At 44.7% G+C, this 64,113-nt stretch overlaps 3 protein-coding genes across 5 annotated transcripts in view; 1 reads left to right on the top strand and 2 right to left on the bottom strand.

Annotated features, from left to right (window-relative positions):
* Positions 1-786, top strand: part of CIBAR2 (CBY1 interacting BAR domain containing 2) — a 37,546-nt gene extending 36,760 nt beyond the window's left edge. For both annotated transcript variants that reach the window (XM_040329396.1, XM_040329394.1), the window contains one exon: positions 1-786. This exon is cut by the window's left edge and continues 379 nt beyond it. The gene's annotated coding sequence lies outside the window, so the exon portion shown is untranslated.
* A 6,454-nt stretch (positions 787-7,240) lies between these two features.
* LOC120917835 (meckelin-like) lies at positions 7,241-46,142 on the bottom strand. The gene is made up of 28 exons (XM_040329397.1): positions 45,911-46,142; positions 43,041-43,120; positions 40,866-40,947; positions 40,137-40,212; positions 39,864-39,921; positions 39,746-39,775; positions 37,943-38,008; positions 36,154-36,254; positions 35,040-35,133; positions 31,029-31,106; positions 30,308-30,373; positions 25,414-25,555; positions 23,099-23,216; positions 22,928-23,018; positions 20,777-20,833; positions 19,375-19,473; positions 18,784-18,882; positions 17,463-17,558; positions 17,288-17,387; positions 15,766-15,884; positions 14,394-14,534; positions 13,612-13,692; positions 12,584-12,700; positions 12,377-12,493; positions 10,018-10,122; positions 9,020-9,122; positions 8,354-8,496; positions 7,241-7,648 (listed from the first exon to the last, which is right to left on the bottom strand). The coding sequence occupies exons 1-28, from the start codon at positions 46,086-46,088 to the stop codon at positions 7,568-7,570; spliced, it is 2,718 nt and encodes a 905-aa protein (XP_040185331.1). The 5' UTR covers positions 46,089-46,142; the 3' UTR covers positions 7,241-7,567.
* Positions 46,143-58,607: 12,465 nt separating this feature from the next.
* KIAA0513 (KIAA0513 ortholog) overlaps positions 58,608-64,113 on the bottom strand; it is a 74,487-nt gene continuing 68,981 nt past the window's right edge. For both annotated transcript variants that reach the window (XM_040329393.1, XM_040329392.1), the window contains 2 exons: positions 63,269-63,363; positions 58,608-59,557 (listed from right to left, as the gene is read on the bottom strand). In XM_040329393.1, the coding sequence (XP_040185327.1) occupies positions 59,508-59,557; positions 63,269-63,363 (145 nt within the window). In that variant the 3' untranslated portion in view covers positions 58,608-59,507. The remainder of the gene's footprint in view (positions 59,558-63,268; positions 63,364-64,113) is intronic.

Genomic DNA, 64,113 nt, shown 5'->3' with positions numbered 1-64,113 from the left:
GATCCCCAACACCATACCAGACCATGGAGATCCCGGTCCTCATCCGTCTGTTCCTCAGACCATACCAGACCACAATGATCCTGCTCCTCTTGTCCCCAACACCATTCCTGACCACAGAGATCCTGGTCCTGATCCTCCTGTCTCTAGCACCATACCTGACCAGTGATCCCAGTCCTAATTCTCCTGTCCCCAACACCATACCAGATCACAGTGATCCCGGTCCTGATCCCCCTGTCTCTAGCACCATATTTGATCACCATGAACTTGTTCCTCCTGTCCATAGCACTATACCTGACCACAGTGATCTCCAACACCATACCAGACTATGGAGATCCCAGTCCTGATCCTTCTGTCCCCTAGGCCATACCAAACCACAGTGATCCCTGTCCCGATCCTCCTGTTATCAACACCATACCTGACCACAGCGATCCTGATCCACCTGTCACCAACACCGTACCTGACCACAGTGATCCCGATCCACCTACCGCCAACACCATACTGAAGGGGAGCCAATCAGTGGGCTCGGCACTCCCGATGTCCGCCGGCACCCGGCGATCATTTGTTACACAGGCAGAATGGCAGTCTGACTATGTAAACAAGGCAGATTGCAGTTGTGTCACTATGGAAGGCATGGATCCTGTGTTTCTGCAAAGCAGGGACACAGATCTTTGCCTTCCACTAGTACAAGAACCTCCCCCACAGCAGTAAAGCACTGGCTAGGCACACAGTTAACCCTTTTGATCGGCTCTGATGTTAACCCCCTTCCCAGCCAGTGTCATTAGTACAGTGACAGTGCATATTTTTAGCACTGATCACTGTATTGGTGTCACTGGTTCCTAAAAAAATTTCAGTTAGGTGTCCGATTTGTCCGCCGCAATATCACAGTCCCGCTATAAGTCGCTAATCGTCGTCATTACTAATAAAAAATAAATAAAAATTCCATAAATATATCCCATAGTTTGTAAACCAATCAATATACGCTTATTGGGATTTTTTTTTTTTACCAAAAATATGTAGCAGATATGTTTTATAGCAGAAAGTAATATATCTATATATTACACAAAAAAAAATAAAAAATGCAGAGGTGATCAAATACCACTAAAAGAAATCTCTATTTGTGGGGGGAAAAAACTACGGGCCGGATTCAGATACCTAAGCGTATCTGTCCGGCCGGCGTAACGTATCTCCGATACGTTACGCCGCTCTAACTTTGGGCGCGAGTTCTTTATTCAGAAAGAACTTGTGCCCTTAGTTACGGCGGCGTAACGTATGTGTTGCGGCGTAAGGCCGCGTAATTCAAATGGGGATGTAGGGGGCGTGTTTTATATCAATTTGGGTTGACCGCGCGTATTTGACGTTTTGTGCCGTCCGTAAAATATCCCAGTGTGCATTGCTCTAAATGACGTCGCAAGGTCGTCATTGGTTTCGACGTGAACGTAAATTACTTCCAGCCATATTCGCGAACGACTTATGCAAACGACGTAAAATTTCAAAACTCGGCGCGGGAACGACGGCCATATAGCAGGGGTAACTATACGCTGAAAAAAGGCTAACGCAATCGACGTAAAAAAAAAAAAAGCGCCGGGCGGTTGTTTGTTTCTGAATCGGTGTAAATCCTAATTTGCATATTCCTCGCGTAAAACATACGGAAGCGCCAGCTAGCGGCCAACCTGAAATTGCAGCCTAAGATCCGACGGTGCAAGACACTTACACCTGTCGGATCTTAGTCATATCTATGCGTAACTGATTCTCTGAATCAGGCGCATAGATACGACCGGCGGAACTCAGAGATACGATGGCGTATCAGGAGATACGCCGTCGTATCTCTTTCTGAATCCGGCCCGTCATAAATTTTATTTTGGTACAATGTCGCACGACCGCACAATTGTTAGTTGAAATAACGCAGTGCCGTATCGCAGAAAATGGTCTGGTCAGGAGGGGGGGGGGGGGGGGGTAAATATTCCAGAGGTCAAGTGTATAAGTTATTTTTATCACATCTATTTCTGTATTGTGAAAACATGACAGTTGTTGGAAAACGTGACTTGATGTCGTGCGACCTCACCCCTCCCCCCGGACCATCACCGGGCGCTGCATTGTTCACACGCAGGTTGGAGAAATCCGTTTTCAGCGATCCATTCACATAAAACAATCTCTGCGTCCTTCAATACCCGCCACAAATTTACATTCGCCAGCTGGCGCTCTGACCCGCTAATTCATCCCCTCACCTCGCTGAATTAAAAAAATTGCCGTCTTTGCGCCGATCCTCCCCGGTGACGGCCCCCGTGTTTGGATGGGGATTTAATGGCGGCATTCTTATTTCTCTGAACTCCTGCCAAGAGGCGAGCGGCTTTGAAGGGATCGCAGCGGAAAGAAGTGTTTGTTTTAAGTGATTTGTGTAAAAGTTAAACAGGAAAGCGAATTTTGTGTATTTTTCCAGCCGCGAAGCGTCTTCGGAGGTTACAAATTACAGCCGCGCGCGGCGTTTACATAACTGGGACTTGCGTTGTGATGGAAAAGCTCATTTTACAGGCTATAGATTTCCGCGTCACATATTTATTTGTAAAATGATTATATTTGTATTATCCATAAGACCGCGTTTACACTGGGGCCGCCCGTGCGCTAGCGGTAAAGCGGCGCTCATTTATTGCAATGGAAGGGGGCGTTTTGGGAGCTACCAAATCCCCCCAAAGATGCTGCTTGCAGGACTTTTTTTAAATATACATATCAAAAGTATATAGAAAGATTAACAAATGTTATTAAATAGTCAATAAGTGCATACATCAACATAATCGACTAATTTAAGAACAAAGATCAATACAGTATAAGGATATGTAGTTCTCCTTTAACCACTTAAGACCCGGACCTTTAGGCAGGTAAAGGACCTGGCCAGTTTTTGCGATTTGGCACTGCGTCGCTTTAACTGACAATTGCGCGGTCGTGCGACGTGGCTCCCAAACAAAATTGGCGTCCTTTTTTCCCCCACAAATAGAGTTTTCTTTTGGTGGTATTTGATCACCTCTGCGGTTTTTATTGTTTGCGCTATAAACAAAAATAGAGCGACAATTTTGAAAAAAATGCAATATTTTTTTACTTTTTGCTGTAATAAATATCCCCCAAAAATATATAAAAACATTTTTTTCCCTCAGTTTAGGCCGATACGTATTCTTCTACATATTTTTGGTAAGAAAAAAAATCACAATAAGCGTTTATCAATTGGTTAGCGCAAAATTTATAGCGTTTACAAACATAGGGGATAGTTTTATTGCATTTTTTTTTTACTACTAATGGCGGCGATCTGCGATTTTTTCCGTGACTGCGACATTATGGCGGACACTTCGGACAATTTTGATACATTTTTAGGACCATTGTCATTTTCATAGCAAACAATGCATTGTTTACTGTGAAAATGACAATTGCAGTTTGGGAGTTAACCACTAGGGGGCGCTGACGGGGTTAAGTGTGACCTCATATGTGTTTCTAAATGTAGAGGGGCGGGGCTGGACGTGTGACGTCATTGATCGTGTTTCCTTATATCAGGGAACACACGATTAATGACAGCGCCACCGTGAAGAACGGGGAAGCTGTGTTTACACACGGCTCTCCCCATTCTTCAGCTCTGGGGACCAATCGTGGGACTTCAGCGGCGATCGGGTCCGCGGGTCCCGCAGCCGCGGAGCTTCGGACCGGGTCGCATGTGCGCCCCCGCGACCCACGGCTGGGCACTTAAAGAGGACGTACAGGTACCTGCTTGTGCCCAGCCGTGCCATTCTGCCAGCGTATATCTGCAGGAGGCGGTCTTTATGTGGTTAAAGAGGTTTTACCCGACGCGTTTCAGGATCTTAGTCCTTTCATCAGGGGCACTTATTAAAACACATGACCCGCAAGCACGCCGTCCCACTACAAATGCCTGAAAACTGCCTCAGTGTGAAAGGGGTCTAAATATTATGCATACCAAGAAAGAAGAGTATATTTTCTCAGTTATTAAAGCACAACTCCACCCAAAGTTTTCTGTTGTCTGTGGTTGCTGGAAATGTTATTCTAATTCTGGTTATAGAGTGCCATCAGAGTTCTCAGCAGTGCCCCCCCAGTGCTAAGACCATTGCAAAGCCATCTGGGAGACACTGACACCTTCATTGGGGCCTTGTGGGAGGGGCAGAGACACAAACTACTGCAGGGAAATCCCATAATTGTGGGAGGGGCAGAGACACAAACTACTGCAAAGAAATCTCACTATTGTGGGAGGGGCAAAGACACACCTACCACAGGGAAATATCATTGTGTGAGGGGCAAAAACAAACTACTGCAGGAAATCTCACTATTGTGGGAGGGGCAGAGACACAAAAGAAGGGAAATCGTTTCATTGTGGGAGGGGCAGAGACACTAAAGAAGGGAAATCTCATCATTGTGGGAGGGGCAGAGACACAAACTACTGCAGGGAAATCTCACCATTGTGGGAGGGGCAGAGACACAAACTACTGCAGAGAAATTCATCATTATGGGAGGGGCAGAGACACTAAAGAAGGGAAATATCATCATTGTGGGAGGAGCAGAGACAAGAACACCTGTGAGGAAACCTAACAGTAAATGCTGGTACCGAGTACTTGATGGTAATGAGAAAACAAATAAGACTTTAGGTGATTTAACCAATTCAGACTCCTGAATATTTATTTTAGTTAGAATATCCCTTTAAAAATGCAGATTCTGTGTAATGATGAAACAATCGCATATTTTTCGGTGTAATAGCACTGTTATATATTTCGAACTTTGTGTGCCTCTGTATGTAAATAAAAGTATTTTTTAAAGGAACATTTCTCAGTGGTTTATTGCGATAGTCCATTTATCTCATCTGACACGTCATCCATCACACAGGCAGATCTTTTAGATAAGCAATCTGTTCCATAGTGAACCAGTCAAATACTCAGATCCTTTTTTTTTTTTTTTATTTGAACCCCATAGAGGTGTATTTATTAAAAATTGCAAAGCAGTTCACTCACTGATAGTGCATGTGCAGTCCTTCTATATTATTTCCTGTGCTGGACCAACCTTTTTAAATTGCTACAAAATATCACATTTGGCCAATAGATGGCGATAACCATTATAGGATTTTCCTGTGATACTTAGTGACATCTAGTGGCCAAATATAATATTTTTCATTTTAAAGTCAACAAAAAAAACAACAAACATTTGACAAGTACAGGAAAATGTCTAACAGCATTCACTTTTTTTTTTTACTCCTTAGCTGCATATGTATAAAGCAATACATGACATTCACCAAACATTCACTGTAGGTGAGACTTCCCGGTCCATGTGTTTTAAATGAGAGTGATTGATTCACCATTGGTTACATAGAATCACTATGTTATATCTCGTGTTACAAAGACCTATGTATTTCCTATGCGACTCAACTCCATCTAGTGGCCATATTGAAGTATTTTCTTTTGCTCCTCATCTCCATCTAGTGGCCATTATGCTGTATTTAATTATATTGCTCCTCATCTCCATCTAGTGGCCATATTGAAGTATTTTATTCCATTGCTCCTCATCACCATCTAGTGGCCATTATACAGCATTTTATTCCTATTCTTCTGAGCTACATCTAGTGGCCATAATGCAATATTTTATTCCATTACTTCTCATCTCCATCTAGTGGCCATTATGCTGTATTTATTTATATTGCTCCTCATCGCCATCTAGTGGCCATAATGCAGTATTTTATTACTATGCTCATCACCTCCATCTAGTTGCCATACTTCAGAATTTTATTCTTAGGCTCCATATCCTCATCTAGTGGTCATTATACGGTATTTTATACCTATGCCTCTTGGCTACATCTAGTGGCCATAATGCAGTATTTTATTCCTTTGCTCCTCAACTCCATCTAGTGGCCATAACGCAATATATTGTATTCCCAAGCTCCTCATCTCAATCTACTGGCCATAATACAATATTGTATTCCTATGCTCCTCATCTCCATCTACTGGCCATAATACAATATTGTATTCCTATGCTCCTCATCTCCATCTAGTGGCCATATTGAAGTATTTTATTCCATTGCTCCTCGTCACCATCTAGTGGCCATAACACAGTATTTCTTGACTGTGCTCATCTCCATCTAGTGGCCATATTGTAGAATTTTATTCTTAGGCTCCACATCCTCATCTAGTAGCCATTATACAGTATTTTATTCCTATGCCTTTTGGCTACATCTAGGGAGGCCATAGTGCAGTATTTTATTCCTTTGTTCCTCATCACCATCTAGTGGCCATAACACAGTATTTTATTACTGTGCTCATCTCCATCTAATGGCCATATTGTAGAATTTTATTCTTAGGCTCCACATCCTCATCTAGTGGCCATTATATGGTATTTTATTCCTATGCCTTTTGGCTACATCTAGGAGGCCATAATGCAGTATTCCTTTGTTCCTCATCTCCATCTAGTGGCCATAATGCAATATTGTATTCCTAAGCTCCTCATTTGCATCTAGCAGCCATAATGTGGTATTTTATTCATATTCTTCTTGGCTACATCTAGTGACCATAATTAAATAGTGTATTCCTATGCTCCTCATCTCCATCTAGTGGCCATAATAAAATAGTGTATTTCCTATGCTCCTCATCTCCATCTAGTGGCCATAATAAAATAGTGTATTCTTATGCTCCTCATCTCCATCTAGTGGCCATAATGCAGTATTTTATTTAAATGCTTCTCGGCTACATCTAGTGGCCAAAATGCAGTATTTTATTCCTATGCACATAATCTAAAAATGTAGATTGAGCTTATAAAAAAAAACTCGCCCAATAAAAGGCATCATCCCAAAATATAATATTCAAAAAAAATGTCACATCCATCCCCGGACAGGGGAGATCCTCAGACAGAAAACAGAACTTTAAAGGGTGCCAAAATAAGGGGAAAATACAAGTAACATCAATAATTAAAATCAAACCATCCGGGGGATGGATGTAGGAGCCCCAAAATGTTTTTGAATATTTTATTCCTATGTTCCCCATTTACATCTAGTAGTCATAATGTTGTATTTTTACTGCTGCCCATAATAAAAGAATATTCCTTTAGAAGAGAGAGTAGCCTACGGAACATTGATTTTTGCACAGAATAAATGTACATGCAGATTTGCTGCACTATATTTAATCATAAAAAATAATAAGTTGCTTATCACACCAGATGTAATGTTAAATGAAACAAATGTAATGCAATTCCTGAAAAAATGATTGATCAACAATTTGGCAAATTTACAGATTTCTGATTTATTTAGATTACTTACAAAAATATAAAACGTACAAAATTACAAATATGCAAAGAAATGTGTACATTCAATATTTACATGGTTTAAATACATAGATACAATAGATTTGTAAGGCCACGAGTGTGCAATCCCTGTTCACTGCTTGTCCTGTCCTTTTAGGCCGGTGCAGGCTCTTGAATTAGCCGTTCTACCCAGTGAGGGATCGTTAGGCCTTGTATGTGTATGGGAAGGGTGGGGAAGAAATGGGGGGGGGGGGGTAAGTTACACTTTAACTGTTGCAGAACTATTATGAGAATCTTATCCTCAGATGAGGAAACTTTCTTCCACCAGAGTCTGAGCCGACAGATTTTTCTTTCCGATCAGGGAGCGAAGAGTTTGCACAAACTGCAAAAACAGAGAAATAAATAATCTATTATACAATGTGAGAGCAAATACCAAAAACACAAACTGCAACATTGTATTCAATAACAGCCCCAAATCTCTACCCATCACAACTATATAAACATATTCATATTTCCAACACCAGATAAAAGAAACATTGATTTGCAGTAATGCTTGTTAAAAAGCCGACACGTTTTGTGTGTTCCAAGGTCCTTTATCAGGGCTTAAAGCTGAAGGTTAATCTGCTTAATTTTTTACCTTCCTTGGTTCCTCCTCCCCCTCATCAACTAATGACATTTAAAAAAAAAAAAAAAACATGGATAGTGGGAACCCCTTATGATGGACACTGCAGGTCTACAGACCCAGGAACTCAGCACAGGGATGATGGGAACCCCTCATAACGGGCACAGCAGGTGTACAGACCTGGGAACTCAGCACAGGGATGGTGGTAACCCCTCCTAATGGGCACAGCGGGTGTACAGACCCAGGAACTCAGGGCAGGGATCTCACCACCAATGAAGTTCCCAAAAGAAGATACAGTTTAGAGGGTTACCCTTTCCTGCCTCCAACAGACCCTGCAATCTCAGTTCTGGGTGGACTGACCCTTCAATGCACCTTAGATTTTGCACAGATGTGGAAACATGTAGCATTGGTCCAGTATCTTGCCAGAGGACTTAGAAGACATTTAAAGTAACTAGTTCTTCTCACCATCTGAATGACAAAGGTGAGGATTGTGGCCAGGATAAAATTCTGTGTCCCCAGGTCTATGATGCAGAACAGAAGAGTATCGAAGAGAAGCAGCACCAGCTCGTTGCCGTAGAAGAGAGCGCGGTTAAAATGATGGCGTTCATCTGAAATAGAGGCAGAGATGGATCAGTAATATAATGCAATTCATCCTTGTATTCAAGGAGCCAGTTTAAAAATGTAATCGCTAATATTAACTAGTTAGGAGGGAAGCAACCTACAGAGCCATCAGGGGGGTACAGGCATCCACCTTTTTTTTATCATTAATTTTTTTTTCTTCGTCAGCACCCAAAGCCCCCCGACCTCTAAGGGGCCCGGATGGCATCCCCCTTTTTTTTCGTCAGCACCCAAAGCCTCCCCGACCTCTAAGGGGCCTGGTGGTCCCCAGGTGGCATCCCTTTTTTTTGTTCACCAGCACCTTAATTCACGGCGGCAGCACCCCCCCCCCCCCCAGCTTCTCAATTCGTGGCATCCCCCTCCACCGCTTCTCAAATGGCGGCAAAAGACCCCCCGCCCCCCCCCCCCCTGGGTTCTCTGCTCCAGGGGGCCCATGCCTGAAGCTGTGTAAGTGCCCCCAAAATTCATGATGGCGGCCCTGCCGACCTGGTACACTGTAAGGGGGATGCTCACCATTATAAAATATTGACTTGTCCATGGGTTGTTGGAACTCAAGGTCAAGAATGTTCTCCAAGAGCAGCTTGTTCTTCACCACATAATCCAAATCCTTATAGACCTGCCGGAGAAAGAGATCAATCAGAGGAGTGACAACCACTGAACAAAGCCAAACATCTGAGGTCACTCTGCACCCCAACATGCTACATAATTATTTTCCATGTATGCACTCAGGGGGATTTAAAAAGAAGCAATAACAGGTTTGGTGTGAATAGTATACTTTTTTACATTTATAAGTCACTGACAGCTCAGCGTGGAATCGGGTCGGAACGGCTTCAAAAAAGGTATGTACACCGATTTCTTCTTTACAGGGTTAGATAGGTTACTGTTAGATCTAGTGGCGACTAGTGCTAAACTTTTGGTGGGGGGCTGGCAAACAACCCCCCCCCCCCCCAGGTCCGCACTCACCGTTCCACAGCACAGTCCCCGCAATCACTGATCCACTGTGCGGTCCCTCCGCAGCTTCCTCGGCTTCTCCTCCTGGACAAACCGATCCGCCTCATGTCCTGATTGACGACGCGGGAACGAAGGCCATACTTTATACAGCAATACGATTGCTGTGTAAAGTTAAGGCACCAAAAACGACGACTAACTTTGCGATGGGAAACTAGACTAGCGGCGACGTAGCGAACGCGAAAATCCGTCGTGGTTTGCCGTAACTCCTAATTTACATACCCGACGCTGGTTTACGACGCGAACTCCCCCCAGCGGCGGCCGCGGTACTGCATCCTAAGATCCGACAGTGTAAAACTATTACACCTGTCGGATCTTAGGGATATCTATGCGTAACTGATTCTATGATTCAGTCGCATAGATACTCTGAGAGATACTCCGTTGTATCTCCTTTGTGAATCTGGCCCAATATTCCATCCACAATACATAGTTGCTGATAAATCAAAGACAATTGTCCGGTCAGGTCGTAATGTGTGTGGTCAGCATTATGTGGTAGAACATACGTGATCCAATAAGGCAGAAAGGAAGCGGTTAACGGTGTAGTAGGTTCTGATCCGTTGCTGTAACATTGGGTTCTTCTCATTCCCGGCTTTCTGGCCTCTGGGAGCCTGGAGAAGAGAGACGTGTAATAGAAGAGAGGCGTGTAATAGAAGAGAGGCGTGTAATAGAAGAGAGACGTGTAATAGAAGAGAGAGAGTAGTATAAGAGAGAGTGGGGTATAAGCAGGATGGGAAAGGGAGAGGAGAATAGGAAGAGAGGAGAGCAGAGTGGGGGGACAGAAAAGTAAGAGAGGGAGCCAAGAGTGAGGTAGGAAAATAAAGGAGAGGAATATAAGAACAGAGAGGAGAGTAAGAAAGGCAGAGGATAATTGTAAGAGAGGGAGAGGAGCGCAAGAGAGGGAGAAGAGAATAACAGAGGGAGGGGAGAATAACAGAGGGAGGGGAGAATAACAGAGGGAGAGGAGAATAACAGAGGGAGAGGAGAATAACAGAGGGAGAGGAGAATAACAGAGGGAGAGGAGAATAACGGAGGGAGAGGAGAATAACAGAGGGAGAGGAGAATAACAGAGGGAGAGGAGAATAACAGAGGGAGGGGGGAATAACAGAGGGAGAGGAGAATAACAGAGGGAGAGGAGAATAACAGAGGGAGGGGGGAATAACAGAGGGAGAGGAGAATAACGGAGCGAGAGGAGAATAACGGAGCGAGAGGAGAATAACGGAGCGAGAGGAGAATAACAGAGGGAGGGGAGAATAACAGAGGGAGAGGAGAATAACGGAGGGAGAGGAGAATAACGGAGGGAGAGGAGAATAACGGAGGGAGAGGAGAATAACGGAGGGAGAGGAGAATAACGGAGGGAGAGGAGAATAACAGAGGGAGAGGAGAATAACAGAGGGAGAGGAGAATAACAGAGGGAGGGGAGAATAACAGAGGGAGAGGAGAATAACAGAGGGAGGGGGGAATAACAGAGGGAGAGGAGAATAACAGAGGGAGAGGAGAATAACAGAGGGAGAGGAGAATAACAGAGGGAGAGGAGAATAACAGAGGGAGAGGAGAATAACAGAGGGAGAGGAGAATAACAGAGGGAGAGGAGAATAACAGAGGGAGAGGAGAATAACAGAGGGAGGGGGGAATAACAGAGGGAGAGGAGAATAACAGAGGGAGAGGAGAATAACAGAGGGAGAGGAGAATAACAGAAGGAGAGGAGAATAACAGAGGGAAAGGAGAATAACAGAGGGAGAGGAGAATAACAGAGGGAGAGGAGAATAACAGAGGGAGAGGAGAATAACAGAGGGAGGGGGGAATAACAGAGGGAGAGGAGAATAACAGAGGGAGAGGAGAATAACAGAGGGAGGGGGGAATAACAGAGGGAGAGGAGAATAACAGAGGGAGAGGAGAATAACAGAAGGAGAGGAGAATAACAGAGGGAGAGGAGAATAACAGAAGGAGAGGAGAATAACAGAGGGAAAGGAGAATAACAGAGGGAGAGGAGAATACCAGAGGGAGGGGAGAATAACAGAAGGAGAGGAGAATAACAGAGGGAGAGGAGAATAACAGAAGGAGAGGAGAATAACAGAGGGAAAGGAGAATAACAGAGGGAGAGGAGAATACCAGAGGGAGGGGAGAATACCAGAGGGAGAGGAGATTAACAGAGGAAAAGTAGAGTGGGGCAGAAAAGATAAGGAGAGCAAGAAAGAGAAAAGAGAGCAGGAAACGGGGGAGGAGAGAAAAAAAAAAAAAAAAAAGAGAGGGAGAGGAGAATAAGAGAGGAAGAGTAGAGTGGGGTAGGAAAGGCAGAGGAGAGGAACAGTCACATACAAAAATATCTATAATATGGTATAAAATAATGTCCATACCAATGAGAGGACCAGTAAGCCTAATATGTTTATTAATAAGCTCTACATTTCTCCCATTCTCACTGGGGGGGTCACTATAGTGTCACTGTAGGTTATTTTCTAACTTTATTGAAGTGTCACCAAATGACATTTCATTCAGCTCTATGTCTGTGTTGCGAGGTGCTGCGGTGACATGCAGTTCTGTGTGTTGTGTTGTATAAAATTGCACACAATTATTTTCGAGGCGTCCTGCATTGACCTCTGCAGACCAACGCAGCCTATCGGATATGGAATAAATGAACCCCTAATGGATTCCTGGACAGGAAGTCAGTGGTGCACGGGAGAATGTCTTCCCCAGGACCAGAATTGAAGGCGTTACATTTATTCCAGATAAACTATTACTTTCCAGTATTTTCTGCAATTACAACGTTTTCTTTCCTACAAACCAGACAGTGTTTTTGGCTTAGTGCCGCTCGGTGATCAATTCTTAACCCGCTAAATCCAAACAACGTGGGCGAGGACGACATACCTCCCTAAGCGGCTGCATTATCTTGTCATATTGTTCCCGTGTACGATCGCTCAGCACCACCTCGAAGGTCTGGATGTCGGACCCCGGCTCCAGGCCCCTCAGTGGACACAAGTTTTCCTGCGCAAAAAGCATTTACATTTATTTTTTTTGTCCTATCAGAGATCAAGAAAACAAAAATATCTAAATGTGATCCAAAGCATCACTCACTTCCTCCTTCCTCAGATTGTCCATCATCATCTCCATGCTGACATCTGCTTGCCCGTGTACTGATCGGCCGTGTATATAATATCCATAACACTTGTGGGTCAGAACCAGAACCGAGACCTGCAAGAACATTCCTCTTCATCACAGCCATATATGAGAAGATCCGACACCCAACACAAGGAGCGAGCAAAGGACGGGAATGACTTCATAGTAAAGCCCAACTTTGGACAAAGATATATTTTTCAGTTTGGACAGAATGGAGAGGACTTAAAATCTTTGTCAGGTTTTACCTTTTGTAAAATTATATGATACAAGACATCACCGCTCTCCAGATATAAGATATATTATACAGGAGTGACATCACCGCTCTCCAGATATAAGTTATATTATACAGGAGTGACATCACCGCTCTCCAGATATAAGTTATATTATAGAGGAGTGACATCACCGCTCTCCAGATATAAGATATATTATACAGGAGTGACATCACCGCTCTCCAGATATAAGTTATATTATACAGGAGTGACATCACCGCTCTCCAGATATAAGTTATATTATAGAGGAGTGACATCACCGCTCTCCAGATATAAGATATATTATACAGGAGTGACATCACCGCTCTCCAGATATAAGATATATTATAGAGGAGTGACATCACCGCTCTCCAGATATAAGTTATAGTATACAGGAGTGACATCACCGCTCTCCAGATATAAGTTATATTATAGAGGAGTGACATCACCGCTCTCCAGATATAAGTTATAGTATACAGGAGTGACATCACCGCTCTCCAGATATAAGTTATATTATAGAGGAGTGACATCACCGCTCTCCAGATATAAGTTATAGTATACAGGAGTGACATCACCTCTCGCCCAGAGGCGATTCAGTTCGCATGTGCCGCGCTATATAAGTTTTTCATTCATTCATTCATAAGATATATTATACAGGAGTGACATCACCGCTCTCAAAACATACCATATATTATATAGGATAATATTTCACTGTGATTGGACATATAAAACACTCACGTTGCTGAGAGAACAGAGGTCGGTAAACTGTTTAATTTTGTCTTCAACAAAGCGTTCATAGATGAAAATGAAGAAGAGAACCTGTAAAATAAAGTGAAATAACGTCTATAGCACTTACACGGTGAGATCCTTTACTACGGCTCCAGATAAAAACATTTCATTATGAGGGCGCCTTATGTCTGCTGAATCTCCCTATGATGGAGAACAGTTACATATTCTGAAATGTATTCTGTGACCCCATTGGGTAGATTTCCTCCCTTTTCCGGGTCCCTGTGACAACTGTACAGGAAATGGGGAGAGCAGTTGTCACCAGGACAGAATGGTAAGGGCAGCACAGCAGGAGTTGCCTTAAAACCAGTTATGCCTTGTACAGACGACCGGTTTTCCCGTTGGAAAAACTGCGATGAGAGCTTTTCATCGGGAATCCTGCCGGAAAAAAAAAAAAAGAGCAGGATCTCTTTTCTCCCCATCAGGAAAAAATCCTAGCGGGAAAATTGTTCGTCTGTATGCTTTTCAAAGTTCACCAGACTTTTGTGTGACCGTGTGTATGCAAGGCAGGCTTGAGAGGAATTCCGTTGGGAAAACCGGCCGTGTGTACGGGGCATGAGCATTGAGATTCGCACACCCATGGTTCCCCGAGGACTAAATATTTTCGTCAACGGAATAGACGACGACACACACACGCACACACACACACTATCATCCACCGCCCCCCCTAGTGTTAACAATGTCCACCAGCAAAGAATTATGGGTATTACCCCCCAAGTGCACCTTTCCCTCACCTGTACCAGGCCAACAGCCAGCCACATGGAGGCCGCGATTCCGAATCTCAGGATGATGCTCCAGGGGGCCTGGTAAGACCCAACAGAAGGGTTCAAATCCAAGTTCAGGTCCTTGGCTGTGATGTTTTTAAGACCAACAACCTGTAAGGAGAAGATTTGGGCAGGACATTAAACCGAGGCGCTATATACAAATGTATTTATAGCTTTAGAAATATAAATAAATAAATAAATAAATAAATAAATAATCAACGCACATGAAAAGATCAGATTCTGAGCCTGCAGACACTAAGGGCCAGATTCACATAGCCCGGGCGCAACGTAACCTAAACGATTTAAGTTACACCGCCGCAAATTGCCCAAGTTAGTGCCCGATCCACAAGCACTTACCTGGAAATTTGCGGCGGTGTATCCTAAATCAGTCCGGCGCAAGGCGGGCCAATTCAAATGGGGCGAGTCCCATTTAAATTAGGCGCACCGGACGTACTACGCATGCTCCCGACGCAAATTTCCCGACGTGCTTTGCGCGAAATTACGATGCGTCGAGGTTTTGTGAATCGCGACGGGTAAAAAAAAGTTGCGTCGGGAAAAAAAGAGTTTGACAAAAAAAATTGACAGCGACGCGGGAAAGACGGGTACACTTTTACATGGTGTACTAACTTTACACTTTGTAAAAGGTACCCTATCTTTGCGAAGGGCAAACTAACACTTACGGCGACTTAACGAAGGGAGAAAGCTTTGTGGATCTCCGTAACTCCTAATTTGCATACCCGACGCTGGTTTACGACGAGAACTCCCCCCAGCGGCGGCCGCGGTACTGCATCCTAAGATCCGACAGTGTAAGTCCATTACACCTGTCGGATCTTAGGGCTAGCTATGCGTAACTGATTCTATGAATCAGCCGCATAGTTAGAAACAAAGATACGACGGCGTATCTCTTTTGTGAATCTGGCCCTAATTTCTTAAACATTCACACAAGCACAAAAAACAATTCCCATATTCTTTGTAATATGATTATCTCCTATGATAATCAGCTCCTTCTATTGGCCATAATGTAGTATTTTTTTTTCTTCTTAAATACCAGATCATGACCACTAGATGGCGATGACTCTATCATATCATATAATCATATTACAAACAATACAAGAACCAATAGGAGGGAGTTCTTAAAAGTTTAATAAGTAGCAACAAGTAGTTTTTTACCAACTGCTTACTGGTTCACAGTACATGATTTGACACATAACAGCACAGAAACGCTTGAAAAGATGTAAAGGCATGAATAATAATAATAATGTAGGTATAGTGTGCAGGTATAGGCAAGTGATGAAACCCCCCTTTTTTTTTCTAAAAGGCAGAGATCCACTTTAAATGTCACCTCTAGGAGAAGCAGAACCATGAAGAGCTGGAACATTGGGCTTAGTTTCCGGCAAGTCTGGATCTCATTCCATTCATTGGCCACCAGGACGGTCCTCCATATACTCACATTCGATCTCCCTGGAAGGCAAAACTCTGAGATTAAAGTGGAGTTCCACCCATAAATATAACATTACATCAGTAGTTTTAAAAAAATGTCATTTGTCCTTTAAGAATTTTTTTTTTTTTTTTAGATGCCTTCAAAGTGTTGTTGCTAGGCAGAATAGTTAATCTTCCCTCTTCCTGCACCTAGGTGCTTAAGCTTCCTAACCTACACCGCACAGACTCCTGGGAATGTAGTGGGTGTAACTTTCCAGGAGTCTGTGCACTCCCCAGTCTCCAATAATCATGTGACTTGGACAGTACAGGTGCTGAAACCTGATCTGAAACCTATTACACTGCTTGTGCAGCACTGAGCATGTGCAAGATCTGCAAGGCTGAAATCCAGGAAGTCATACAGTCTGGCTTCATGATGCCCACACTTAAGATGGCCCCAGTCAATTTCTATTTTATAAAGTGTCTAAATGCTGTAACAACCTAACAAAACAGACCTTAGTTTACAGACTAACTTTACTAGAATACATTAAGCTTGTGTATTACAGGGGTATTTATATTTAAAAAGTGAAATTGTGGCCGGAACTCCGCTTTAATGAAAGGGGCCATCTTTATAAATCCATACCTACCTACCCAACACAACTGTGGACAAAGCACAAGTCTCAGCATGCCAACTCTACCTTTAATTTTTTGGAGTAAATTTTTTTGAAACTTTGAAGAAAATTGTTATTCTACATTTTATTAGTATTATTTTTTAAATAATAAAATGTATTGATATCTAACATTTACATGTGTGTCTGTATATATATATATATATATATATATATATATATATATATATATATATATACATACATACACACACACACACACACATATAATTTCAATGTACTATACAGTAGTAGAAAAAAAATTATATATATATATATATTTCTAATATGATATCTATTACTGTATTATATTAAATATTATTATAATGTAATAAAATGTATACTATATATATATATATATATATATATATATATATATATATATATATATAATATTATATAATAAAAAAAAAAATTATATATATATTTTTTTTATTTATTTATTAATTGATCATAATTAATTAGAATTCTATAAACATCAGCTAAAATGATAAATTTGTAATTTCATTTTCCTTCAACCTCCTCGTCTACAAAACTGCATTGACCAAAATATATTTCTGTTTTGCACGGTCTCACTCTTTATTCGTCTACATACAGCAAACTAATACAGACGGGGGGAAAAAACTTGAGATTATGACCCAATTTGCAATCATGACTTCACCATGTACAAAAATGATTCATTAAAAGATTTTAATCCTTCCAGCGTTGTAAAGGGACACTGTATTTTTTTGGGGGCACCCCATCTTTAGGAAGCAATTTTCCTTTTCTTTTGCACTGTACCTTGTGAATTGGAGGTTGATCTGTCCTTTGATCTCTCCCAGTCAATCAGGAATATGTTGGAAGTTAGCTGAGTGACCAGCAGATGGAGCAATTCCAGCACCTGCGTACAAGAGAGTATGAGAAATCCAATTCCAAACTGAGCCCAGACTCCCCGGCCAATATCAGATATTTTTACCTTTAGGGCAAACGCCAGGGACATATAGATGATAAAGTCAGTCTCGACCTGCCCACCGGAGGGAGGAAGGGTGACCGTCACTGTCGTTGTCTGACCCTGATGGAGAACAGTGGGAGATGGTGAGAAATTTATAGTAAAAACACTCTGTAGTGTGTTACTGTGGGGAGACATTAGAGTGTAAGCTCCTCTGGTGCAGAAACTGCTGTGGCTGGCTCAGTGTTGCAGTGTACAGCACCATGGTATATGTCGGAGATATATATATATAAATGTATTATAATAGAGTGTGACTGTAAGCTCTTCTGGTTCGTAGACTGTTGTGATTGGCTCAGTGTTTTCTGTACAGCACTGCGGTATATGTCAGAGCTATATAAATGTATCATAATAGTATGTGACTGTAGTGGGAGATTAGAGTGTAAGCTTCTCTGGTGCAGAGACAAATGTGACCGGCTCGGTGCTCTCTGTACAGCACTGCATATATCAGAGCTGTTTAAATGTGTAGTAATAATAATAATAACAGTGGGGCAGATTTATGTAGCTTTTACGCCGCCGTAATTTGAAATCTGCGCCGGCGTATCGTTACGCCGATTCTCAAAGGCAGATACGCTAAAATAGGCTTCCTCCGCCGACGTAAGTTGAATGCGGCGGCGTATAATTGTGTGCAATATTACGTTGGCCGCTAGGGGCGCTTCCATTGTTTTCGGCGTAGAATATGCAAATTACCTAGTTACGTCGATTCACGAACGTACGTGAGTGAGTGAAAAATTTGTGCGCCCGGCGGTGGTTTTTTACGTCGTTTGCGTTAGGCTTTTTCTGCGTAAGGTTGCTCCTGCTATTAGGAGGCGCAGCTAATGTTAAGTATGGACGTCGTTCCTGCTTTGAAATTTGAATTTTTTACGCAAGTCGCTCGCGAATAGGGCTGGACGTAATTTACGTTCACGTCGAAACCAATACGTTGTTGCGCCATACTTGGGAGCAATGCACACTGGGATAAGTACACGGACGGCGCATGCGCCGTCCGTACAAAACGTCAATCACGTCAGGTCATCATAGATTTACATAAAACGCGCCCCCCCTTCCACATTTGAATTACGCGCGCTTACGCCGGCCCCATTTACGCTACGCCGCCGCAACTTACGGAGCAAGTGCTTTGTGAATACTGCACTTGCTCCTGTAAGTTACGGCGGCGTAGCGTAAATACGATACGCTGCGCCGCCGTAAGAAGAAGCGCAGGTACATGAATCTACCCCAGTGTGTGACTGTGGGGGGGACATTAGAGTGTAAGCTCCTCTGGTGCAGAGACTGGTGTGACTGGGAACTATACCTTAAATGCGATTAGCCAGTAGACTGAAGTTCCGTAGACAATAAGGAAAAATGTATTTGCCAAAGCTCCACAGGAGAACGCCAAAAACTTAACTATTACCTGAAAAAGAAAGAAGAAGAATTCCACTAAAAGAAACATGGGCAACTTTGGCTAAATTGAATCAAAAATAAAGATCTGTCTATAAAAAAAATTCTGTATGAATGTAAGAAGATTCCCCACAGCTGAAATGAGTAAACGTGTTTTGTGTAATCTGCGCGTTGCTTATGATCGACATTTAAAAAAAAAAACATGTAAGATCAGTTTGCTGTGATCTCCTGTGCAGCAGGGCTCAGAATGGAAGAAGGAGAGCGACCACCAACCAACCTCTGCCACATTGCACAGTGCTGGCATCTTGAAGGGCAGAATGATGAGCTCATAATCCAGCTTCTTGACCAATCAGCAGGGCTCAGAACTCTCGGAAGACGCCATTATTATCATCATAGTCATGTAGGAAAATGATGAGTGCCAGAGTGATATTCATGAGATCAGTATAAGGAGATTTGTGACTTCATGGACAAGTTCATCCACCAGCCAATCAACACAGCGACTCACCATTATTCCAATATTCTGCTGACCCGATCTCCGCAGCCAACTAGTGGTCTCCAAGATGGCTACAACCGCAGCAAGTGAGCCCAGGACTCCGAGCGCAATCTGCAGAATACGGCAAGGATGAAATGACTGGAAAACGGGTCAAGTTTTTAAAAATAGGTCTCATTCACTCGTGTGTGGAAATTGCAGCTTGAGCTACTGAGCTCTCTAAAAAGCTTAACATTTACAAGAATACAAAATAATAATAAACAATATCTAATACTAAACATTGGAAGAAAAAAAAAATGAGTCATCTATGGGTTCTCTATTGCTGCACAGGCTCTTGTGCAAATTATTTCAGTGGTCCCCCCCCCCCAGTACCTCCAACCCAAACCCTCACCCTGTACCCCCAAGCCTGACTCTGTATCCAAAACATAACCATCCTAACCATGTATCCCTAACCCCCCCCCGTACCCCCAATCCTAACCGTAACTTTGTATCACAAACCTAAAGATCCTAAAGTTGTATCCCTAACCCTCCCCCTGTGTCCCCAATTCTAACCCTCCCCCTGTACCCCCAATGCTAACCCTAACACTGTATCCCAAACCTAACCATCCTAACCTTGTATCCCTCCCCCCCCCCCCCGTACCTCCAACCCAAACCCTCCCCCCTGTACCCCCAACCCTAACTCTGTATCCCAAACCTAACCATCCTAACCTTGTATCCCTAACCCCCCCCAGAACCTCCAACCCAAACCCTCCCCCTGTACCCCCAATGCTAACCCTAACACTGTATCCCAAACCTAACCATCCTAACCTTGTATCCCTACCCCCCCCCCGTACCTCCAACCCAAACCCTCCCCCCTGTACCCCAACCCTAACTCTGTATCCCAAACCTAACCATCCTAACCTTGTATCCCCAATTCTCCCCCTGTACCCCCACTGCTAACCCTCACCTTGTACCCCCAATCCTAACCCTATCTCTGTATCCCAAACCGAACCATCCTAACCTTGTATCCCCAATTCTCCCCCTGTACCCCCTCTCACTCTATACCCCAAGTCTACAAACCCTCAACCTGAATTCCTGACCCTCCTAATCCTATCTATGTTTCCCTAATCCTTCTATCCCTTCTAACCGTAGCTCTGTGTTCCTAACCATCCTGACCTTGTATCCTCAACCCCTAACTATGTATTCTTAACCCTCACCCTGTATCCCCCCCGAGTCCTCCTAACTCTTACCCTATATCCCCAACCCTCCTAACCCCTCTAGGTCAAACAGACATTTCCTGGGGGGCTTTTGAGGGTCTTTAACATTCAAAAATGAATGGCTGTCATTTTATTTTTCATTATGATTAATAGAACCCCCAAGTAAATTTCAGTAGCTGAAACGTCAGTCTGTAGGGACACTGTGGACGGAGGTCACTTACATCCGTGTCTCTTTTATATGTCCCCTGGCTCTGCGTATATGTGACAGCAAATGAAACCTGAGAAGAAGAAAGGAAAAAAATAGAATTTGTAAAATTGGGCAATGTGTATGTGCGATATACAATCACCAAATCCTCGGAAATATGGATGTAAGGGTTGCTTATGGAGCTACATCCCAATAATATACAATAACATAGAAGACAGGAGAGATTGATTTTTCAGGTGCCAAGATATTAATACAACATATTTAAAAAAAAAATTGCCATTTTATTACAAAGAAATTCATAAAAAATTCATAAAATCACATATAATACAACTGAAGTCACAGCCGTGTTCCACCGAAAACGTACTTATTAATTGCGGGGACCAAAACCCCAGTATTTAAATGATCCTATCAACATATGTTGAAACAGATGACCCAATGCTTTCTGGGGATGTCTGTAGCCTGGGGGTCACATAACATGGTGGAGTCTCGTTCATTATTGGAATTAAAGCAGGTGAGACAAAGCTGCTGACTCCTTAAAGTGGAGTTCCACCCAAAAATGGAACTTCCGCCTTTTGGATTCCTCCCCCCCCCTCCGGTGTCACATTTGGCACCTTTCAGGGGGGAGGAGGGAGCAGATACCTGTGTAATACAGGTATTTGCTGCCACTTAGCTGAGGGACAAATCGGCTTCCGGACCCAACATTGCGGGCACCCTGGACAGGTAAGTGTCCATATATTAAAAGTCAGCAGCTGCAGTATTTGTAGCTGCTGACTTTTAATATATTTTTTTTCGGTGGAACTCCGCTTTAACCACTTGCTTGCTGGGCACTTAAACCCCCCTCCTGCCCATACCAATTTTTAGCTTTCAGCGCTCTCACTCTTTGAATGACAATTGTGCGGTTATACAACACTGTACCCAAATAGAGCATTTTTTTTGGGTGGTATTTGATCACCTCTGCAGTTTTTATTTTTAGTTAAAAGACCGATTAAAAAAAAAATACAAAACCGTTTTATATTTTGTTATAAAAGTTAGCAAAAAGGTAATTTTTCTCCTTTATTGATGTATGCTGATGAGGCTGCACTGATGGGCACTGGTGGGCACTGAGAGGTGGCACTGAAGGGCATTGATAGGTGGCACTGGTGTGCACTGATAGCTGGCAGTGATGGGCACTGATGGGTGGCAGGTGACACTGATACGCAGCACTGCTGGGTGGCACTGATTGGCACAACTGGTGAGCATTGATAGGTGGCACCAACTTGCACTGGGGGGGGACCGATTTGTGGCACTGGCAGGCGGTACCTGTGGGCAAAGATGAGGTGGATGTGCCTCTTCCTCTTCGGGACTGATGTGCCTTGCACAAAAGCCGGAGGAGGGAAAAAAAATGATTACCAAGCTTTTGTTTACATCACGTGATCAGCTGTCATTGGCTGACAGCTGATCACGTGGTAAGGGGTCAGGATCGGCCCCTTACTCCGATCTGTGATCACCCGAGTCTCAGTGATAACAGCGCACGCCCTGCAGGGGGCGTGCGGGGAGCATGCAAAGGAGAGGACGTCTATATTAATATACCAAGATGTCAGGAAGTGAATGTAAAAAAAAAAAAAAAACAGAATTTGATTATAAATTACTCTAAATTGTCTGACTGTTCTGATAATTCACAGCCAGCAAAGGATTCTGGGAAGTGGTTCCCGCTTTAGAAAGGGGGCACTGACTTGCACTGGGGGGGGACCGATTTGTGGCACTGGCAGGCGGTACCTGTGGGCAAAGATGAGGTGGATGTGCCTCTTCCTCTTCGGGACTGATGTGCCTTGCACAAAAGCCGGAGGAGGGAAAAAAAATGATTACCAAGCTTTTGTTTACATCACGTGATCAGCTGTCATTGGCTGACAGCTGATCACGTGGTAAGGGGTCAGGATCGGCCCCTTACTCCGATCTGTGATCACCCGAGTCTCAGTGATAACAGCGCACGCCCTGCAGGGGGCGTGCGGGGAGCATGCAAAGGAGAGGACGTCTATATTAATATACCAAGATGTCAGGAAGTGAATGTAAAAAAAAAAAAAAACAGAATTTGATTATAAATTACTCTAAATTGTCTGACTGTTCTGATAATTCACAGCCAGCAAAGGATTCTGGGAAGTGGTTCCCGCTTTAGAAAGGGGGCACTGACCTGTGCGGACGTCTGTAGGGTCTGCTTCTGATATGTTACGGTGAGCTGGAAGGGCGGCTGGCTGCTCGGAGGGCTGACCGGAAGGTAGATGCTGTTTGGAAGGAGGTGCAGTGGTTAGTAATGCGGTGGATCATATGTTTAGGGCGGAGAAGAAATAGAGAATAGCGCTACCTCAGAGCGAGGCTTGTAGCCACAGTGACATAGGAGGGCTGACTGGAGAGGTTGGCCTGTCTGCCGGAGATGCCGTCAATCAGGAAGAACCGCCGGAGAGGGAAAGAGCCGAGGACACCTGTGGAATCATGGAACATCAGAGGTCAGTTACAGTCCTGCTATACAGTTGTTGAACAACAAATCCCAGCATGTCCAAGCCAGTTTGCAAACTTTTGCTTTAATTTAAAGGAAAATTTTCTCAAATTATAAAAAAGGAACATTAGACCCACAATGATGAGATTTCCCTGCAGTATTTTGTGTTTCTGCCCCTCCCACAATGGGGAGATTTCCTTTCAGTAATTTGTGTCTCTGCCCCTCCCACAATGATGAGATTTCCCTGCAGTAGTTTGTGTCTCTGCCCCTCCCACACTGGTGAGATTTCCTGCAGTAGGTGTGTCTCTGCCCCTCCCACAATGATGAGATTTCCTGCAGTAGGTGTGTCTCTGCCCCTCCCACAATGATGAGATTTCCTGCAGTAGTTTGTGTCTCTGCCCCTCCCACAATGGTGAGATTTCCCTGCAGTAGTTTGTGTCTCTGCCCCTCCCAAAATGTGAGATTTCCCTGCAGTAGTTTGTGTCTTTGCCCCTCCCACAATGTGAGATTTCCCTGCAGTAGGTGTCGTCTTTGCCCCTCCCACACTGGTAAGATTTTCTGCAGTAGTTTGTGTCCCTGCCCCTCCCACAATGGTGAGATTTCCCTGCAGTAGGTGTGTCTCTGCCCCTCCCACAATGATGAGATTTCCCTGCAGTAATTTGTGTCTCTGCCCCTCCCACAATGTGATATTTCCCTACAGTAGGTGTGTCTCTGCCCCTCCCACAATGATGAGATTTCCCTGCAGTAGGTGTGTCTCTGCCCCTCCCACAATGATGAGATTTCCCTGCAGTAATTTGTGTCTCTGCCCCTCCCACAATGTGATATTTCCCTACAGTAGGTGTGTCTCTGCCCCTCCCACAATGGTGAGATTTCTTGCAGTAGTTTGTGTCTCTGCCCCTCCCACAATGGTGAGATTTCCTGCAGTAGTTTGTGTCTCTGCCCCTCCCACAATGGTGAGATTTCCTGCAGTAGTTTGTGTCTCTGCCCCTCCCACAATGTGAGATTTCCTGCAGTAGTTTGTGTCTCTGCCCCTCCCACACTGGTGAGATTTCCTGCAGTAGGTGTGTCTCTGCCCCTCCCACAATGATGAGATTTCCTGCAGTAGGTGTGTCTCTGCCCCTCCCACAATGATGAGATTTCCTGCAGTAGTTTGTGTCTCTGCCCCTCCCACAATGGTGAGATTTCCCTGCAGTAGTTTGTGTCTCTGCCCCTCCCAAAATGTGAGATTTCCCTGCAGTAGTTTGTGTCTTTGCCCCTCCCACAATGTGAGATTTCCCTACAGTAGGTGTCGTCTTTGCCCCTCCCACACTGGTAAGATTTTCTGCAGTAGTTTGTGTCCCTGCCCCTCCCACAATGGTGAGATTTCCCTGCAGTAGGTGTGTCTCTGCCCCTCCCACAATGATGAGATTTCCCTGCAGTAATTTGTGTCTCTGCCCCTCCCACAATGTGATATTTCCCTACAGTAGGTGTGTCTCTGCCCCTCCCACAATGATGAGATTTCCCTGCAGTAGGTGTGTCTCTGCCCCTCCCACAATGATGAGATTTCCCTGCAGTAATTTGTGTCTCTGCCCCTCCCACAATGTGATATTTCCCTACAGTAGGTGTGTCTCTGCCCCTCCCACAATGGTGAGATTTCTTGCAGTAGTTTGTGTCTCTGCCCCTCCCACAATGGTGAGATTTCCTGCAGTAGTTTGTGTCTCTGCCCCTCCCACAATGTGAGATTTCCTGCAGTAGTTTGCGTCTCTGCCCCTCCCACAATGGTGAGATTTCCCTGCAGTAGGTGTGTCTCTGCCCCTCCCGCAATGATGCAATTTCCCTGCAGTTGTTTGTGTCTCTGCAGGAGTGGTGATTGGAGAAGCAGGGGTCAGATACTGGAACCAACCCCCTGTGGCTCCTCCTGCTGCATCACGAATGGGAGGGAGGAGGAGGAAAAAGCTGTAGGAGGAGCCACAGGGGAATTGGTTTCAGCAATAAGGCAGTACAGCTGGCCCTCCCTGCTTGTCAGATGCATGGGGCCCCCTGCTCATCTGATGAGGGCCGGTTGTACTGCTTCATCAGTGGCCCTGACCTGGATTTAGATCTGCTGCTGACTGAATAAATATATTAAAACTTTCCATAGAGCTCCTTTAAATGTGTCGTCATCACCGTTCTCAAATCTTGGAATAACAATGACTATAACCTACCTGAGCCACCCTGGATGTTGGCATTCCACACCGGTATTGGCCACAGCATGCTGGCACCGCTGGTACTGGTGTAGAGGAGGAAAAGCTCGTAGAACACAGGCTCTGACACTGCCTGGAAGAGGTTGGACACGGCCAGCGAACACTGAAATCACAGAATGATGGTATTACGGGGCAATGAATGGTCCAGCATTAATGCAGGAGGAATTTCAATTGTAACAGCCATCTGTGGCAGATAACAAATCTTCTATTTATTTATATTATACGAAAAAAACATTGCTGTAAAACTCTGCAATGTTGTTGAAGTGCAGAACTTTATTTGTCCACAAGATGGCGCTGCCCAACTGTCACTGTATTACAGTCACCAAGAGCAGTCTGGGAGTCTTGAAGAAGGATCCTATCTCCAGCCATTCATGGGCTGATGATTTAAAGGGTCACTAAAGGAATTTTTTTTTTTAGCTGAAATGATTGTTTACAGGGCATAGAGACATAATAGTTAACTGATTCCTTTTAAAAATGATTAAAAAATAGATAAAAAAACAATCATATAATGTGCCTGCAGTGTAGTTTCGTTTTTGTTGTTGTTTGCTGGTTCTCTGATGTACAGAGAGCCACTAGAGGGCAGTCAGCCAATAGAGAGCAGTGATACTTTGTCTAAAACTCCTCAGCACCAATCCAGTTTCGTTTTACACACAATAATCACATTAGTGACCACCGTGAGAAATCTCCCAGTACTGTGGTTATCAGGAACAGGCAACCAGGAAGTGTCCAGAACAGAGAGGATTTACAGCAACATTAAAAGCAAAAACGAACCATGAGCACATGAAACCAGGACTGCAGTAAGGTAAAGGAAGCTATTTAGCTAAAAAAAAAAATTCCTTTAGTGACCCTTTAAGAAACTTATGCCCCGTACACACGATTGGATTTTCCGTCGGGAAAAACCTTGGATGGTTTTTAGTACAGAATTCCGCTCAAGCTTGGCTTGCATACACACGGTCACACAAAAGTTCTCTGAACCTTCGACCGTCAAGAACGCGGTGACGCACAACACTACGACGAGCCGAGAAAATTAAGTTCAATGCTTCCGAGCATGCGTCGAATTGTTTCCGAGCATGCGTCAGGAATTTTGTGTGGCGGAATTGCTACAGGCGATCGGAATTTTTTCCGTTGGAAAAATAGAGAACCCGCTCTCAATCTTTTGCTGGCAGAAATTCAGCCAGCAAAAGTCCGACTTAGGCTGCATTCACACCTCGGCGTACAAAATCGCTGCGTTTTGTCCCGCGAATTGCGGCGACAAATAGCAGCGTTTTGTACCGCGATTTGCGGCGACAAAACGCCGCGATTGTGAATGCAGCCTTCACCCCCTCTATGGAGATGGTTCACATCTCCTATGCCGAACGCCGAAAGCCGCCTGAAAAAAAGGCCCGGGACTTTTTTCAGGCGTTTGGCGTTCGGCGTGGAGATGTGAACCATTGGACTTTTGCTGGCGGAATTTCCGACCGTGTGTACGCGGCATTAGCGCTGTACTTATACGATACTCGCCATGTTTTTTGCTGGGGTCTGTTAATGGAATAAAAACACAACACGGCTCTTATTCTTGCATTCCACCGAAAACATATCCATGAAAAACACAAGAGGCCGACCGAAGTCAGAACAACAAGTCACAAGATCGATCATAATAAGCTCTAAAAGGGACCCGCGATGAGCCAAACTACCGTATATATCGGCGTATACCGCGCACTTTTTTGCCCTGAAAATCGTGCAAAATCGTGGGTGCACGGTATACGCCGATACCGATTTCCCGCGCCGAGTTTTGAATACTGCGCCGACATATACCGAGCTCAGTACACTCGGGTATAGTCGGGCAGTCTCGGCTCCTTCCGCACTCACGTCCTGGACGTACAGGACGTCAGCGCGAGAGTTGCCGAGCATTGCCGACAATACACGAGTGTACTGCGCTCTGTATATGTCGGCGCAGTATTCAAAACTCGGCGCGGGAAACGAGCGGGGAGGACGCCGGACCCGACGAAGAGGACACCCGAAGCCCGCAGAAGGACGCCGGACCCGACGAAGAGGACACCCGAAGCCCGCAGAAGGACGCCGGACCCGACGAAGAGGACACCCGAAGCCGCAGTACAAAAATAAACTTTTTCTCCACAGGAATGGGGGCAACATTAGGGGTGCGCGGTATACGCGGGAGCGCGTTATACCGCGATAAATACGGTAAATGTGGAATAAAATACGACATTTATTTATTTATTTTGTTTGGAGGAAAATAATGTTAAAAAGGTAACACACTCGTGTGTGGACTAACATTCCATCTTAGTTAATATGTCACCAACAGAGAGGGCGGCGGGAGGGGGGGGGGAGGGGGTTTACCCAACCTGCACTGCTTGGCCTTTGTTAGTTAGAGTTCAGCATTATGGAATCCAAATTGAATAGTGAAAAATAAACGCTTGGGTGATAAAAAGCAGCAGCCAACACCATACCTGGATACAAAGTATACCGACATTAGAACCACAAAGTGTAGTGCTACACATAATAAATGCAAGAAAAAATAAAAAAATACATTTAAATTAAAAAATTCAACAAAATCTGTAAAAAAAAAATAGCACTGCAAATTGCAGTGCAAAAAAAAAAAAAAAAACGCGTGGGGTCCCCCCTCAGAATCCATAAAAAAATAATGTTCTTTAGCATTATTTGCTGGGAAGCAAAAAATTGGGGCGTCTACCCTTCCACCCGCCATGTTAGGTTTTAGGTGGGTGGTCAGGGTGGAAAAACACAGATCAGCCAATTGCATTAGGGTGTGCACCTCGAAGCTCAAACACATGCATGCATACATTTATTCTGACGTGTCAGTGGGGCAGAGATTGGTGTTGGTAGGGCAGTGGATGGCGTCAGTAGTTTTTATTTTTATTATTTAATTGTTTATTATTTTTTACAATTTAATTTTTTTATTATTTTTTTACATTTTCATCAGGGGGATTTGCTAAAATATCAGGGGTTGAAACTGGGGGAATCTGCGCCACCCAGGGTGTTTGGTGGCTGGCACGGTGAATGGTGTCTGTAGTTTTTATTTTTCTCATTTTACTTTTTATTATTTTTTACAATTACATTTTCTTTATAATTTCTTTTACAATTTTTTTTAGGAGCCCATCAGGGTGTTTTGCTCAAAATTCAGGGGTTTAAACAGGAGGAATCTGCGCCACCCAGTGTGACTAGTGGTTAAAACAGTGGATGGTGTCGGTAGTTTTTATTGTCATTTTATTTTTTACAATTTTATTAAATTTTTTTGCTTTTTGTTTTTTTAGGAGCCCCATTAGGGTGTTTTTCTAAAATTTTAGGGGTTTAAATTGGGGAAATCTGTGCCACCCAGGGTGATTAGTGGTTGACACAGTGAATGGTGTCAGTAGTTTTTATTGTTATTTTATTGTTTATTATAAAAAAAAAAATAAAAAAAAATGATACATTTTTTGACAATTTTTTTTAGGAGCCCAGTCAGGGGGTTTTGCTAAAATTTCAGGGGTTTAAAACAGGGGGAATCTGCGCCACCCAGGATGACTAGTGGTTAAAACAGTGGATGGTGTCAGTAGTTTTTAGTATTATTTTGTTTTTTTTGCTTTTTTGTTTTTTAGGAGCCCTGTCAGGGGGTTTTGCTAAAACTTTAGGGGTTTAAACAGGGAGAATCTGCAGCACCCAGGGTGATTTGTGGCCGACACAGTGGATGGTGTCAGTAGTTTTTATTGTTATTTTTTTTTTTATTACTTGTTTAAAAATTTCAGGGGTTTAAACATGGGGAATCTGTGCCACCCAGGGTGATTAGTGGTTAACACAGTGAATGGTGTCTGTAGTTTTTTATTTTTAGTATTGTATTATTATTTTTTATAATTTTTTACAATTACATTATTTTATTATAATTTTTTTTTACATTTTTTGGAGCCCCGTTAGGGGGATTTGCTAAAATATCAGGGGTTTAAACTGGGGGAATCTGCAGCACCCAGGGTGATTTGTGGCCGACACAGTGGATGGTGTCAGTAGTTTTTATTGTTATCATTTTATTTTTTATTATTTGTTTAAATTATTTTTAATTTTTTTATCAGCCCATTAAGGGGGGTTTTGCAAAAATGTCATGGGTTTAAACATGGGGAATCTGTGCCACCAAGGGTGATTAGTGGTTGACACAGTGAATGGTGTCTGTAGTTTTTATTTTTTAGTATTGTATTATTATTTTTTATAATTTTTTACAATTACATTTTTTTATTATAATTTTTTTTTACATTTTTTGGAGCCCCATCAGGGGGATTTGCTAAAATATATCAGGTGTTTAAACTGGGGGAATGTGCGCCACCCAGGGTGATTAGTTGCTGACACAGTGGATGGTGTCTGTAGTTTTTATTTTTATCATTTTATTTTTTATTATTTGTTTAAATTTAATTTATTTAAATTTTTTTTATCAGCCCCGTCAGGGGGATTTTGCAAAAATTTCAGGGGTTTAAACATGGGGAATCTGCGCCACCCAGGGTGATTCGTTGCTGACACCGTGGATGGTGTCTGTAGTTTTTATTTTTATCATTTTATTTTTTATTATTTTTTTACAATTTTATTTTGTTTTACAAGGGCACCGTTAGGGGGCTTTGCTGAAATATCAGGGGTTTAAAGAGGGGAAATCTGCGCCAAACAGAGTGATTAGGGTGTGCCCAGGCACACCCTGTGTGCACGCCTATGTCAGCCGCCTATTTTTACTGCTCTTTTGCCACCTATGTGCAATAGGCCTTAAACCTGTCTCACCAAAACCTGCATAGTTATACTATCCCTATGTATATATAAAAAAAAAAAAAGTGAGTGATGACATCACTGTGAAAAATGAAGAAATCCAGGAATAAAAAGGTTCACTTACTGACAGACTGTAGTAGGTACCGAATTTAAATGCTGCATCCCACGTGCTCTGCGTATTCGGACACATCTGCAATAAACAGTATACATATATTATATATATATCATACAGAGAAAGCAAACGCCCATCATTACCCCAACCCGGGCCAGGGTGTAAAATATACTGCTACTTCACAGATACAGTTTAGTACAAATACTGTCAAAGAAAAAAACACTAAATACACCGAAGAATTCGGCTCCACGTTCCAGCGACGCGCCGGCCGGGGCTCCGCTCCTCTCCCCCCCTCTCCGGCCGGCGTCTTCATTCCAAGTGTGAGCATCCGGCCGTGACAGCTTTAGGCTTCACGGCCGGGCACCCACTGCGCATGCGCGAGCAGCGCTGCGCCTTGCAATTGGACAGGCGATCGCCTGGGACCTGTCACGTGTCCCAGGTGATCGCCTACTGGGAGGGGCTGCAGAAAGGCGATTAGGCTTATTCGCCTTTGCAGCCCCTCGGCGGAAGGAGGAAGTGGGACAGGAATAGGCTTTTCCCATTCCATAAAATGTTCTTTTATTCTGGAAATCAGTGGGGGGTGAATATAATGAAGACTTCAGGATTTCCCTGGAAGCACGACTTCTCTCCTGAGGTTGCTAGGAGGTGCACTGTGCACGACAGGTCGCTACAACCAGATTGGGGTACATCCAGTGGTCGATTCAAAGGGCTCCTACACACAGATCAGACTCACCTGTAGAGTTCCTCCTTTGAGGGTCTGCCAGCCGAGAAAGTTTCCACGGAGGTCGTATTTCGCCAACTGAAACTGGATCTGTTATGAAATACAGCGAGACGGATTCTTAAAACTTGTTTTATATAAAAAAATCATTTTTTTTAACAGGTCTAAGAGACAATTAGGAAGAGATCAGCATGAGATCACATGCCCCCCCCCCCCCCTCCATTTCTGGCTCCTCTAAAATCTCCCACTGCTGCAGACTGGCAGTTGAACTTGGGGACACACATAAACAAAAAAAAAAAAAAGAGCGTTGTGTTAAGGAGCCCATTTATTTCGAATGGGCTGCAAAACACCTAAAATGTCACACAGCAGATTTTTTGCAATGCACTGCAATGCCAGACTGTTCTTATCGGTGCAATACAGCCCAGGTGTGCAGAAGTGCGCTGTACTAGTGCATTGGATTGTTACTCAGTGTAAATAGGACTTAAAGCGGAGTTCCACCCAAAAATGGAACATCCGCTTTTCGGATTCCTCCCCCTCTCCGGTGTCACATTTGGCACCTTTCAGGGGGAGGGGGGAGCAGATGCCTGTCTAATACAGGTATTTTGCTCCCTCCCACTTCCGGGCATAGATAGTGGAGCCACCTGCTGCTTACTAGTGTCTGGCGCCTCCTCTGTCCTCTGGGAGACACACAGGCCCAGATTCACGTAGGAGGGCATATCTTTGTGCGGGCGTAGCGTATCCAGGGGCGGACTGACAGCTCATGGGGCCCCCGGGCAAAAAAAGATCATGGGGCCCCCTGTGTCTCCGCCCACGTTAAAGCTACATTCACACAAAGTCCCACCTACATATTGCACTGCCCACATTGCATGCGTTCAAACAATTTCTCTACACAATGTTCAAAATAAATGTTTATTATAGGAATTAAAACATTCTTCCCACTGATCACCAATGTAAGGGACATTCTTCCCACTGATCACCAATGTAAGGGACATTCTTCCCACTGATCACCAATGTAAGGGACATTCTTCTCACTGATCACCAATGTAAGGGACATTCTTCTCACTGATCACCAATGTAAGGGACATTCTTCCCACTGATCACCAATGTAAGGGACATTCTTCTCACTGATCACCAATGTAAGGGACATTCTTCTCACTGATCACCAATGTAAGGGACATTCTTCTCACTGATCACCAATGTAAGGGACATTCTTCTCACTGATCACCAATGTAAGGGACATTCTTCTCACTGATCACCAATGTAAGGGACATTCTTCCCACTGATCACCAATGTAAGGGACATTCTTCTCACTGATCACCAATGTAAGGGACATTCTTCCCACTGATCACCAATGTAAGGGACATTCTTCCCACTGATCACCAATGTAAGGGACATTCTTCCTACTGACCACCAACGTAAGGAATATATATAGGGAATAACACTCACTTAGGCTGGATTCACACCTATGGCATTTTTAGTGCTTTTTGCATTTTGCAGATTTGCACTACAGAACGTGTTCCATAGGAAACCATGATAAATGGATTGTTGTGCAAATCTGCAAAATGCAAAAAGCACAAAAAATGCCATAGATGTGAATCAGGCCTTAGTGCAGGTTCACACTGAAAGCGGGAATGAAATTGTGAGAGACAGTTCAGCTAAACTTGTACGATTTCATACCCGCATGTCAGTGCGAATTTGGCGGGTGATTTCAGAGACATCTGTGCGGGTTGCTGCACAGATGTCTATGGAAATTGCACCAAGAAGTTGCCAAAAGTTGTACAGAAACTACTTTTAGGAATTGGTGCAGCGCCACAAATGGGGCATTGCACCGATTCGGGTAGTGCCATTGCCATGCGATTTGACATGTCAAATCGCATGGTAAATTTCTTCAATGTGAACCAGGTCTTAGTGCTATTCCCTATATATAACACTGATATCTGTACACTGAGTGGCATTCAGTGTACCAAATATCAGTGTGCAGGGGCGGACTCACCATTTGGTGTGCAGGGGCGGACTGACCATTCGGCACTGCCCGAGGGTCCCATGGTGGGAGGGACCGGGCCGGCTCAGCCCGCCCCTGGAGGTGCCCGCAGCAGCGGCAGCTTATCATACACAATAAAAAAAACTGAGTCTGTAACCCCGAGAAAGTAGTGCCTTGAACCATTAAATCCCACTAGCTAGGATGATGTGGCTGCTGTAAGAGAGGGTCGGGAGGTATGAGCTGGCCGGGATGGATGGCTCATCATGTGCACTAGTAAATAGCAACTGTCCTGACCTGACCTGCTACCTGGTAAATAAGCCCACTGTCACAGCACAGGGCAAGAATGTAAAGAAACAATCAATTCAGCATGGCTCTTATAACACAGATTAGACTGTCACAGTAACTGTAATCACAGTGCTTTCATTATTTATGACACTGACCTGCTTCTTCACACAAGGCAGGTCAGAGTGGATGCCGTTCATTCCTGTGTCTGTGCTGCAATTATGTCTGCTCTGCCTCCGAGTCCAGCAGCTCCTTCAGACAATCCTCCGCGGCAGTGACTTATGGCCCCGCCCCCTCAGCTGAATTCCACAGGGGGGAGAGGTGGCCAGAGCGCCTGTCACAGTGACTGTACATCCCCGCACGGCTCTGAGCCATCCATCCGGGGCAGCTCATACCTCCCGAGCGGAGCGAGCCTACAATAGTCACATCACCCACCCAGGATTTAATGGTTCAACTCAAGGCATCTCGGGGGTACAGAGTGCGTTTTTTTTTTTTATTGTGTAGACATAGAAGCTGACGCTGCTGCAGGCACCTCCAAGGGCGGACTGAGCCGGGCCCGGGCCCTCCCACCACGGGGCCCTCGGGCAGTGCCCGACTGACCGAATGGTCAGTCCGCCCCTGAGCGTATCCTAGATACGCTGCGCCGCCGTAACTTAGAGAGGCGAGTACCGTATTCACAAAGAACTTGCGCCCTAAGTTACGGCGGCGTAGCGTAAATGGGCCGGCGTAAGCCCGCCTAATTCAAACTAGGCTGGTAGGGGGCGTGTTGAATGGTAATGAATCGTGACCCCACGTAAATGACGCACCTAACGAACGGCGCATGGGCACGCATGCTCAGTATCACGTCGTATTTTCTCCCCAACTTACGCCGGCTCAATGTTTAGTCGACGTGAACGTAACCTACGCCCATCCCCATTCACGGACGACTTACTCAAACAACGTAAAATACGACGCTGTTCCGACGTCCATACCTTAACATGACTTACCCCTGCTTTATGAGGGGTAAAGTTACGCCGGTCGGACGCCTTACGTAAACAGCGTATTTTAATACGCCGGGCGCAAGTACGTTCGTGAATCGGCGTATCTAGCTCATTTGCATATTCAACGCGGAAATCAATGGAAGCGCCACCTAGCGGCCAGCGTAAATATGCACCTAAGATACGACGGCGTAAGAGACTTACGTCAGTCGTATCTTATACAAATTCTGGCGTATCTGATTCTTTGAATCAGGCGTCGAGATACGACGCCTCACATTCAGACTTACAACGGCGTATCTAGAGATACGCCGTCGTAAGTCCTACACAGTAGGGACCAATGGGATCGCGCAGCGCGAGTCTCACATGCGCAGTAGGGAACAAGGCTGTTAAGCTACAAGGCTTCTTTTCCTGATTCCCTTACCGAAGATGGCGGCGCCTCCACCCGAGAGACAGATCGGCTTTGGGTGCCGACATCGCGGGCGCCCTAGACAGGTAAGTGTCCTTATTTTAAAAGTCAGCAGCTGCAGTATTTGTAGAGAACTCCGCTTTAGTACCCCAGAGTTGGGTTTCCACAACAAACAGTTTTTAAATTACACTCCCTGTTTTAACAACGATCCTAACAAGGAAAGGAGGGAGGCTTCAGGAAACATGCCCATGTAAAGAGCCGCTGGGAGCTGCTAGGATCAGATTGGATTGCATGCAGCCTGTTCATTCTGAGTCTAGCCCTATACCACAATAATACACACATACCACACAGGCGCAGACTTTGCTGAGGACTGTCCCTACCTGAGCGTTTTTCTGGAAAGACAGGTTAGATGGTGCTGTGGCCCCCAGCTGGCTCACAGTGCTGTAGATCAGTGCAGGGAGAACATCCTTTGAACTGCAATATTAATAAAATTGTCCTTTCAGTAACAAGACCCCATGAATAAATAAATCCCACAATATATACTGACAGTATAATTTCTCAGAAAAGCTCCACCTTTTATCATTAAACAGCCGTCCTTGAGCTCCAGTCAATGACTTTGCCTAGGCTGAGATGATGTCATCAGTCTGCTGCAGGCATGAGGAAGCATTTCCTCAGTCTCCCCTCCACCAGTGATCAGACTGTACATTGTGGCCCAGATTCTCAAAGGAGATACGCCGTCGTATCTCTGAGTCTGAGCGGTCGTATCTATGCGCCTGAGTCATAGAATCAGTTAGGCATAGATTTCTATTAGATCCGACCGGCGTAAGTCTCTTACGTCGTCGGATCTTAATTGCATATTTACGCTGGCCGCTAGGGGCGTGTACGCTGATTTACGCCTAGAAATATGTAAATCAGCTAGATACGCAAATTCACGAACGTACGCCCAACCGACGCAGTACAGATACGCCGTTTACGTTAGGCTTTTCCCGGCGTAAAGTTACCCCTGCTATATGAGGCGTACATGCGGCATAACAATGTTAAGTATGGACGTCGTTCCTGCGACAAAATTTGTAAATTTTACGTCGTTTGCGTAAGTCGTCCGTGAATAGGGCAGGGCATCATTTACGTTCACGTCAAAACCAATACGTCCTTGCGGCGTACTTTGGAGCAATGCACACTGGGATATGTCCACGGACGGCGCATGCGCCGTTCATTAAAAACGTCAATCACGTTGGGTCAGGGTTAATTTACATAACACACGCCCACCTCTTCACAATTTGAATTAGGCGGGCTTACGCCGGCCTATTTACGCTACGCCGCCGCAACTTTCGTTTGAGAACACGGCACTTGCCTGTAAAAGTTGCGGAGGCATAATGTAAATGGGATGCGTTACGCCCGCACAAAGAAACGCCGATCTACGTGAATCCGGGCCTGTGACTTTGTAGCAGATCACAAGGTCAGAGTCTGCAGGAGGGGCTGGTCAGGATGACTTACCCTATGCTGCTGTATAGGTTGTAGGCCGTGCTGGTGGAAGAAAAGGCGTTCATGATGACCATGTTGGTGAGGGCCTGACAGGCGGTGAAGTTGGCGTTACCCTGTAGATGGGGGGGAAGAGTGAAATGATGGAACAGCTGCCCATATTGACATATATATATGAATTTGTAAAGTGCAAGAAATGTTATACACACGGAGGTATTCACAAAAATGAAGTCATTTTTGTGAATACCCCACGCCCGCCACGCGCTCTGCGAGTGTGATCGCGGGTCCCATGGACTCGATGTCCGCCGGGTGCCCGCAATCGTGTCACGGAGAGGCAGAACGGGGGGATGCCCATGTAAACAAGGCATTTACCTGTTCTGCCTAGTGACAGGACACTGCATCCTGTCATCACTCCCTAGGACACACTTAACACCTTACTCGCCCCCTAGTGGTTAACCCCTTTCACTGCCAGTGCCATTTGCACAGTGATCAGTGCATTTTTATAGCACTGATCGCTGTATAAATGACAATGGTCCCAAAATAGTGTCAAAAGTGTCCGATGTGTCCGCCGCAATATCGCAGTCACGATAAAAAAATCGCAGATCACCTCCATTACTAAAAAATATATATATATATATATATATATATATAAAAAAATGCCATAATTCTATCCCCTATTTTGTAGTCGCTATAACTTTTGCACAAACCAATCAATAAACGTTTATTGCGATTTTTTTTTTTACCAAAAATATGTAGAAGAATACGTATCGGCCTAGACTGAGAAAGAAATTCGTTTTTTAAATATATATATATATTTTGGAGGATATTTATTACAGCAAAAAGTAAAAAATATTGTTGTTGTTTTTTCAAAATCGTCGCTCTCTTTTTATTTATAGGGCAAAAAATAAAAACTGCAGAGGTGATCAAATACCACCAAAAGAAAGCTCTATTTGTGGGGGGAAAAAGGACATCAATTTTGTTTGGGAGCCACGTCGCACGACCGCGCAATTGTCAGTTAAAGCGACGCAGTGCAGAATCGCAAAAAGTGGCCCGGTCCTTTAGCTGCAAAATGGTCCAGGGCTTAAAGCGGGAGTTCACCCGAAAAAAAAATTTTAACATTAGATTGAGGCTCATTTTGTCAAGCAGAATCGGGTGTTTGTTTTTAAATCGTAGCAGTACTTACCGTTTTAGAGAGCGATCTTCTCCGCCGCTTCCGGGTATGGTCTTCGGGACTGGGCGTTCCTATTTGATTGACAGGCTTCCGACGGTCGCATACAGCGCGTCACGAGTAGCCGAAAGAAGCCGAACGTCGGTGCGGCTCTATACGGCGCCTGCGCACCGACGTTCGGCTACTTTCGGAAAATCGTGACGCGATGTATGCGACCGTCGGAAGCCTGTCAATCAAATAGGAACGCCCAGTCCCGCAGCCCATACCCAGAAGCGGCGGAGAAGATCGCTCTCTAAAACGGTAAGTACTGCTTCGATTTAAAAAAAACTACCCGATTCCCCTTCACAAAATGAGCATCAATCTAATGTTAAAAATTGTGTTTTCGGGTGAACCTCCACTTTAAGTGGTTAGAATACACCTATGATAAAAATGATAGACCCTTCATTTCTTTGTAAGTGGGCCAACTTACAAAATCTGTAGGGGATCAAATTATTATTTTCCCCGCCGTATTGTCGGCTTCAGACCGATTCGAAGAATCGGCTCCGACCCTCCAGCTGTATCGCGCCTTGAGGCGATTTAGTTTGCGTTTGCATCGCTATACAAGTCACTCACTCACCTGCTATAATTGTAGCTTACCTGACACACATCATAACTGGAGGAGAGATACAAAGATTCCCAGTACGTCACGGCGGTCAGCGCGCTCTGCGTGAGAAATAATGGCGTCATGTACACAAGAATTCAAAGAGAGCGATCGTCAGACCACCTGATACAACTGACTGATGGCGACATCTGAGCAGATTATCATTTATATTGTATAATAATCATTCTCTAAACTGCTATAGGAATGCATTATGGGGCCCCCGGGCAATAGGAGACTATGGGGCCCCCTGGCAATAGGAGATTATGGGGCCCCCGGGCAATAGGAGATTATGGGGCCCCCGGGCAATAGGAGATTATGGGGCCCCCTGGCAATAGGAGATTATGGGGCCCCCGGGCAATAGGAGATTATGGGGCCCCCGGGCAATAGGAGATTATGGGGCCCCCGGGCAATAGGAGATTATGGGGCCCCCGGGCAATAGGAGATTATGGGGCCCCCGGGCAATAGGAGATTATGGGGCCCCCGGGCAATAGGAGATTATGGGGCCCCCGGGCAATAGGAGATTATGGGGCCCCCAGGCAATAGGAGATTATGGGGCCCCCGGGCAATAGGAGATTATGGGGCCCCCGGGCAATAGGAGATTATGGGGCCCCCCGGGTAATAGGAGATTATGGGGCCCCCCGGGCAATAGGAGATTATGGAGCCCCCCGGCAATAGGAGATTGTGGAACACCCGGGCAATAGGAGATTATGGGGCCCCCGGGCAATAGGAGATTATGGGGCCCCCGGGCAATAGGAGATTATGGAGCCCCCCCGGGCAATAGGAGATTATGGGGCCCCCGGGCAATAGGAGATTATGGGGCCCCCGGGCAATAGGAGATTATGGAGCCCCCCCGGGCAATAGGAGATTATGGGGCCCCCGGACAATAGGAGATTATGGGGCCCCCGGGCAATAGGAGATTATGGGGCCCCCGGACAATAGGAGATTATGGGGCCCCCGGGCAATAGGAGATTATGGGCCCCCCCGGGCAATAGGAGATTATGGGGCCCCCCGGGCAATAGGAGATTATGGAGCCCCCCCGGGCAATAGGAGATTATGGGGCCCCCGGGCAATAGGAGATTATGGAGCCCCCGGGCAATAGGAGATTATGGAGCCCCCGGGCAATAGGAGATTATGGAGTCCCCGGGCAATAGGAGATTATGGGGCCCCCGGGCAATAGGAGATTATGGGGCCCCCGGGCAATAGGAGATTATGGAGCCCCCGGGCAATAGGAGATTATAGGGCCCCCGGGCAATAGGAGATTATGGGGCCCCCGGGCAATAGGAGATTATGGGCCCCCCGGGCAATAGGAGATTATGGAGCCCCCGGTCAATAGGAGATTATGGGGCCCCCGGGCAATAGGAGATTATGGAGCCCCCGGTCAATAGGAGATTATGGGGCCCCCGGGCAATAGGAGATTATGGGGCTCCCAGGCAATAGATTATGGGACCCCACAGTATAGACACACACGTACAGTATGCATACACACACTGAGAAGGTACTGGAGAGGCAGGACAGCTATAATTTTGGGATTTTATAGACCAAAATGATGTCGGTAAGGGACATTTCAGGGACAGATTTTTACATACTGTCCCTGGTTTTACTGAGGCTGGCAACCCTGATGGGGCCCCCTAGTGGCATGGGGCCCTCGGGCAGTGCCCTAGTGTCTGAATGGTCAGCCCGCCCCTGTCTACGAAATAATGCCTAGTCAATTTGATATAAACTGGACAAGGGGGCGGAGTCTTCCAGGACCATGACCTCATCGTCTACATGTACAATTCGTTGTCACCGATGGGAATTACCTGTGGGGACGAGACGCAAACACCACCGATCTGCAAAGAAAAAAAATAAAAAGTTATTATAGAGAACCAATGGGAAAAAAAGGAAAAAAAGGGGTCACTTCTGGATGAACCCTGTTACCTGATTGGCTGTCGGACAGACGCAGTTAGAGCCGTAAGTGGGCGGGCACAGAACACACCTGGAACACACAGCGATACATTGTAACGGCGCAGAGACAATCAGCCGAAATACATACAGGGGATGGATTTTTATGTATACCGCGAATATTACCAACAGACATCTGATCGCCGATAACACAGAATTCTTATACAATAAATAAAGAGAATAGTTTCAATAGCAGCAAAGCTGACAAACGGTCTCCTAAGATTCTCTATATTGTGAGATTTTACTTACTGATCGCCGGCGCCGTTTGGCATCGTGTTTCCCGCACACGTTACGCATGTGGAGGAGAGAGTCATATAATCTTCTTCTAAAATACACAAAAAAATATGAAGTTATTAATCCACATAGCTCTGACCTATACCGCAGCGCTGTACAGAGGACACCGAACCAGTCACATCAGTCTCTGCACCAGAGGAGCTTACACTCTAATGTCCTCCCCACAGTCACACACTATTATTATACATTTATATAGCTCTGACATATACCGCAGCGCTGTACACAGAGGACACCGAGCCATGATCATACATCTCTGCACCAGAGGAGCTTACTCTCTAATGTCCCCCCCACAGTCACACACTATTATTAGTATTTTATATTTATCTATATAGCTCTGACATATACCGCAGTGCTGTACAGAAAACACTGTACCCGTTATATCTCTGTACCAGAGGAGCTTACACTCTAATGGCCTACCACAGCCACACAATATTATTATATAGCTCTGACTTATACTGCAGTGCTGTATAGGGAACACTAAACCAGTCACATCAGTCTCTGTACCAGAGGAGCTTACACTCTAATGTACACAACAGTCACACACTATTATTCCTATACATTGATATAGCTCTGACATATACCGCAGTGCTGTACACTGAGCCAGTCCCTTCAGTCCCTGCAGCAGAGGAGCTTACACTCATCATTAGCGTCTCTTATTACCAATCACATGACCCGTCTCCTTACCGCTCACCGCTCCGCTTCCACACGCACACGTATTTGCGTTACAATTCAGACAGACTCTCTGGTCGAGGGAAACCTTCTGTCCCTGTTGGGACAGAAAAAAACAAGATTAGTCATTTTACCGACACCCATAAACAGCGCCTGAAATTAGTGTAAGCTCTTCTGACCAGGGCCCCTTTAATCCTCTTGTATTTTATTGTATTATAACTTGTATTGTCTCCCTTTTATATTGTAAAGTGCTGCGTAAACTGTTGGCGCCCTGGGGAGCGGGCATTTTTTGATAGAGGGCACTATTCGACAGAACAGAGGCTCTAAGGGGTTTTTCTCCTGAAGGGGCATGGCACTCCTCCTTAGAGCCCTCACTCCTGATGCAAGCAGTGGGAGGAGTTATGCAAAACACTGCTCTGATGGGCGGGTGTCAGTCTGGAGGAGTGGGCGTTCCTATGACAGCTGCACCGCCCACATGTGATGCCGAGCTTCCAAGATTGAAATCCAATGATTAACCACTTCCATACCGGGCACTTACGCACCTTCCCGCCCAAGCCAATTTTCAGCTTTCAGCGCTGTCGCATTTTGAATGGTAGTTGCGCGGTCATGCTACACTGTACCCAAACAAAATTGGCGTCCTTTTTTCCCCACAAATAGAGATTCTTTTGGGGGTATTTGATCACCTCTGCGATTTTTTTTTGCGCAACTAAAAAAAAAGACTGAAAATTTTGAAAAAAATTACGTTTTTATTTTTTTCTGTTAAATTTTTTTTGTAAATAAGTAAGTTTTCTCTTTCAATTACGGGCACTGATGGGCACCAATGAGATGGCACTGATGGACATCGATGAGGTAGTACTGATGGGCACCGATGAGGTGGCACTGATGGCGGCGCAGGTATGCGGCACTGATGGGCAGCACTCATAGGCGGCACAGATGGGCACTCATGGGCTGCACTTATGGGTGGCACTAATGAGTACTTGTGGGTGGCACAGATGGGCACTGATAGATGGGCACTGGGCATGAATGAGCACTGAGGGGTGGCACTGATGGACACTGAGGGGTGGCACTGATGGACACTGAGGGGTCCATGTTGCCAGTCAGTGCCCATTTGTGGGCACCGATTGGCATCTATTCTTTTTTTTTTTTTACTGCCCTTTTTTTATTTTTGTTACTGATGGGCACCGATGAGGTGGCACTGATGGCGGGGCGCAGGTATGCGGCACTGATGGGCACTCATAGGCAGCACTCATGGGTGGCACAGATGGGTACTCATAGGCGGCACAGATGGGCACTCATGGGCGGCACTGATGAGTACTTGTGGGTGGCACAGATGGGCATTGATAGGTGGGCACTGGGCATGACTGAGCACTGATGGACACTAAGGGGTCCATGTTGCCAGTCAGTGCCCATTTGTGGGCACTGATTGGCATCTATTCTTTTTTTTTTTACTGCCCTTTTTTTGTTATTGCCCTTTTTTTTTCTGCCCTTCCCTGGTGGTCCAGTGTGGGCATCCGAGGGGGGGCTGCGCTTATAAACAATCAGCGCGAACCCCCCCCGTCAGGAGAGCCGCCGATCGGCTCTCCTCTACTAGCGTCTGTCAGACACGAGTGAGGAAGAGTCGATCAACGGCTCTTCCTGTTTACATCGTGATCAGCCCTGATTGGACACGGCTGATCACGTGGTAAAGAGCCTCCGCCGGAGGCTCTTTACCGAGATTAGAGGTGCGGGGTGTCAGACTGACACCCCGCATCACCGATCCCCGCGCTGCGTGCCGGCATGTAATTCTGCAGGACTTCAATAGACGTCCAGTCAGGATTTCAGAACCACTTCCCGGACGTCAATCTGTTATTGACCGGGCGGGAAGTGGTTAAAAAGGGGCGGCCCCCGGGACAGTCAGGTCAGGGAGGAAAGGTCTAAACGATGCTGGATGTCCTCCAGCCAGGAAATTAAATTAGCTCTGACTTGCTGCAGCTTCCAATGCACATTGTGAGAAGCTCACAGTGTGCAGTGAAACCAGAGGAAGCCATTTCAGTCCAGGTGAGGAGCCGCTACAACTGCACAAGACTGAAGGGAAGGCCGGAGGTTTGATGGGGTTGGTTTTTTAGATGTGACACCTTTGTGTTAAGCAAGGAGGACATGTCAGTAGAAAGGCGATTTCCCATAATAATCCCCCATCTGTGGATGACTTACCGCCGCACACTGCGTACAGGTGACCTGGGGGGATCCGAGGGTTGTCACGGCGGAGTCGCTCGCACACGTACATCTCACACCTGGAATCAGCGACAACAAATCAGCGACATTCTCTTCTAATTGATTGAACTTCCTGTTTTCTAATCCTTTATTCTTCTCAAGCAATTTAAATACAAACAATAGAAGAGCGGCGTGTGTTGGGGGGGGGAGGGGATCAGATTCCTTATTTTGCAGCGCTGGGGCGCAGCGCTCATTTCCCAGCAGCAGGGGGGGGATAATGTGTGGGCAGTAGGTATAAAATTGTCAATGAATACAGTACGGCCCCTTTCACACCGACACGTTTTTATAAAAATCGCGCCTGAAAAAAATCGTGCCCTGCAGGCTTCAAAGTGAAAGTCCGAAGCGTTTTCACACTGAAGCGGTGCGCCCAAAAAGTCCTGCTAGCAGCATCTTTGGAGCGGTATAGGAGCGCGGTGTTTACCGTCGCTATGCCGCTCCTTCCCATTGAAATCAATAGGAAACCGCAATAATACTGCCGGCGGTAAAACTTTGAGGAGAAGATATGGACAGCCGCACACCAAAAAAAAAATTAAAAAGGTGGCCTTTAATGGTAAAGGGAGAAAAGGCACTACAAAACACAGCAGGCAGCGGGGTATATCGCGACGCGTTTCGCACTGGGGTTCAGTGCTTAGTCATAGCCGGCGGTATTGACCCTTTTCCGGCTGCTAGCGGGGGTTAAAACCGCACCGCTAGCTGGCCGATTATCCCAAGAACATACGACGGTATAGCCGTGCTAAAAATCGCGCCGCTTTACCGTCACCGCACCTCCACTGCCCTGTGTGAAAGGGGCCTTAGGTCAGCACATGTAAAAATAAAATAAAAAAGTGTTACTAAACCCAGGAGGCTGCATTCTCTACATCTGGTCTCCCACAGAACATGGAAATGCAATTATTTTAGTAAATATAAACAGCTAAATACCGCATTAATCGGGGTATTGCGCGCTCCGGCGTATAGCGCGCACCCCTAAAGTGGACCCGCATTCCTGTGGAAAAAAGATTTTTGTATTTACAGTTTTGGTGTCTTGCGCGGCGGCCTCGTCGGGTCCGGCGTCCGTCTGCTGCTTCGGGTGTCCTCTTCGTCGGGTCCGGCGTCCTTCTGCGGCGTACTCCTCGCTTGTTTCCCGCGCCGAGTTTGAATACTGCGCCGGCATATACCGAGCGCAGTACACTCGTGTATCGTCGGGCAGGCTCGGCTACTCTCGCGCTCACGTCCTGTACGTCCAGGACGTGAGCGCGAGAGGAGCAGAGACTGCCCGACTATACACGAGTGTACTGCGCTCGGTATATGCCGGCGCAGTATTCAAACTCGGCGCGGGAAAGCGGGTATCGGCGTATATCGTGCAACCACGATTTTGCCCTGATTTTCAGGGCAAAAAAGTGCACGGTATACGCCGATAAATACGGCACCTTTTCTCACCAGCAGTATATAGCAGTCTTGTGACTTCTATCAGTGTCTGGTTAAAGCTTGTAGGAGGAGTTTTCATTCTCCCCTGACTGTCCTATGAGGATTCAGTACCCCTGACCTGGACAGTGCGGTTCTGTGCTGATCACATGCATCTTCCCAAGGAAAAAATTAATAAAAAATCTCTCTAGCAATACACACCAAACTGAGCATGTGCAGAGTGCCCCCAAGCCTCTGTCATATCAGGAGACCATACCCACGTATGGCCTGCCTAATGCTGTGGTAATACACGATACAAAAAAAACTTTCAAACCCATTTTTCGAAAAAACGAACATTCGGCCGGGAGAGTAGAACAATAGTGGGGTAGATTCAGGTAGGGGCGCGCACTGATACGCTACGCCGCCGTAACTTACAGGAGCAAGCGCTGTATTCACAAAGTACTTGCTCCATAAGTTGTGGCGGCGTAGCGTAAATGGGGCCAGCGTAAGCGCGCATAATTCAAATGTGGAGGGGGGGGCGTGTTTTATGTAAAACGTGTACATATCCCAGTGTGCATTGCTTCCAAGTACGGCGCAACGGCGTATTGGTTGACGTGAACGTAAATTACGTCCAGCCCTATTCGCAAACGACGTAAAAAATTCAAATTTCGACGCGGGAACGATGTCCATACTTAACATTGCGTGCGCCTCCTAATAGCAGGAACAACCTTACGCCGAAAAAGCCTAACGTAAACGACGTAAATAAATTGCGCCGGGCGTACGTACGTTTTTGAATCGGCGTATCTAGTTAATTTGCATAATCTACGCCGACAACAACGGAAGCGCCACCTAGCGGCCAGCGTGAGAATGCACCCTAAGATACGACAGCGTAAGAGACTTACGCCAGTCGTATCTTAGGCTAATGTCGGCGTATCTAGCTTTCTGAATACAGAAATTAGATACGTCGGCGCAGCTTTGGAATTACGCGGCGTATCTATAGATACGCCGGCGTAATTCTTTCCTGAATCTACCCCAGCGTCATCATGATAAATCATTTAGTGGACATCATTTTTTTTTTTTTCACATATACCAAGTGCAAACAGTTTGGACGGGCAACATTAACACTTTCCAATTTATCGTTCGTTCAGCAAAAAATTTTCAAACTTTTATGCTCAAAAAACATCCCAAACGATTACAGATTTGCGCCGGCATAACCCTTTCCCACGCCACCCAAAACTAGAAACCTTTTGCGTTTGGATACATTTTAGGATAACGATCTGCATTCTACGAGCGGACAATCGACAAACGAACGCACAGCTTAGCCGATCGTTTGCATTCATTCCTAGGGAGGGGACGCAGGCAGACACATTGGGGTACCTGACCCCCCACAGACATGAGATTGCGGATTGATCCCCTCCCCCATAACTTACCGTCCGACGCCTGGATCCCTTGATCGCATGCGATGCAGGAATATTTGGCCACATTGTAGAACTGGCTTCTGGAACAATTGCCAGGCTGGAGGAAGGGGATGGAGGTGGACTGGCACAGGCACTGGGCAGGCAGAAGCAGCAGCAGGTAGTAGAGAGGGGTCAGTGCTGAACGCAGCATGGTGAGATCTCTCTCCCTCTCTGAGCTCAGCTGTGACTATGACAACACAAAGCAACACTCACCCTGCTACAAAGACTCACCCTACTGGTCAGAACTGCTAACTGACACCCTGCAAGTCATGTGACCGACACCCCTCCCCCCAACATGCACAGTACACAGACTTCCCAGGGAATGATGGGACTTGTAGATCTTTTTTTTCTTCTTTGGTAAATTGTACTTCAAATGTAACAATCGGTCAAAAAGTTACAAAGTACCATAGAGAGGATATCATATAAAAGGGGGGAGGGCTATGCTGGCACAGCGATCAGACACTCAGTCATGAGAGTAAAATCTCTGCAATCAATCGCTTTTCAGTATGGTGCCACACAAGCGATCAGCATTCGTGCGATTACGCAAATCTGTTGCGCCGTGCTTACTGTGCACAATTAACCACTTGAAGACCTGCCGCTTTTTGTTTAGATTTAAAAATCCGGGTTTTTTTTCTAGAAAATTACGTAAAACCCCCCAAACATTATTATTATTATTATTATTATACAGGATTTATATAGCGCCAACAGTTTGCGCAGCGCTTTACATCAGGGAAGACAGTACAGTCACAATACAATTCAATACAGGAGGGATCAGAGGGCCCTGCTCGTTAGAGCTTACAATCTAGAAGGGAGGGTCAAGTGGAACAAAGGGTAGTAATATTATGGGGCAGATTCACGTACCTCGGCGCATATTTGCGTCAGGCGTAGCGTATCTAATATACGCTACGCTGCCGTAACTTATTTTTTTTTTTAATCCTCAAAGAATTTGCGCCGTAAGTTATGGCGGCGTAGTGTATCTTTGGCGGCGTAAGGGTGCGGAATTCAAATGGATGTAATGGGGGCGTGTTTTATGTAAGTACGTCGTGACCCGACGTAAACTACGTTTTTTGTGAACGGCGCATGCGCCGTCCGTGGGGGTATCCCAGTGCGCATGCTCGAAATTAAACCGTAACAAGCCAATGTTTAAGACGGTGACGTCATTCTACACAAATCCCTATTCGCGAACGACTTACGCAAACAAATGTAAAAAATTCAAAAGGCGACGCGGGAACGACGGCCATACTTAACATAGGATACGCCTCATAATAGCAGGGGTAACTATACGCCGGAAAAAGCCGAACGCAAACGACGTAAAAAAATGCGCCGGCCGGATGTACGTTCGTGGATCGCCGTAACTAGCTAATTTGCATACTCGACGCGGAATTCGACGAAAACGCCACCTAGCGGCCGCAGAAAAAATGCACCTAAGATCCGACGGCGTACTAAGACGTACGCCTGACGGATCGATCCCAGATGCCGTCGTATCTTGTTTTGTAGATACAAAACAGAGATACGACGCGGGAAATTTAAAATTATGCGGCGTATCAATAGATACGTCGGCGTAATTCTTTTGTGGATCTGTCCCTATATCTTTTTTTTTGAACCACTTCAGCCCAGGAAGAATTTACCCCCCTTCCAGACCAGAGCACTTTTTGCGATTCGCCACTGCGTCGCTTTAACTGACAATTGCGCGGTTGTGCGACGACGTACCCAAACAAAATTTACGCCCTTACGTCCCACCACAAATAGAGCTTTCTTTTGGTGGTATTTGATCAACTCTGCGGTTTTTAAATTTTTTGCTCTTTCAACAAAAAAAAGAGCGACAATTTTGAAAAAAAAGCAATATTTTGGACTATTTGTTATAATAAATATCCCCCAAAAATATAAAAAAAAAACGTTTTTTCCTCAATTTAGGCCGATACGCATTCTTCATATTTTTGGTAAAAAATAAAAAAAAATAAAAAAATAAATAAAAATCGCAATAAGCTTATATTTATTGGTTTGCGCAAAAGTTATAGCGTCTACAAAATAGGAGACAGAACTATGGTATTTTTTTATAATTTTTTTTATTATTAGTAATGGCGGTGATCTGCAATTTTTATCGTGACTGCGACATTATGGCGGACACATCGGACACTTTTGACGCTATTTTGGAACCATTGTCATTTATACAGCGCTATAAAAATGCACCGATTACTGTGAAAAATGGCACTGGCAGGGAAGGGGTTAAACACTAGGGGGCGATGAAGGGGTTAAGTGTGTCTTAGGGAGTGATTCTAATTTAGGGGGCTGGGCTACAAGTGACACGACACTGATCACTGCTCCCGATAACAGGGAGCAGTAGATCAGTGTCCTGTCACTAGGCAGAACAGGGAAATGTCTAGTTGACATAGACATCTCCCCGTTCTGCCTCTCCGTGACACGATCGCAGGCCACCGGCAAACAGAGTTCACGGTCACGGAGAATGCGGGTGCCCGCCGCATGGCTTCTTAAAGGGGACATAAAGGTACGTCCATTTGCTCACCGCTGTCATTGTGCCGACGTATATCGGCGTGCATCGGTCGGCAAGTGGTTAAGCAGAGGTCCTAGAGAAAAAATGATTGTTTTTTTTTTATATCACACGATATTTGCGCAGCATTTTTTTGGGGGGAAAAAAATAAAAATTTTAATGCAAAAAATAAAAAAACAATACAGAACCCAAAATTTAAACATGTTTGTTCCTTTTTTTGCCCAAAAATTTGCATTTTGAAAATCTAAATTAGCCCACCAACATTTCGATCTGCTCGATCGTACGATCGAGCGCTATTTCAAACAATTTTCCAATTTTCTAACCGCGTATGGCCGGCATTACACTATCCAAAATGAAAAAAAAAAAAAAGATAGTTTTACTTAATTACTTAAAACCGGACACAGATCTTGGGGATCAGACGAATATGGAAACGTCGAAACTTGCTTTGTGGTTAATATTTCAGGACTTTAAAAAATCAATAAAAAAAAAGGAATTTTTTTTTCACAGCAGTTTTAAGAGAAACTTTTTTTTTGGGCAATATTGCAAGCCGATCATAAATAAAAATCTATTCATGATCGGCTTGCAATATTGCCCAAAAAAATAAAAGTTCCCTTAAAACTACTGTGAAAAAAAAAAAACTTACGTTTTTTTTTTTAATAAAAATATATTTATTATACATACACACACTGCGCTTTACATATTTATTACACATTAGTCTATATATATATATATATATATATATATATATATATATATATATATATATATATATATATATATATATATATATATATATATATATATATAGACTAAACACACACACAGTATCTCACAAAAGTAAGTACACCCCTCACATTATTGTAAATATTTCTTCTATCTTTTCATGTGACAACACTGAAGAAATGACACTTTGCTACAATGTTGTGTAGTGAGTGTACAGCTTGTATAACAGTGTACATTTCCTGTCCCCTCAAAATAACTCAACACACAGCCATTAATGTCTAAACCGGTGGCAACAAAAGTGAGTACACCCCTAAGTGAAAATTTCCAAATTGGGCCCAAAGTGTCAATATTTTGTGTGGCCACCATTAGTAGATAGGCCGACCTAACTCAGAATCTACGCCGACCTATGTTTAAGCGTATGCTCAAACAGAGATACGCTTAAACCTATCTAAGATACGACGGCTTGCGCCGTCCTATCTTAGGTTGCAATATTTCGGATGGCCGCTAGGTGGCGCTTCCATTGCGGTCGGCGTAGAATATGTAAATGAGTAGATAACGCCGATTCACGAATGTACGCCCGGCCGACGCAATACTTTTACGCCGTTTACGTTAGAGATAGGCCGCACAAAGTTAGAGCTTAGCCCTACATGGAAAAGTAATGTTAAGTATGGCCGCCGTTCCCGCGTCGAAATTTTTACGTCGTTTGCGCAAGTCGTCCGTGAATCAGGATTTACGTCGTTTACGTCCACATCAAAATCAATAGGCCCGTGCGGCGTACTTAGCCGCAATGCGCACTGGGAAATGTAGGCGCCCGGCGCATGCGCAGTAAAATAACATCAAAAACGTGAGGTCAAGCCTTATTGACATAAAACACGCCCCCCTTACACACGTTTGAATTAATATAATATAGCAGGCAAGTACATTGTGAATCATGTACTTGCCTCGCTAACTTACGGCGGCGTAGCCTAAATGCCTTAAGCTACGCCGCTGCAAAGTTGCGGCCAGGTATGTGAATCTAGGCAAAAATGTACAAGTGTAAGTAAATGTAAAAAAAAAAAAAAAAGTAAAGTATCTACACTATATAAATATCTTTCCAGCCTTTAGCAAAAGGATTTATAAATAAGACTCATTGACCTATACATAGATGGGGGTGTCATTAGCTAAGTGAGCACCAGGTGGCAGTATAATACAATATGTGAATTTGGAAAAAACTGCAATCATTTCAGTAAGTAATAAATTATAAGAACAGTCACTTTTCCGTCTGCCGGTTGGTTTTGGATGCAGCGGTTGGCAGAACAGACACCGAGCCGCGACAGTTTGTTTACTTTATAGAATTCAATGACACAAATACGATTAACCTCTTCAATACCGGGCATGTTCACCCCCTTCCTGCCCAGGCCAATTTACAGCTTTCAGCGCTGTCACACTTTGAATGACAATTGCGCAGTCATGCAGCACTGTATCCAAACAAAATTGTTATAATTTTTTTGAGACAGACAGAGCTTTCTTTTGATGGTATTTAATCAGCACTGTTTTTTTTTTTGCTAAACAAATGAAAAAAGACTGAAAATTTGTTGGTTATAAAATGTTGTAACCAAGTAAATGTTCTCCTTCACAGATGTGCGCTGATTAGGCGTCACTGATTGTCATTGATGAGGAGGCACTAGTGCAGCACTGATGGACAATGATAGGCAACCTTTATGGACACTAATAGGTGGCAATGATGGGCACTGATGAGGAGGCACCGACAGGCATCACTGATGGGCACTGACAGACATCACGGAGATGGCACTGATAAGGAGGCACCGACAGGCATCACTGATGAGCCCTGATAGACAGCACGGAGATGGCACTGACAGTCATCACTGATGGGCACTGATAGGCATCACTAAGATGGCAATGACAGGCATCACTGATGGGCACTGATAGACAGCACTGACAGGCATCACTGATGGGCACTGACAGACAGCACAGAGATGGCACGGATAGACAGCACAGAGATGGCACTGACGGGCATCAACAACTGCTGGTCTTCCTCCCCTTTACCTGGCAAAAACCACCATGGGGTTCCTGGCCTGGCAGGGCGAAGCCTAGAAAACAGTGGGGGGGGGGGGGGGGAGTCTAAGATCCTTAACCCACATGCATCCAATTAACTTACCAGCATGTCTTTGGAGTGTGGGAGGAAACCCCATGCAAGCACAGGAAGAACATGCAAACTCCATGCAAATAGCATCATGATTGGGATTTGAACCGCTGGCCCCAGTGCTCCAAGGCAGAAGTGCTAACCGCTCAGCCACTGTGCTTTTAAAGACAAAACTCAGCAATTAAGTTGTGAAGTCATTGCTCATCCCCTGTTATATATAAAGCTTCTGTATCACAATGTAATATATTAGTTCCCACAGCTCGGAGCAAAGCTTGATCCAGTCTGCGGTGGGCGATCAGCTCCGCCGCAGACTTCAGGACGCAGGAGGGTAGCGCAGAATCCTGTAACTTGACAAAACGCCTTCTAATTAAAGCTTTCAGATGAAACGCTTTGCCGTCGGTGGGGTGCAGCTCTCGCCGTTAATAATATCAGCTCAAAGTTCAGCCGTGACACCGGCAATCAGCCGCCAGCAGAGACGGTAAGAGGAGAGCCTTAAAGCGGAACTTCAGTCATTTTTTCATCTTTTCATCTATTAAATCTTCTGCCCTTGTTGTTGTTTTAACTTCGGATAGTAAAACATTTTTTTTTCTGCCAGTAAATCCCTTATACAGCCCACTTCCTGTTTCTAGTCTGGTAATTAGCCTAGGCTTATGACATCATGCACAGCTCTCTCTTTTACTCTGCTGCCTCTGTGTGTCCGAGAAAATCCAGGAAGTGAACAGGCAGCAGCGTTACCTGCCCACAGTTAAAATGGCTGCAACCAGACTTAGTGGAGGGAGAATTCTGCAGCAGATTTGACCAGTACAGAATCACAGTATATATATAAAATAATATGCAAAGTGGTTGGAGGGAAGCTTAACCACTTAACCCGCTGACCATATTGCTGGTCAAAGACCAGAGCACTTTTTGTGATTCGGCACTGCGTCGCTTTAACTGACAATTGCGCGGTCGTGCGACGTGGCTCCCAAACAAAATTGGCATCATTTTTTTCCCACAAATAGAGCTTTCTTTTGGTGGCATTTGATCACCTCTGCGGTTTTTAGTTTTTGCGCTATAAACAAAAATAGACAGACAATTAAAAAAAAAAAATGAATATTTCTTACTTTTTGCTATAATAAATATCCCCCAAAATATATATATATTAAAAAAAAAGATTTTTTCCTCAGTTTAGGCCGATACGTATTCTACATATTTTTCGAAAAAAAAAATGGCAATAAGCATTTATTGATTGGTTTGCGCAAAAGTTACAGCGTTTACAAAATAGGGGGTATTTTTATTAATATTTTTTTTTTTTACTAGTAATGGCGGCGATCAGCGATTTTTTTTTGGTACTGCGACATTATGGCGGACACTTTGGACACATTTTTGGGACCATTGTCATTTTTATAGCGATCAGTGCTATAAAAATGCATTGGATTACTATATAAATGCCACTGGCAGGGAAGGGGTTAACACTAGGGGGCGGGGAAGGGGTTAAGTATGTTCCCTGGGTGTGTTCTAACTGTAGGGGGGGGGGGTGGCCTCACTAGGGGAAATGACTGATCGCTGTTTATACATTGTATGAACAGAAGATCAGCATTTCTCTCCCTCACAGGGCTCTGTTAAGAGCAATCGCGTGTGCCCTGCGGCGATCGTGCCCGCCGGGCCTGCGCAAGAGCCGACGTCTAGCTACGGGCTCTTGCGCAGGGGAGCCGACCTGCCGCCGTAAAATGACGGCGGCTGGTCGGCAAGTAGTTAAGAAATGGCCAAGATGTTTTTATTACAAATTATGTGAGCAGACTGCAGTTCCTCATATTCGGCAGACTTGGATAGTTTAGCCTTTTTACAGAATTTAGACAGCCAGATGCAGAGTGCTTCGCTCTACCTTTGTCTGTAGGACTGCAGCCTCTCATCACATGATTATGTGCTGTACAACTCTCATGGGTGTGATAGAGGCTTCAGTGTCGGGGAGGGGTGGAGCTGGAACCAGGGAACACAGTAGCTGTAATTTCACCTCTTCAGATTTAAAGCCTTTCGAAGGACAGCAGCTGAATGGAGCAGAAACCGGGTAGAAAAATCAGAGCTGTTGGGCTTTTTCGGGATGCTGAATGGTGGAATTTTCGGGCCAGATTCACAAATGAGATACGACGGCGTTTCTCCTGATACGCCGTTGTATCTCTGTTTCTATCTATGCGACTGATTCATAGAATCAGTTACGCATAGATGGCCAGAAGATCCGACAGGTGTAATTGTTTTACACTGTCGGATCTTAAGATGCAGTACCGCGGCCGCCGCTGGGGGGAGTTTGCGTCGTAAACCAGCGTCGGGTATGCAAATTAGGAGTTACGGCGGATCCACGACGGTTTTTCGCGTTCGCTACGTCGCCGCTAGTCAAGTTTCCCGTCGCAGAGTTACACTTTTTTTTTGGTGCCTTAACTTTAGACAACAAGTGTATTGCTGTCTAAAGTATGGCCGTCGTTCCCGCGTCGAAATTTAAAAATCAACGTCGTTTGCGTAAGCCGTCTGGGAATACGGAAGTACGCTACGCGCGTCGCCTTATCTAGGATAAGTTACGCCGCCGTGATTCTACGTGAATCTGGCCCTTCATATCTGGATGACTCGCAGACAGAATAAACTGAAAGGCCCTTCATTAATAATTACACCAGGAGACAGAAAATCTGGACAATAATTTATTATACAATATCGGTTTATAAGTCAGATACAGCAAATACAGTGATATTTGACTCTCATTCCTATTCTATACAAAACTGAACACTCATTACACCAATCACAGCACGGCGCTCTGCTCAGCGCTCCCTTCTGAGTTCCACATGACGGTCACATTAACGGATACGGGAGACAAGTGAATGTAAATCGGGGGGGGGGGGGCAGCTTAGTGAATAGCATGTATTCCTTTTTATGTTCTGCAGCACCAATACAGGCTCTTGAAGTATCAACTGCCGCTTTACCGAATGGATGTCACTCCGTCCCTGCCAAAAGTGCTACAGAATCAATGCCATTGCACAAGATAAATGAAAGCTAGAGATCCTGAGACCTGGCCCTCAAATTAATCTACCTATGCATTTAAAAGGGTGTAGTTATGAAAAAAATTGCATAGCTGTACGTCCATTAAAACTGCATTTAAAAATTTGTAAATGCTGTTTGAATAGGGGAAAAAAAAAAAAAATAGAATCTTCTCCGGCTTTATTCTCTGCAGATTGAATTTGTGAATGAGGAAAATGCCTCATATGGCCACTAGATGGTGCAGATTATCATAAATATTCTCCTCTGGCTCCATCTGGTGGCCATATAGCAGTATTTTCCCCATTTCAATTGCAGAAAATATGTCCTTGTAACATTTGATTTTGCTCCAGAAAAGAAATAAATAATTTGCATGCGAAGTTAACAGGCTTGCTTTTTTTATATATATAAATACATCCCAAAAACGCATGTCTGGACATATTAAAAGAAAAACAGTCTGCATATCTCTGCAAAACATGTACATGTCCCCATCTTTAATCTTTTTAATGTATAGAAAAATACATGCGACTTCCTGTAGTGAGCTGACAAGAGGCAGCAGAGGCAGGGTTGTCATGCCATTATAGAATATTAGGAGCTCACTGGATTTTTTTACTTTGGGTTTTTTTTCTTTTTTAAAAAGGCAAAACATTAGGGAATGGGCATGCATTGCAGAAATGTTATATATTATATAAAAATTTACACACACACACACACACACACACATATATATATATATTATATATAATAAAAAATATACACATATTAATATAATGAATATATATATATATATATATATATATATATATATTATATATAATAAAAAATATACACATATTAATATAATGAATATATATATATATATATATATATATATATATATATATTATATATAATAAAAAATATACACATATTAATATAATGAATATATATATATATATATATATATATATATATATATATATATATATATATATATATATATATATATATATATATATATATATATATATATATATATATATATATAATGTATTTTTTTTTTTAATATAATATATAACATTTCTGCAATACATGCCCATTCTACTGTTTTGCCTATTAAAAAATATAAACACTCTAAATTGAAACCATCTTGAGCATTATTGATTTAGGTTTCAGCACTTAAAAAAAAACCAAGCAGCCCTTTCTAAACATATTAATATTCTCCCTTTATTTTTACTGATTTACAGCAGCCTTGAAGTGAGATTGTGTTCCAGGTGAATAAAAGCAATGAACTAAATGTGCCCAAAGATACAAGATGGAGGACGACCTCCCCTGCCTATAGATGATCCAAAAACTTTTGGCACAGGCATACGCAGGCTCATAAAGGCCCAACCCCCACTCCCCCAGCTGGCAATGACAACCCTGCCGATCAATTTGCCCTCCTAAAATGGGCAGGCCAGGCCTCGGTACAGGTTGCAGGGTTCTTGTAGATATGCAATTGCAACCTTCAGACTGATGATATTAAAAAAGGACAGAAAAAGAGAGAAATCGACCCTTGTGACAATTTTCATCATTCGAGTGGTAACGTCTCCTTTGCGTCAAAATCTCAGGTATCCGTTAATATGACCGCGTATAAACGCGCGGACGCACACACTCACCACTTACAAAGCACAACTTGTTCATACAAAACACAAAATATTCAAACACCCTCTACGGACCCGTCACTGCTAAAAAGACAACACGGAGCAAATGGATACAAAAAATTGCACAAAGCGACTGACCCCCCCCCCCCCCCCCCCCATAATACTTCAAAAACGTCACAGTCCACGTAGAGTCCAGTTGGCCCCAGGCATTAGAATAACGATATCAAAGTCATTACAGAGAGATGAAGACACGCCCAGAGCGGGAACGCCGCAATTCCAAGAGGGAAAAAAAATAAAAATAAAAACCTCAAGAGCAGCGAAAATGATTTACAGGAAAATGGCGGCATGACCGAGTCAGAAGGCTTTAAAGGGGGAACTACAGTCATCATTTTATATATATATATATATATATATATATATATATATATATGTAAAAATTTGCTGCACCACAAACCATCGCTGGCGTGGAAGTGTGAACGGACCTGCACGGCCATCATGTAAATTTGTAGCTAAGCGGTCAGAAGGGGGGGGCAGTAAAAACGCAAATTGACAGCCTGTTTTTCTGCCCCTTATGTCAACAATGTATTTACCAAAAACTTCAAGCAGCAAGGAAATCTATCACAGTCTTTTATATATCTTTTCATTTCTTCTATGCACTCCAGCCAGGCTTTTCACATCGCGTTAGGCCTGGAAGATATTGCGGCCGCCATCATTATGGGTACGATAATACTGCATTAAAAAAAAAAAAAAAAAAAAAAAACAGAAAGGTTCTTCCAGAGGCGCTGAGCGTCTCCGCATTGTCTCGGAGAGATATCCTTCTATTTTCAGCGTCAGTATGAGTCGGTGACGCGGCGGCATGACAGAGAGATCTCTTCCCATTATCTGTAAGCGGCTCATCTCCTGAGCAAGCGATAATCTCCCTCCAAACCGCACACACAGCAATGGATTGAGAAGGAATTTAACCCGCGCCGCGCTGACAGCTCCAGTCTGGAGAGGAGCCCACCCCCCCCCCCCCAATAACAATATCACTTCTACTAATTACACAGAGATTGTCTTTTACAGTAGAGATTCTTTACGGTAAGAGGAGATTTAAAGTGAACCTTACCTAATTACTGAGTTTGGTTCACTTCAATCCGGCCAACTACCAGGGAAGCGCCAATTGGATGAGGATTGTCGCCAATCTCTAATCATTGTGCAACAAAGTAACAGACAAATGAAATCCCAGTGGAGTTCTCAGCTACATACATTCAAGCTGCATCAAATCAAAATCTATCAAAGGCCTTACAGTTGGTTTGCTTCTTAAAGCGGAGCTCCACCCAAAAGGGAAAGCTCTGCTCGTCTGCCTCCCCCCCCCCTCTTCTGCTGCCACACATGGCACCTTTTGAGGCGGAGCGGGTATCTGGTTTTGACAGGTACCGGCTCAGTTTGCCGCTCTCCTCCTCCCGCAGCCAGCCCATTCACAGAGCACAGCGTGCTTCACGCATGCGCAGTAGGAAATCTATTGTGGAGATGGCGGCACCCAATAGCAGATTGAAGAATCGTCTGGGGGTGCGGACATCACTGGATCCCTGGACAGGTAAATGCCCTAATCTTAAAGTCAGCAGCTACAGTATTTATAGCCGATTTTTCATTTGTTCTGAAGGAGTCTGGAGCTCCTTTTCTTTTTTTGAACTGACAATTTTTATTCACATTGGAGCTCCTCTTTAAAGCAGCCACAGCCAGAGTAGAAAAGCCCGTCCCCTTCTACTAGCTGCAGGGAAAGAATCCTTGAAGGGGTTGTAAACCCCTCCTGTCCTCCAGCCTATGCATTAAGGTGAAAAAACACCTTGCAGTGTCCGGCCCCCCCCCCCAGCACCCACATTTTACTTACCTCAGCCCCGAATTTCCGTGGGCGCAATCCCGCGTCTCTCTCTCTCTCCACGGCTTCTTGGCTCTTCATTGGATAGATTGATAGCAGCGCAGCCACTGGATCCTGCTGCTGTCAATCAAACCCAATGACGCGGCCGCAAAGGGGGCGGGGCCGAGTCATACACAGGAGTGCGCCCACAAGGTAACCCCCTCGGGAGAGAGCTTCCCAGAGGGGGTTATCTAATGCGGGGAGGAGCCGCGAGAGCCGCCGTGGGACCCTAAAAGAGGAGGATCGGGGCCACTCCGTGCAAAACTAACTGCACAGTAGAGGCAAGTATGACATGTTTGTTATTTAAAAAAAAAAAAAACCTTTAGTATCACTTTGAGCCAGGGCCGTCTTATTTGAGAGGGCACACCTGGGCACTGCCCAGGGGCCCCAACTGTATGGGTGGAACCAAAGCAGCTGGTCCTTGAGCCCACGCTGCCCCAAAATTGGGGGCCCCATGATGGCACTCAAAGTGATGGTAACACAGGAGAGGCAGTCTGCCTCCTACCTACTTGATGTTCGTTTACCTGCACTGTCATCATTGTAGGGGCCCCAGAACATTACTTTGCCCAGGGGCCCATGATGCTATTAAGACGGCCCTGCTTTGAGCTCTGTATGGAAGCAGTGGTCTCTCTGTAGCGGTCCAACATTCTACCCTGCTATCCCATCAGTAAAGCTCTAGCTCCAACAGGAGGGGACATGACGGACCTCAGCAGAGAGACCACTGCTTCCACACAGAGCTCAAGGGTCTTTCTCTGCAGTACGCTGGCAAGGGAAAGTTTTTTTCTACATCTTTGGGGGGAATTTGCACCGTTTGAGGCCCTTGGAATGTATTTCGCTCATTTTAACATTTCAAGGCCGCAATTTAACTTGTAACATTTTTAAAACTTCGGCCTTTGAAAAAAAAAACAAAAAAAAAAAAAAACGCCCGCTTGCCGAGTTCCCGCTCTCACATCTCCTTTAACAAAAAAACAAGACAAAAACATTTTCCCTGCAGTAGTCCAATTCCAAGTACTGGTCATGAAATGAGTAAAACGACTCAAACATCCATACGTTGTAACTACAATTCTATTCACTGTACCGAAAAAAAACACCAAAAAAGTCACAAGAAAGCGATCCAGGAGACTTTCCCCGGATCGACAAAATGTATTAAAATCGCGCCCCGTGTCCCCGGCCGCGGTGTGTGCGGCACACTCAGAGGGGAACGGGGATCAACTCCCACTCCGTCCTTGCTCATAAAAAAATAAAGAATGTATTTCTCTCTCCCTTAGAACACTGCTGATCCAAAATATACAACAGACAACACTTCTAATAAATACTCTGATCTCTGTAGTAGACAAAAGACTATTCCGGAAAATATAGACTCTACAGCATGCGGAAGCGACCAGAAGCTGCCCCCTGGTGGGGGAATTACAAGTCCCGGGCTGGCAGGGGATGCCGAGACCTGTATTCTCTCCACCACTAGGGGGGGCTGTAGAACACCAATTTTTACAGCCCCCCCTACTTCCCCACCTGTATTTTGCCCTCCCCTACCCACGCTCGTCCTCGTAGACAAAATATCACAGTCTCTAGAGAAGGGCGGCAAAAAAGGACAGCATGCAGATCGTCAGCGTTCTCGCAAATTCCCTCTTTCCAATACTGAGAGGTGTGTTAGGGGGGTACTGGCTCCTCCCCTTGCGCTACTCCACCGCCATTTGCTCGATGTGGTCTGTGAGCTGTTTATATTTTTCTGAAAGAAAAAGACAATAAATGTTCAGAGCATCATTATGCACGGACATTAATTAAATATTGCATATGAATACATATAAAGTATCTCTCAAAAGTAAGTACGCCCCTCACATTTTTGTGAATATTTTATTCTATCTTTTCATGTGACAACACTGAAGAAATGACACTTTGCTACAATGTTGTGTAGTGAGTGTACAGCTTGTATAACAGTGTACATTTTCTGTCCCCTCAAAATACCTCAACACATTAACCACTTAAAATGGAGTTTTCATCCCAAAATTTTTTTTTCATTATTGTGCTCATTAGACCTAAAAAAGTAAAAAAAAAAAAACAAAAAAAAAATTTACTCAAATGCCTGTTGCTATGCAGTCCCACGAAATCTGCCTTTGAAACCATCTAGGATTCTGACATCTCCCTCTAATGCTCCTGGGAAATGTGTGTCATCATTTCCCAGGATGCAGTGCGCTGTCCAATTATCACTCCCCATCCAAGACTTCCAGGAAGTAAGTGCTTGTAGGATTTACAATGCCCACAAGCAAAATGACAACGGTGTAGACATCTTTTTTGAATATCTATGCGGATCGGCAGCAGATTGTAAATAGTAAGTGACCGGATTTATATTATAAAAACGCAGGATGAAAAGGACATACATTTAAAAAATGCTAATTGTGGTTGGAATTCCGCTTTAAGACCCGGACCTTTAGGCAGGTAAAGGACCCGGACAGTTTTTGCGATTCGGCACTGCGTCGCTTTAACTGACAATTGCGCGGTCGTGCGACGTGGCTTCCAAACAAAATTGGCGTCCTTTTTTTCCCACAAATAGAGCTTTCTTTTGGTGGTATTTGATCACCTCTGCGGTTTTTATTTTTTGCGCTATAAACAAAAATAGAGCGACAATTTTGAAAAAAAAATGCAATATTTTTTACTTTTTGCTATAATAAATATCCCCCAAAAATATATAAAAATATTTTTTTTTCTCAGTTTAGGCCGATACGTATTCTTCTACTTATTTTTGGTAAAAAAAAAAAAATCACAATAAGTGTTTATCGGTTGGTTTGCGCAAAATTTATAGCGTTTACAAAATAGGGGATAGTTTTATTGCATTTTTATTAAAACATTTTTTATTTTTTTTTTTACTACTAATGGCGGCGATCAGCAATTTTTTTCGTGACTGCGACATTATGGCGGACACTTCGGACAATTTTGACACATTTTTGGGACCATTGTCATTTTCACAGCAAAAAATGCATTTAAAATGCATGGTTTACTGTGAAAATGACAATTGCAGTTTGGGAGTTAACCACAAGGGGGCGCTGATGGGGTTATGTGTGACCTCATCTGTGTTTCTAACTGTAGGGGGGTGTGGCTGTAGGTGTGACATCATCGATTGCGATTCCCTATATAAGGGAACACACGATCGATGACGAAGCCACAGTGAAGAATGGGGAAGCTGTGTTTACACACGGCTCTCCCCGTTCTTCAGCTCCGGTGACCGATCGCGGGACTCCAGCGGCGATCGGGTCCGCGAGTCATACAGGTACGTTGATGTGCCCAGCCGTGCCATTCTGCCGACGTATATCGGCGTGAAGGGGTCCTAAAGTGGTTAATGTCTAAACCGCTGGCAACAAAAGTGAGTACACCCCTAAGTGAAAATGTCCAAATTGGGCCAATATTTGCCAATATTTTGTGTGACCACCATTATTTTCCAGCACTGCCTTAAAGGGGTTGTAAAGGTACAATTTTGTTTCCCTAAATAGCTTCCTTTACCTTAGTGCAGTCCTCCTTCACTTACCTCATCCTTCCATTTTCCTTTTCAATGTTCTTATTTCTTCTGAGAAATCCTCACTTCCTGTTCTTCTGTCTGTAACTCCACACAGTAATGCAAGGCTTTCTCCCTGGTGTGGAGTGTCGTGCTCACCCCCTCCCTTGGACTACAGGAGAGTCAGGACGCTCTCTACATTGCACATAGAGAAAGGAGCTGTGTGTTAGTGGACGTCCTGACTCTCCTGTAGTCCAAGGGAGGGGGCGAGCACGACACTCCACACCAGGGAGAAAGCCTCACATTACTGTGTGGAGTTGCAGACAGAAGAACAGGAAGTGAGGATTTCTCAGAAGAAATAAGGACATTTAAAAGCAAAATAGAAGGATGAGGTAAGTGAAGGAGGACTGCACTAAGGTAAAGGAAGATATTTAGGGATTTTTTTTTTACCTTTACAACCCCTTTAATGTCTAAACCACTGGCAACAAGTACACCCCTAAGTGAAAATGTCCAAATTGGGCCCAAAGTGTCAAAATTTTGTGTGGCCACCATTATTTCCCAGCACTGCCTTAACCCTCTTTGGCATGGAGGTCACCAGAGCTTCACAGGTTGCCACTGGAGTCCTCTTCCCCTCCTCCATGACGACATCACAGAGCTGGTGGATGTCAGAGACCTTGCACTCCTCCACCTTCCATTTAAAGATGCTCCACAGATGCTCAATAGGGTTTAGGTCTGGAGACATGCTTGGCCAGTCCATCATCTTTACCCTCAGCTTCTTTACTGAGGCAGTGGTCATCTTGAAGGTGTGTTTGGGGTTGTTATGTTGGAATACTGCCCTGCGGCCCAGTCTCCGAGGGGCTCAAACACTGAGAACAGAGCGATCCAACACTGTCGATCGCTCGGTTCTCAGAACTCACTGAGCAAAGAGCTTGTGTCTGCCAGTCACTGGCTCTCTGCTCTTCTCCTCCGCACTCACTGGAGTGATGGGCTGTGGAGGGGGCGGAGCGGCCGGCTCAGGCTCACAGTGGTTGGCCGAGAAGCTAAGCTGACTGCTGGTCCAGGCATGTGTCACGATCTTGCCCAAGCCTGGACCGGCTCTGTGATGTCAGCCGACAGCGGGTCACAGGAGTGAAGAACATACAGTACTTATCCTGTGTATCACAGAAGTGCAGTAACGGTATTGCCCATGGGACCCAGAGGCTCTTGAAGGATATGGAGTACTCCCTTTGATTCCTGCAGCATGCTTTCTAACTGTATATAAGAAACTGGAGTTTACCATTAAAGTCTATCTGTTTGGAACCAGAGAACAGAGCTTGTGTCTCGTTATTCTGGGGGAAAATTCAATGGGTCCTGTCTGCTGGATTGTGGAGTGTCGGAAGCTGTCTTGGGTTGGTGGAATGGAATATCATAACGGCGTTAACCCCTGACCGTTACAAGTAACGCCAGGATAAACCAGCTTTGGCTGTACTTCCCCTTTAAATATATTTTAATTATGAGATATTATATGTTCCAATAATATAAATACCAGTAAATATAAAAAAAAATTATATCCATATACTTTTCAATCTTATATAATTCATTAAGTATAAATGATTTATAAAATTGTACATTTTCTTTTTATATATTTAAATTATTATAATATAGAGGTAGGTATACAGACATTTTTTTGAAAAAAAAAAAAAAAATTTAAATCTGCAATATTTTCACCTCTCTTGTTTCTACAGTGATTATCAATCTTTTAAATCTGCAGCTTTTCCTAAAATAATTGGTGATCCTGCCATGATGGACCATTTCCAAGCACTTCCTGGTATATGGTGACAATGCTCTGTCTCTCCAGCGTTGTCACACATGCTTCAATTTCAGCCGCCAATCCAAGGCATGGATGAGGCCTTTCTGTACCACACAATGACCCAGAAATTCAGTCTGCTGCAAGTAGCCCTGCCCCCTCCTCACCTTCATCTAGGTTTCCGATCACAGCTTGTTTTTTTAAAAAATCGCCGCACAGCTTCTTGCTGAGTCCGAACGCCAACATGTTGTGTGTGAAGGTCCTGCAGACAAAAGAAGGAGGAAATTCTGATAAACTAAAATACCTTTCACACGGGCCGCGTCCCCTCCCTGGAGGAATCACCCGATGAGTCAGGCGTCACCTCTATGACATCTATACCCGCTCTGTGTTCCTGGATCCCTGCTGGAATTGTGGGCGTCGGTTTACATCCGACTTTCTCCAGTGCGGAATATTAGGATCAGAAAAACAGAAAAGGATCTGAAGGACTCCAAGGTAAGCCAATGATCTCCCCGCCACAAAGACTTACATGGAGCTTCTGAACAGATCCGCCCGAAAAACTGACAGGTGGACCCAATTGTACCGTGTGTGAAAAAACACTCAATGTGAAGGTGTGTTGTTACAACGTACCCACCATGGACTCTCCTCGGTTACAATGTACCCACCATGGACTCTCCTCGGTTACAATGTCCCCACCATGGACTCTCCTCGGTTACAACGTACCCACCATGGACTCTCCTCGGTTACAACGTACCCACCATGGACTCTCCTCGGTTACAACGTACCCACCATGGACTCTCCTCGGTTACAACGTACCCACCATGGACTCTCCTCGGTTACAACGTACCCACCATGGACTCTCCTCGGTTACAACGTACCCACCATGGACTCTCCTCGGTTACAACGTACCCACCATGGACTCTCCTCGGTTACAATGTACCCACCATGGACTCTCCTCGGTTACAATGTACCCACCATGGACTCTCCTCGGTTACAATGTCCCCACCCTGGACTC

Source organism: Rana temporaria, chromosome 11, assembly GCF_905171775.1.
Source record: "Rana temporaria chromosome 11, aRanTem1.1, whole genome shotgun sequence".
Lineage (NCBI taxonomy): Eukaryota > Metazoa > Chordata > Amphibia > Anura > Ranidae > Rana > Rana temporaria.
The sequence above is the reverse complement of the archived record's forward strand: the minus strand, read 5'-3'. Positions and strand labels throughout refer to the sequence as shown.

Coding starts and splice junctions, on each gene's coding strand:
- LOC120917835 (XM_040329397.1), bottom strand. CDS start 46,088: ATGCTGCGTTCAGCACTGACCCCTCTCTACTACCTGCTGCTGCTTCTG. Junction 12,701..13,611: donor ACCTCTGTTCTCTCAGCAAC/GTGAGTGTTTTA, acceptor ATGTTCTTGCAG/GTCTCGGTTCTGGTTCTGAC. Junction 8,497..9,019: donor CAAGTCAATATTTTATAATG/GTGAGCATCCCC, acceptor CCTCTATTTCAG/ATGAACGCCATCATTTTAAC.